A 72,089-nucleotide genomic window follows, 5' to 3' on the forward strand; every position below is an offset into this window, starting at 1 on the left:
TCAATAAGTTTGGCTCTACTTCAGGTAAAGTCCATTGTCTAACTCTATTAAGTACATGTTGATTCTGATCGCGAAGATCGATTTCAATCGCATGGTTCGGTGATCAGAATTTTGGGCTATTACTTAAGAGTTATGATATTTATATTGCTTAGGAATAGATAACAACAAGGTTTTCATATGGATTGTAAGGATAAGTTTTTCCGCAAAGTTTTAAAATAAAAGAAAAAGGTTTTGATTTTATTTATTTTAAGTATCCTTACAATGGCATTTGTGAAAAGTTGTTGCTTATAAGATTCCATTGATAGCAATATTGGAAAAATGGATTTGATTCTTTCGGTTGTGGTAGTGTCTAATATTACCAAATAAGGAAAGATTATCATCACCCAAGGTTCAATTGGACCGAAACTTGGAATCATGCAAGTTGTATAGTATGATGAATGAGAACTTTCAGCTTGGAAAATTAAGACTAATTCCTTATGTGAATAAGGAAAGGACTAAGGGATCGAGTACACATTCTTGTGCACTGGTCAAGTCCACCACAAAATATCAAGAAGACTATTCGTCATGATTTACTTAAGTTCAGTAAATATGGTTATACTTATAAGTTTAAGTATAAGTCTGTAGCATTGGAGAAGTTTCAATGTGAGACAGAACGAATAAGAAGAATCAAAGTATGGCAGAAAGATAAAAGTTTCTCAAATCTGAAAAGATGGGAGAGTACTTTAGTATCATGTTTATGATCATCTTAATGATTAAGATACCATATCACAATTGGTCCTCTAAAGTCATCTTAGTGCATTCTTATGACTAAGAAGAGGAGTCATGAATTGTTGAAATGGTTAAATCAAAAAGATGAGTCATACTTCGTTCCAAAACAATTCTGAGAGTCATACTCCAATATTGTAACTTGAGTGACATATCTTAAAGAGGGTTTGTTAACACTAGTCAAATGTAAGAGTAAAAGGTTATCTACTCTTGTACATTTGAAATTGGTAAGTTGTGATGTTTTGGATAAAACAGAGACCAACTTAGGCCAATTGTGTAAAGTGTTAGTCTTGATAAAGAATCTGCACTATCTCTTGAATATTTGACAAGGGAGTCTTATATGTCAAGAGGATAGTGGGAGTCTTAAAGCTCTTGAAAGTTTCAAGACTTAATCAAGAATAAAACCTAAAAGTCCTTCACTAGCACACGACTTGAGGTTTATAACCTATCGTGTTGAAATTTTTGTGCCTATTCGAGTTGGCTTTGCATAGGAGTTCTGAGAGTTCTCAATTGGTTGCACAACTACTTGGAAGCAATGGCAGGCACCTGAGCTGCCAAATGGCAAGAATTTAAGATTGCACAAGTTTAATCAATATGAGTTTGGATTTGTCACTAACCTTGTCTTGTGATTATGGTTTTGACAAATTCACATGGATAAGAACACATACACTATTAAATCTAAGTGTCATAAGGTTTCTCTCCGATTCATGAAAATGATGGTGAGGAAACACTTTCACTAAGTAGATTTTAGCTAGATAGCAATTGTGATATTTGCATTCTCAAAGTCGTTAGTGGAGCGTGTGTGGTTTACCGACACACTAACATGGACTTGTGAGAAGTGGCAAAGGTCTAAACAATTGAGACTATGATTACGACATCCCTTTTCATAGTTCTATAATTGTTTAGACACACATGTGAGCTATCTAAGAGAGGTGTATGATTTTGATAAAGTTTTATCAAAACAATCTAGTATCAGAAATCTGAACTTTGGTAAGAAAGTCAGCTGATTTCTGAGTACATGTCAAAGCTAGTGGGAGCATAAGTGTTATGCTAATAATCATCATGTTAGTGGGAGCATGATAATTATGACAAAGGTTGCAAGTTAGCAATGTTAATTATAGAAAACAAAAGTTTCAATTCGTGAGGTTGCAGGGGTTGAAAAAGTTGTTTTGCTATAATTAAGGGAGAGGAAATTATACTTCATTTCAATTCTAAAAGCTTAGATTGAGATTTTAATCGTATTTAATCAAGGATATATATATGAATTTCATGTTGGAATGGCCCAACATAAGGAAATTCTATATATGGGTCCATTATTTGCGTTCTAAAATTCGATTATGATTACGGCATCCCTTTTCATAATCTGAATTTTGAGAACTTGGCAAATTGAAATGAAAATATTATAGCAAAAGACTGGTTTAGTCTTTATATGAGACATCATGAATCGTGTCCCATATGCTTCGGATATAGGATCGATTACATGTGCTATATTCATCCCTTCTAAAATTTTCCAAATGCCTGGGGCATTATGAAGGGAAAAGGTCTAGAATTGGATATGACTAAAATGATTAAGCAATTGTCGAGGACAATCTAAGGTTTACCAAAGATTGGTTGCTCAAGGACAGTTGGAAGTATAATGTTAATTCTGGAAGGACCATATTGACATAATCTGTAAGGAGGCAACTCTTGTTCAGAAGTGATAGTCAAAATGGAATATGGAAATGTTTCAAAGTTAGAAATTATTCAATCTGTGTAAGATTACGAAACTTAATGAAAGAAGGATGTTTCCAAGGAGCTGATCTCCTTTGGAATGCTCTGTAATGATTGTTGTCAAGTCTTTCTGACTTTGTGCATAATCATTAAGAGGATCAATGCATATAAGTTTAGAATCTAACAGATTTCAGTAAATGGCATGAATTTGGAATTCTTGCATTTGCAGTAAGGATTTGGGACTGTGAAAAGAGGATCATTGGAGTGATGTTCAATTGATCTATTTTACAAAGTAAATATCATAGACAAACATAGTATGCATACTTGGTGTATGGCATGACTAGTGTTTAGAAAACATAGTGTACATGCTTGGAGCATGGGACAACTATTGTTTTAAATTCAAGTATAAAGTTGATAAAACCGAAACAATGAATAATGAGTAATCTGTATGGTGATAAATAAAAGTGTTTATTTATATTCATAGGGTTTGATACCATATTTGATTCATTTATTATTGTGTTTCACTTTGCATGTTTTGACTTCCAGAATAACTAAGTCGCTCTTCCTGAATGATTAAGTTATTCAAACCATCCACAGTCGGTCATATGTTGGAAGTAGATATGAATCAAGACTGTCATGGGTTGGTTTGTAGAGGTCCAAGTTGGTGGACAAAGTGGTGCTACAACACTCATGAGTGCTCATAAGTTCTGAGTATTGGATTCAACTCGCGCTCATTTGAATCACTTCATGGATTTTATCACGAGTGATCATGAGACGATAATATCTTATATTCTTCAAACCTAGAGATATGAGTTGTTACTATGAGTTGGTTATACATTGATTGCACGAAAACGCATTGGTAACTCGATGTTATAAAACGTGCCTTTGTGTATGATTCAACAAGTAGTAGAACAAGCCATATGAGTCGAAGTTTATCCATTCCTTTTACCTTCGGGATAAAAGCGATATCTGTGGGCCCCTCGATGATTTAAAGATGATACATGTGAGTGCTTGGCCAGGCCAGGACTGATTTGATTTGTTCAATCAGTCAGTCATCATGAATCGGAAATCGGGAAACAACAAATGGACAGAGAGAATGATTGATAATCCATGTCTCAGTCCATATGATATCTAGAATGGAGGAATATATGATCCCTTATCTAATGGACAAGTCATTGACAAAGGTCAGAGTTCATCGACAAGGTCAGAGTTCGACAGAAGCTTTTGAGAGCTACGATTGCTGATCGGTTCCTGAAGTCATACGCAATAGTAGTTTTAGACTTATCCAAGTGGGAGACTGTTGGATTAATGTCTAAGTCCATAACTATAATTGGTAAGACTTGACCCGACCCGGCATGGTCCATTTGGGTTGCATGGCATCATGCATTTGGATAGACTACAATGAGAGAAATAACACTTAAGGTTGGTTAATATATTATAAGTTCTAATATATTAATAAGGTTATTTAATTAGTATTGATCAAGAATTAATTTGGAATTAATTAAGTGATCAAAAGGAGACTAATTAAATATATGGGTTGATTGTGTAAATCATTCATTCTTATATATGTGGGCTTGTGATCCAAGATTCCTTATGTTGTACTAAGTCCATGGGGTGACCCATGGATACTCCATGGAGGTTAAAATCCATGGAGCATAAGGAATGGGTAAAGTTATGAGTTACATGGTGTAACCCTAATAGCCACCATATAAAAGAATCCCATGGCTTAAGAAATTATGCACTAATGTGTGAGTGTGAGGGCTAGACGATTTCAAGGAGTGTTCAAGTTTCTCTCAAGTTATTCCAAGTGTATTTGGTGTTGTGTGAACCATTTGAGGTGTCACACTTGGGGCACTAGGCACTCAAGCTTCATGAAGACATTCTACATCAAAGAGGTATGTATTCTATCTTGTGATATTTATTATTTTGTATGCTAGATTAGGATAATACCTTGGATGTTCATAATTGTATGTATAATAGAGAAAACATAGATCCAAGGTATTTAGGGTTGCATGTACACTTAGGAGTGTTAGAATGCTCATAACCCAACAACTATAACAGGTATAGTTTAGGAAGTTACTAATACTATTACTAGAATAATGAAACATACAATGAGTCAGTTCATACATGAGTCAATAACATACAGATCGAGAATACTATGATGAGAAACAAACAATAACATACAGATAGAGAATACTATGATGAGAAACAAACAATAACATACAGATAGAGAATACTATGATGAGAATCAAACAATAACATACAGAGAGAACATACAGTACACTAGTACATACAATACATATACAAGAACCTTACAACAGAAATGTGAGCCACGTAACGGGGCATGGCATCACCTGTCATGGCTCGTTTTGTATCCAGAGTCTCCTAGAAGGAGAGCGTTGAATTTGTGTATAGATCTATACTGGATTGACTATCCTACACCTTGCTGGTCGCTACAGTGGGACATGCAAGTCTACAACTGCCAAATGTCATTTCTTCCAACGTCTTTCATCGTCGTGTTTTTAGTCGGTAGTATGGTACAGGCATATCACATGTTACTTTAAATAACAAATTGGTTTAAGGTAATTAGTACAGCAGTAGTTACTTAATACAACACTACAGTACTTTATTTATTTCCCCATTGCATTCACTTTGTGATCTTCACACAATGAACGGTAATGTAAAAACTATATTTTTGGTTAATGATAGTCATATTTGGGAAAATACACACTTTACAAGGAACAAACATACATTACATTTGATGCTTTGGTAGAAGGCTACGTTTAGTAGAAAATATAGGATTTTCTAGGAGATACAAACATTTACAAACATTTACATCAAATACACACAAACACTTTCATACAAGCAATGACACTAAAATACCTATGAACTCACCAACTTTAAAGCTGATCAACTCGTTCCAAATAACTTGTATTCTCAGGTCACAGTAGACAGGTACCGATGCCAGGATTTTGAGAAGATTGAGCTCGTTCAAGACTCATCTCATATTTTGATTTACATTTTTGGTGTCTTATAAACTTTACAGAACACACTTGTATGAAATTATATTATTAATGCAATGGATGATGTTGTTGCTTGTTTACTCCTATGCATTGTTGTGATACTGTACATGACGTCCTCCACCCCTGAACGTTTCCGCCGTTCCGGTTTTGGGGTGTGACAATAACTTTGAAGAGGGATGTCGTAATCCAAGCTATAGAATATTTGAAGGTAGGTGAATGACGATTCACCAATTTCCACCATGAAAACGAAATAATTTATTAGGTTTTAATGAAACTCCTAGATCTTTTGAGATTCATTAAACTTTTCAACGGCATGTTTCAATCTCGAGTGTGGCCTTCAGGTTTTGTGACTGTGATGTCGAGGATCACAAAACAAGGTGTGAAGTAACCATGCAAATTACTTGGTACTCTTAAATGTTTATCACCCAACCGATGTGCTGGTTAACCACACACGCTCCACCGGCCTATGATAAACTTTAAGAAACCCTTTGCCTACCTTGTTAATTCAAGCTAGTGTGTCGGTTAACCACACGCGCTCCACTAACCGACTTAAGCAAAGTGCAAAGTGTAATTTCATGGGTTAGCACCTTATTCACATTTTCCTAAGTAACTAAGATTGGGAATTAATAAGTGTTTAGTTACTTAGTATTTATCATTAATACTTTTAATGAAGGGAGAATTATAGTCCTTGCCCTACCCGTTCGGCTAACGACCCTCCACCAGTGAAGGAAGCGGTGGGTGAGAGTGGACACCCATTAAACTGTCATTTTATAGGCAGTAACCTTATACCCCCCTTATAGATCGGCTTCCTGAATGAGGCCTACTAACGGTAAGAATGACTTGCTCTTATACATATATATATATATATATATATATATGTATATTATTAACTTATAATACTATAAAGTATAAGGGTTGAATTTTAACTTTTAAAATTCTAAGGGCTTAACTTGGAATTAAAGTAGTCCTAAGGGAAAACTTTACAAATTCCAAAACTTGAGGGCAAGTTTTGAAACTATTCAAAACTATTTAATTCCATAACTTATGTGTTTAAAGTAATTTTAATTCAATAAACTCTTCAAGTTCCATAACTTGAGGACAAGTTATGGAAGACTTTAAACCATTAAAGAATGTGACTTTTCTTTATTCATAACCTATGGAAATATTTATGAGTCTTATGAATCTTAAATGTGACTTTTCTTATAACTGGAGGACAAGTTACAAAAACACATTTTAGATTCAACTCTTAGATTAATTTGGATTGAAAACACATTTTTCACATAACTTTTTCTAGTAATCTAAGCAACTCATAAGAACAAGATAATACAAATCAAACTTTTCATGTAATTAGCCTAATCCTTAAACTAATACAAAACATGAATCTATTGACAATTATCTTTGAAAATTGGATTAGCATGAACATTACCACATCAAAAACAGGTTTATAGGTTCAAAAACAGCTTATGGTAATGTTCCTAGTCCATTCCTAGCCAAAAAACTCGAGGATATGCTGTCAGGGGGTCCAACTCGTCGAGTGCATGAACCAACTCGACGAGTTGGATCGTTTTGAACACTTTTATGGCATGGACTCGTCGAGTCTCCTGATGGACTCGCCGAGTCAGCTGCACAGACAGCAAAAAACTTCGATTTTTAAGCAGATTTTGCAAGTATAAAAAGAAAACAAGCCTAGGCTCTGATACCACTGTTGGGTTTTGAGCATTCTAACACTCCTAAGTGTACATGCAACGCTAAATACCTTGGATCTATGTTTTCTCTATTATACATGCAAATATGAATATTCCAAGGTATTACCCTAACTAGCATACAATCTTTGATACTTGGGTAATAAACTAGAGAGAAATACATACCTTGTTGATGTAGCTTGACTCCATGAAGCTCGAGAGCCTAGTGCCCCAAGTGTGACACCTCAAATGGTTCACACAACGTCATCAACACATGGAATAACCATGAGAAGAAGACACTCATGCTCAAATCGTCTAGCCCTCATATATGTAGCACTAGTCCCATTTCTTGAGCTAAAGGGGTCCTTATATAGTGTGCACATTTGGGTTACACCATGTAACCCATGACTTTACCCATTCCTTATGCTCCATGGGTTTGAACCTCCATGGTGTATCCATGGATCACCACATGGGTTAAACCCAACATAAGGAATCATGGATCATAATCCCACATATATAAGAATGAATGATTTACACAATCAATCCCCATATATTCAATTAGTCTCTTTTGATCACTAAATTAATTCCAAATTAATTCTTGATCAATACTAATTAAATAACATGATTTCATATTAATATATTAGAACTTATAATATATTAATATGTCACAAATGTCCTCTTCTCACAAACGGTCTATCCAAATGTTCCGATGCCATGCAACCCAAATGGACCATGCCAAGTCGGGTCAAGTACATACCACTTATAGTTATGGACTTAGACACCAATCCAACAAAAAGTTAGGCTATTCCCTTAAGTAATTAACCCAAAATAATCAAAGAGCTCTTCAGGTCAGCACCTCTCCAATATACATTTGTATTCGACTAAGTTCTAATAGAATACGTCACGAATTGAATTTCGGGACGAAATTCTTTCAACCGGGGGAGAATGTGTCAACCGTCAAAATTTCAGACAGTTCTAGATTTTAATAAACTTAGTTCCACATATAGGCACGAAAAATACTAGACTTTATAACTAGAAGCTAAGTTAGAACCTACTAAAAACTTGGAAACAAGTAGAATCGAAGGATAGTGTACTTAGATTTCACATTGATATGTGAATTCTTTAACAACTTAACTCAAGTGACTATCCATATTCGGGTCATTCTTTGACTCGAACATCTTTGCATGAATCATATAGACACTTCATGCACTTGACCTAGCAGTAAAAATAAAGTCCAAGTCTCATAGGAACTAAATTCAAAGTTGAAACTATGACTAGCATACTTAACTCTTGAATTTCACTTGAATCTCGAAATCACTACATAGAAATGCTAATAAACCGATAAAAATAAATTACAAACATTATTTTTAAATTGAATAAGAGTTAGGAAATCCAAAAATAATTTGAAGTCTTAAAGATTCAATTTATTTTGATATTTAAAGATTTATAAAATCAAAAAACCTTAAAATGCCCTAAACACCAAAAATTTATAAACTTTATTGTCCACACTCCATAAGAGTTATTATGAACTTTATAATAGTATCTAAGAATAATAAAAATTTGGAAATATAATCAAGGAAAATATAATTTAAAGTATCAACATATATCCTTAATTATTAGTTTAAAAATCAAGAGTTTTATGAACTAAAAACTAGGCAAAAATACATTTTATAAAAATTTTAATCATTTTTATAAAAATAGAGGGAAATAATTTAGAAGAAACAAGAGGGAGGGAGCCTTTCTCACTCAAAATGTTGGCCTCCCATCTCCCAAGACACTCCTCCTCTTCCCAAAACAAGTAATCATTTCTCTATTCTCCACACTCTTCACCTCTTCATTCTCTCTCTCACACTCTACCATCATTCATTGAATTCTCTCTTCTTTCTTCCTCTAAACTCACGAAAATATTCAGCCAAGAACTCCTCTCAATTTCAAAATCTTCATCCTCAAGTGTTGTTTTTAGAGGTAATCACGAAAATCCTTCATTCTCCTTCACTTTTCTTTCAAGTTTTACAAGTTTTCTTACACTTTCTTCTTCTCCTACACAATTCTTTATGATCATTCATGTGCATAATCATGAATGGTGAGTTTGATGATGATGGTGTTAGGATTTCACCCAAGAACAACATGGATGTTGTCTGATGGTGAATCCAAGGACCAAAACCTATGTGAAACCCTAGACTATGGATTTTTACTAGTTTTAAACGTTCATCCACCACATGCGTCCAAGTTTTCCTTTGAACACATCACTATGAACAAAATATGTATATGCATGGTCTTCAAACCATGATGCATGTGATGAACATCAAGCTTAAAGGCTTGATGATCAAAATACATTGTTAATAGTGCATGTAAAGGATTTTATTCATAAAAAATCTAAATCTCCTTATCTGTTCAAAAAATATTTTCCCAAAATCCCAATATAAAAATAAGTAGATCTGAAAGATCCCAAAAGTTGTTTTTATTTCTTTGATTTATTGTAATGTTTACAAGCAAACAAGTCCATAAATCATATAAAATAATTTCTGAGGTCCATAAATCCTAGGTATATTCGTGGAACACCCTTAAAAGTAATTAAAGGTCTCTCATTAAGTTTCATCGATTTTGGTTACTGTTTGATAGGATTTTTGAATTTTCTTTTGTTTAGCTCCAATAAATAAAACAACCACCATAGAGAATGTGAAAAGTTGGATAACATATTTACAGCTCCTATACCATGTGGAACACTCATAAATATATTTTAGGGATTTTTGCATAACATATTTATATTTTTCCATGATTTTTGAGTATATAATGGACTAAAATTGGGAAAAATATTTTAACTCATCCACAATTCATGAAAATTTACCATAACATCTTATATTACATTAGGACGCTATATAAAAAGTTGGATTATTTTTCTCTTCTGTATGCTTTTTTTGTTCTATTTTCATAAGATTAAATACACATAAATCCAAAACTCGGACTCCAATATATGAAAATCACATTTTGTAGTTTTCCCAGCTTATTTACACTTTGTATGAATTTTACAAAAAGTTTTCTACTTTCCTTAACTGTTTTATAATTATTCACGAATTAATGCTTATTTAAGTGAATAAAACTATGAAAAATAGCTACACCATTTGAAAACCAACTTTTATATTTTTTCCAGCTTGTATATGTCTAATAACACTAATACAAAAAGGTTAGGGAATTTTGTTAACTACTGTCTATTTATCTCCATTTTGATTAAATAAATATACAAAAATCAGAAAAGTCATGTTAAACTATTTGAAAATCCGTTTTTATATTTTTCCCAGATTGTACATGTTGCATAACAGTGGTGCACAAAGTTTGGGGAATTTTCTTAACATATAGCTATTTGTCATGAATTTGTATCTATTTAGAGAATTAAATATAGGAAAAATGGCTATACATATCTAAAATGCATGAAACATTTTCTAGAAATCTTTGACTGTAATTGGAACACAGATAAAAAGTTGTGTGACTTTTAGTTACTATTTTCAATTTAATTAGAATTCCTTGATGTTAAACACAATTAAATTACAAAAGCCAGGTTTTATTATTCAAAAGTGGCATTATTAATTTTCCCAATTTAGGGATGCTGTGAAACAGTTACAAAAAAAGTGTAAGATGTTTTCATGATCATTTACTATTTTTCCATGATTTTGTGTAAAATGGTGAAAAATAGTTACACAAATAAAAAATTTAAGAAACTTTATCTTAAGGTCTTTGACTTTAGTTAAAACTGAAATGCAATGTTTGGAAAATTTTGGAACTAAATTGATTTAGTTTTTGAATATTTAATCATTGGAACACCTCCTAAAATGTTAAATTTTAACATTTCATTAATGGGAATTTCCACTTGAATTTTTTATACAACAAATTGATTCATAGAAATCTAAATTTCATAGAAAAATGTTTGTAACTGAACAATATTAAATTTTGACACAATATTGGCATAATTCTATTGTACTAGTAAATATACGAGTATTCGATTTTGATTAGATTTTCATTAGTATGTAACATCGTTGTAGGAATCAATAGTGGTATGAGTGGAGCGGATTTCAAGGAACCGTTTGCATTATCTCAAGGCATTGTGAGTATTTACATCCCCCTATTTTCGGTTTTTATGTTTTGGGGTGGAGAAGCATGTCCGAAATACTATTTATTGTTCGTTGTATTTAAATTGATTTGTATAAAACTTGATTGCTATATTTTTCTATGTATGTCTACGCAACTTGAAACATGAGCCCTTATCATCTTAAGCCCCTTAAACTTTACTCCAACTATTAACTATTTGAGCCAATGGTCATTATTGATAGCGCTATTAGGAATTGACAACTCCTCACTCGCCCGATTGCTTGAGTGCATGATACCATATTCATCTATGGAACGATAAGCATAGATTTTTCTAGGGGATCAGTCATAGGCTTGGTTGTGAACTCATTGTTTGCTCATATACATACAAACTAGCTTACTTATTATAGCAACGAGCTTTGTCTCTCATTATATCAATGAACTTTTATTACTGGAAACTTATTTACTTGTCTTAGCAATAAACTTGTTCGCTCCTTGTAGCAACGAACTTGTTTGCCTATTATAGCAATGAAACTTGTTTACTCGTTTTAGCAACGAACTTTATTTACGATGAGAATATTTACGTTGCATCTTATTTGGGCAACATACTTTATTTCTCATGACGACAACGAACATTTTTTATGCAAATTTATTTACTTATTTTAGTAGTGTACTTTTACTTATTAAAACTTCTATCAAAACTTTGATTACGATTCATGAAACCAATATCATTTTTAACCTGTGAACTCACCAACTATTTTTATAATTGACGCTCGTTTTACATGCTTTTTCAGGAATCACCTTGTTAGAGGCACAACACTTGTATGAGCATTTGCATGTGTTGTCTTTCAAATACATTGTAATTTCTTTTAAAAAGTTGTTCAAACTCATTGTAAATTGTAATGCTTTTTAATACTATAGTTGATGTTGTCCTTTAACTTTTGCTATGAGACCCTTTGTACTGCCACACCCCGTGTTTCCGCTTTAACGGGGTGTGACAATGTTGAACATGAGATTTGGATCGCAATCAATCTCATTTGGAGTTCAACTTGGGACACGTACGTTAGATGTCAAGCTCTCAACACATAAAAGGAAGAAAACCCATCTTGACTTCATAAGCCTCTTTCATATTTCATACCATACTTGAAAACGGTTTTTATAATTGTCCGTTTGAGGAACAACCTTTGACCATACCAAAGCACAACACTCCATACACTTAATTCACACTATGTATCTCATGTGTTAAGGATACAAAGATAGCTCCTTTTAATGAAGTATCACTCATAACAGTGAAATATGAGATGACATTGGCATGGGTCTACTCAGTACTAGTTCTTTGACAAGTGCCTATGAATCTGGTTACAACCACTTGCCAACTTTCATCTGGTGATAGCCAACCAATCCAATTCATATTAGTCTTACTTAATAATGGCTCCCACAATTATAATCAACTATGAACATTTAGAATAATAATATTATTCATACATTAAACATCTTAATACAAAACACAACAAGTATTAATGTGATGATCATATCCCATAATTATAAAACAATATAATAGTTGTTTTCTTAATGTTCCAATATCTAAATACTAAATTCAAATCAAAATATCAATTAGAATAATGAAGTCCTATCACTGAAGTGTGACCATTCATACTTAGCGTAAAAGACGTCATATCGTTGAAGTGTGCCCATTCATACTTTCCTTAAAAGAAGGAGTTTATAAGGTTATGACTAAAATTAATATGTGTGAATTATGCGAATACTATCAACTCTATATTTGACTCATTTCTCAGTATAGTTAAATATCTTGAAGAATATGATTGGTGTTATGATGTGACATATAATGTTTCTTATCTTAATTAATTACACTCTGTTAGTCACAACATATTTCTAGGTTATCCCTGAATGGAAGGACTCAACCTAGTTTTTCAATGATCTTGTTCATCTAATGCTATTTGATTTCAGCTTCTGAAGTAGCAGTGTACTTTTATTTAGTAGATTGTGCAATATTGTTTTTCTCGCACCTCATTCCAACAAAACTTACACTTTATTATATAATGAAGTCACAATCTAATTATAATATATATATATATATATATATATATATATATATATATATATATTGAATGATCGATTTTCTCAAGAGTCAGTGTATAATGATATTTCTAGATAATATATGATCTTAAAGAGTCATATAACAACAACTTGACACAAATATATTATTTATATCAATTTGATTATTGATAAATATTTATAACTCTAATAATTAATAGAAAATTATTTTTTATTAAAATAATAAATCAATAACAAGTATAAAATAAAGTCATAAGGAATGATTTATATAAGTTATACATATTAATTTATTTATAAAAGAGGTTTACTAAATAAATTATGTGGATAACTTATAAATAAGAGAATAAATAAAAAGCTTTACTTTCCTACCTTTTAAAGAATGTAGAAAACGTAACTAGCAAATACTAGTTTCTATTTGTGCTTAATTTTTATTATAATGAGAATGCCATACCTTGGAAGCATCAAGCATGTGCTTTTTCTTTTTGTCATGATGAGGCATGGACATGAGAAGAACTTGCATGGAATTCATAAGCCTTTTAAAGGGTTTTTAAAAGTCTTCTTTTTCTACTTTTTTGGCTGCCATTTTTCTTTTATTTATCTTCTTAAAAAGGTGGATTGTATGAATGGGGAGATATACAAGTTAGACTAGTTTATTCATGAACCCATGCTCCTTTATCCCATAGCCTTTTGTCTCTACGGATAGAAGATCTTAAAGTAAGATAACCCAAATGATAAAGACTCTTCTAAAAGTCGTAAGAAGCTTGAAATTCTTGAATTTTTATTTCATAGTGAATTCATGATTTGCACTCTTCCTCTTAATATTTTCTTTGGCTCTTAAATATATAAGTCATACGAAGATAGTTTTGATTCTTTACATGAAATCTCCTTTAGAATAAAAGTTTTGTTTTTCTTCTTAAAGGCTTAAGAGTTTTGTTACTACAAGAAAAAGACTAACATTTTTTTAAGTTGAAGAATTGTTGGTGTTTCCAACTAAGGTGGAGTTATATTCCACATTCTTCATCAACTTCCAATCTCTTATTAAAATCAAAGTCTTCAAAGGTTGTATTCTTATGTTCATATTTTTGAGTTTTAATATTTCTAAGCTTTTCAAAATGATTCATGGTGGGTTATAATTGTTTTACATTATTCTAATCTAAAGATTGATTCCATTGTTAATTACGTTAATTTTGTCAGTAAAATTAGATTATTTTTAAATAAAATCCGATAAATGGTATCAGATCTATTTTTGCAAGATTAGTTAGTTTATTTGATAATTTGATAATATGTTTGTATTTGATAAACATATATGTTTTCTTTTTGCAAGAAAATCCATACATGTTTTCGATGACAACTTTAAAATGTTTATAATTGTTATTTTGATGGCTACAAGTTAACATGCATCATTTTAGTCATAAAAGTTGTCTTAAAAAAGAAAGAGTTGTTTTATATCATTTTGTGTGTGTGTGTGTCTATATATATATATATATATATATATATATATATATATATATATATATATATATATATATATATATATATATATATATATCAAGGTTGTAAAAACCACTCGGTGGGACCTCGACGGTCGACAATGGTTAATGGATTAATCGGTCAAGGCAGACAGAGATTAATCAAGGACCCTTAATTATTAATAAAACACTTTAAAAACTTAATATACCCTAAGAAACTAAGTATTTGAACATTTAAAATTTTTAAAATTGGAAAATACAAAATATATTGTATAATATTTGAAAATTGAAATATTTGAAAATTTAGAATTTTGAAATTTTGTAAATTTTGGTGTAATGTTTAAAAACTTCAAAATTTGAATTTTCTTAATATTTACCAACTAGGAGTGCCAAGGACCGCTAAAGAGCAAGCCATTTATGTATGTATATATATATATATATATATATATATATATTTACCAACTAGGAGTGCCAAGGACCGCTAAAGAGCAAGCCATTTATGTATATATATATATATATATATATATATATATATATATATATATATATATATATATATATATATATATATATATATATATATATATGATGTGCATAAACAAGTCATGAACCCTTGTGTTGTTGTATGTGTTGATTTAGTTAAAATAGTTGTAAGAATTTATTCATTCATATGGTATATAATAATTAAGTAAATAGTTTTCATTTTTTTTTTTTGTAATTAATAGATTCGTTTTAAAAGTAGTTTATTTTTTCAAAAAAAAATGTAACAAGATGCAAATGAAGACCATTTTAGAAGATCAAATGTCAACCCATGATTTTATAAAAGTTTTCTTGATTTTTATAAAATTGTGTTGTTTTGGAGCTTGGAGCTGTTAAAGCAAGTAGGAAGATATATTGCAACAAGTTGAAGACTTAAAGATCCCTTAATGTACCTTTACGAAGGACTTGATATATTTGTGATGGCTCACAAAAATGTCACTAGACATGGTTGGTTTATACACATACGTTTTTGCATGTTTGTATTGTTTAATTTATGTTGTTATTATTATGTTGTGGCTGATGAATTAGTTTTCAAATAATAAATAATATTTGAACATAAATAGCATCAAAGAAGTTTGTTTTTAATGAAATTTACCGTTTAACATAAGATAGTATAAATAGTTTTAAGATAAAACAAACTTTATCGTTAAAATTATCTAACGGTAGCAAACAGTAAATTTTGTCGATTAAAATATTATAAGTTTAAAATTAAGAATTTATAAACTTATAAAACTCCAAACCTTATTTTTTTAAACGGAATTTTTATTAAAATGTTTATAAATGTCTAAAGCACTCAACGGTAAAACTTAATACTAGTTATTATTTTTAAAATTTGATCGCATCAATTATATAAAACCGGGTTGTATAAAAGAGCATTGTTAAAACATGAATTTACATAAAATAAGATTTTTAAAGGTATACAATGGCTAATCGGATTCATTAAATAACCATGTTATATGTAACACCCGTTTTCCAAGATGAATCGGATTAGGGTTTCGAGGAGTCAAAAGGATGGATTTTGGAAGAAAAGAAACCTCGCGATGTGAGATTGGAGGCTCACGACGTGAGATGGCTTGCATGAAAACTTTTGCTTGGGACTTGTCTCACGACGTGAGACATGGAGCTCACAACGTGAGAGATTATGCAACCCAAGCTCATGATCATTCTAGGGTTTCCTTCGTATTTAAGCATCTCTAAACTCATTTTAGCGTTTCTTATCATCCCCAAACCCTCTTTCACCTCATAAAAACACTAGTCTTCATCTTTGCTTAATCTTTGGTCATTTTGGAGCCTTTCTTGGTTTGGAAGAAGAAGAAAAGAAGAAGAAGAAGGTGATCTTTGTGGAGGATTTCAAGGAATCATCATCATCATCACCTTACATATTTTTCTCGACCATTGTAAGTGTTAAAGTTCCTATCTTTATTGTTATATGAGGCTAGAGCTAAGTTTTGTCCCACTTTTCTTCTTGTTCGTGCAAATTTGAATGAGTGGAAACCATACAGTTGGCAAATTTTGGGGTTATGAGGGCTTTAGGAATGTCTTGGAGTTCAGATCTAGAGAATGGCTGAGTTTTGGAACCTTACATGAAAATTGGATGTCTTTTCTTCAACTTTTGACCTTAAGGAGATCTAGCCATGTATTGGACATATATGTCTTAAAAGCATCGAATTTCTAGTGTATTAAGAAGTTATATGACCTTCTGGAATGTTAGAGTGCAAGGCTTAATGGATTAAGTACTTAAAAGTTGGACTTCTTTTCAGACTGTTCTCACGACGTGAGACATGGAGGTCTCACGACGTGAGGTCAGCTCCGTTGATCTTTTTTAAATGAGTTGGCCAAGATCAGTCAGGATGAGTTGGAATCGGACCGAGTGAGATCTCACTACGTGACCAAGGGTTGGTCATGACGTGAGGATAGATAGTTGACATTTTGGGTTTTTGGTTCGACCATTATGGAATTAGGCCTGTATTGGGCCTTGGGTGTCTTTTGGATTTGGGCCGGTTATTGGGCTTTTAGTACCATTGACTTTGGGCCTTGGTGTTTAGTCCAGTTGAAGGGAAGGGTAAAATAGTCTTTTACCCTAAGATTCGGGATTAGTGAATTAAGTCCTGATTATGGTTATGAGCTGATTACTGATCATGATTGTGTTTGATTGGTTAGCGCGGGGATTCTCTGGTCCATTAGCTCGAGCACTTGTTGGATTGTCATCAGACTGAGGTGAGTTTCATTCACTATACTCATGAGTCGAAGGCACCAATGCCGACCCACCGAACTATGTTTAGAGCTTAATAGTTGTCTTTGTGACAACTTCCTATTATGCTTGTATGTGCTTGTTTTCTTTGTGACTCTTGTTTTTATGATTATTTGCTAGCTGTAGGGGTGAAATAAACCCGATACCGAAGGGGGTGAAATAGACCCAATATTGGTTGAAAAATACCGAAGGTGGTGAAATAGACTCAGTACCGATTGAAAGATACCGAACGGGGTGTAATAGAACCAGTACCAGTTGAAAGATACCGAAGGGGGTGAAAATAGACCCAGTACCAGTTGGAAGAGAACGAAGGGGGTGAAATAGACCAAGTTATGTTTTGACCGTTATGTATGTATGGTATGGGGTATTTTTGGGGAGCTAACTAACCTTTGTGCTTACAGTTTTTAGTTTATGTTGCAGGTACTTCCAGCTTGAAAGTGAAGGGCCCGACTTGATCGCACCGTATCTGCCCATGTTTTCCGCATTATGTGATTTTTGGGATTTTGTACTTTGATAACTATTTTCCCTTAATATACTTTTGAATGGTTGAAATGACTAAATGGTGTTTATGGTTGAACTAAATTGAATTTTTTACCTTATAATTTTTGGGACTTTACAAGTTGGTATCACAACCTTGGTTTAAGGAATTTAGACATACTCTTGGGTATGTCTGAACTCAAACTAAGGATATCTAAAATCTTTTAAAATAAAATGATTTCCTAAAGAGGTTTTATAAGAAAAAGGGGTATGTTTGATGTTTTAAAAGAAAGCGATACGTGCAATTAGCCGAGCACAAGTAAGTATTTCCCAAAATACCCATATATGTTTTATGTTTGATGTTTGTTATGTTATATGATATGAGAACTACATGCTAGATTTTGGCTAAGGATCTGCTCATGATTTTATGCTAGGAGAGATGCCTTTATATGTCTAATTGTTTGAGCTTTTATAATTTCATGCTACTAAGGTTTTCAGATGATTGGATACAATGGCTTGATTAGTTGGTACGTTGGTTAGGCTTTCTAATGCCCGAATGCTGCTTGCTTCATTCTTTATGGGACTCACACTGATGTGAGCTAACTATTTCATGAATATGTTAAGTTGTACGCTACGTAGGTTAAATAATCTCAGACTGATTGGTTTGGCCTTATGGCACAACTCTCGTATGAGTCTAACCGTTGTAGGGTTGAGTCTTTTAGTCGAAGGATTATCTAAGATTTGTTGCATTCAATTATATTCATGAAGTAATTAACTGACATTATTATGGTATCTTCAGCAGTTGATGGTAGGTTTGGATGAGGAATTCTAGGAGAACCTCAGAAATATGTTAGTACAACGAAGACGTTGGTAGCTAGTGAGGAAGAGAAGTCCTTTGAATAGTCTATGGCTTGGAGTGTTACTGCATGAATGTTGCTTTCTTTGTGCCATGTGAGACTCTTGATGGTGTGCGCTAACTATTGAGTGACTATGTTAAGTCACATGTTGCATCGGTTAAATAATTTAAAAGTCATTGAATTGGCCCTATTGCACATCTCTCATTTGAGTCTAACCGTTGTAGGGCTGAGACTTTTACTCGAAGGATTATCTAAGCTTTGTTGCATGTGATTGTATTCATGAAGTAGTTAGCTGACATTAATGGGAGTTCTTCAGCAGCTAATGATAGGGTGAGGTCGGGAAACTAGGAGCCTAAGAAGTGCTTAGTGGGCTAATTACGTTGTTTAGCATGTATTTGGAGTATCAGTTTGAGAAGGTGACTTAGAGGATTAGGAATGATTCTTGAGGAAAATATGGATAGGTGTGGAAGGTAGTATTGGGCCCGTACTACTGAAAGCACAAGATCCATAGTCAAATCAGGGAGCGCCACGAAGAATCTAAGTGAAGAAATAAGTAAAATCAATAAACCTTAGACTTGAAGAGTCCAAGTGTTGAAAATACTAAAACATAGTTTCAGAATCATCAAGTGGAAAGTAATGCAGAAAGTAAAGAGTTGTGAATCAACCAAGTTAATGATAAAAACGTTTTTTAATGCTTAAGATCAATGATTCAAATGTGTCTCATATTCATAAAGATTTAGTTCCAAGTGTTTGAATGGTAAACACACTAAAACACTCAAATGGCTCTCTGAAACTATTCTAAACAACAAATGAGTAGAATGAGCTGGAAGAGAATGGAATGAGCAGAATTAAGCAACTTTATAATGGATCCCAAGGGGCCTATTTATAGGCTTTGGAAAAGCCCATGACATGGATTAACCAATCAGGTGTTGACACGTCATCATGACTTAGTCACCAATTGACACCTTTGCCCTACTTAACGGAGAATGGATTGAATATTCCAATTCTGTTAGTATTCCGTTAGGGTTCCATCCAAGTTTCGAGACTTCATATTTCTTTAGCCTTCTTGATCAACATTGAAAGTGTGATGAGCAACATGAGCATCATGTTGCTCCATTGTCTTCTAAGATGTCTTCAACTTCCAGAAGTGTCATTGGTCAAGTTGAGTTGTTTCTTGAATGTTGGAATGTTTCTTGAACTTGAAGATGTACAACCATGTGTTCATGATGGACCATGGACGAATTGCATGTACCATTGAGTATTTTGATGTGTTGTCATTGTACATGATGTGTCATGTGCAATCTTGTTGAGCCATCAACGTAATCATGTTGATCCATTGAATTGAGTTGAGCCACCAAGTATACATATTGATCCATCAATGTCTTGATGATCCATATATGATCTAGATGTACAATCTGAGATCATGATGGTCCAAATTGCTTTCTTCAAGTGCTCCATGTTCAGCAAGTGCTCTATGTAAAGTTCAGGTGCTCCAACATCTGATTCTTCAAAAACTTGTTGAATCTTCAGGATCTTTCCAACCTGAAACATTCTGATAATGTTTGTTAGAAAATGTAAATCAATACTCAACTTATTTCAATTGACAATCACATAAAAATATTTCCAACAGTTTCCCCCTATGTGATGGTTACTGAACTAAGGATTTGTAAAAAGTGTACAAAAGGAAAAATATTGATTTCACATTTTTCCTCTCTGCTTGAATGGAATTTTCTGTTGCAGCAGAAACACAAAAAAAAACATTAAAAATTATTCGAGAGAATGTTTTCCTCGAACTTGAAAGATTTTGTTAAAGAAAATTTTAACTGTCAACACGACAAACGAAAAAAAATTGGAATTGATTAAAAAAATGTTCGAATTTGCACGATCTAGACAAAAGTTTGTTTAGTTAGGATAGGAAAGTAAAGTGAAAGAAAGGAATAACGTGCAAACTCGTTTAGTGTTTTATTTAGGACAAAAGTTTGAAGAAAAGTCAACTGTTGAATAAAAGTGAAAGACTTGAGTTTTTTCTACAAACTGAAAAATAAATAAAAACTTTGATATTTTGCTAAATCATATCAACGAGTGTTAGGATAAAACAAAGTAGCTAAGTCTTGGCCTTAAATGATATTTTGTTTAATCCAAAAACACTTATTTAAAAATAGAATTAAAAGAAATTGAAAAGAAGAAAAAAATTGATGGCGCAAGAAAGATAAGAAGTGGCTTAAGAAGGGTGTGCGAAGTTGCGCGAAACGAGTAGCTAGGCAGATGGCACAAGAAGGTAAGTGTGTGGCGCAAGAGGGAGTTGGCGCAAGAGAGTAAGTGTGTGGCGCAAGAGGGAGAGCCTGATCATGCGAGGCCGAGATGCTTGTTACGCCAAGTAGGTGTTGTGCCAAGCATTTATGCGAAGAAAAGGAGATGTGCCAAGTGACTCAGCGAGGTCATATGCGAAGGGAATTCGGTTACCGAAGTTGCGCAACAAAGGAGGTGCGCCAAGCAGATATTATGTTGCGCCAAGGGCTTTGCGAAGGAGCTTTGTTGCGCCAAAGCTCACGAGGATGCGTAAGTGGAGAAGTTGTGCCAAGAAGCAAGAAGATGCGCTACGAAGTTGCTCAAGAAGAAAATTGCTCCATAACCGAAGGTGCTCCAAGACCGAAGTTGTGCAAATGATGTTGGTTCAAAAAGGTTGCTTCCAAAAACGAGTTAAGGATGGTATAAGGTACGATGGCACAAGATGAAGAGATTGGCACAAGATGGAGAGATTGGCACAAGATGATGATGAGCCAAGGAGATGCTCCAAATCAAGGGTTGGACCAAGATGCTTGCGAAGGGATTGGAGTTGCGCCAATGTCTTGGTCGAAGGTCTTGTTCACGAAATGGATAAGATGCGCCAAAGTAGGGTTTGTCTAGTAGTTTCTCCAAGCAAGGACGAGATGCTCCAATAATGTTGATCACGTGAGTGAAGTTTAACCAACAAGATTTTAAGCCTAGACGATGTTGAGCCACGGGGTTGAGATGTTGGACCAAGAGGTGATAAAAACGAGATGTTGATCCAAGGCATGAAATGATCACAAGTATAAGAGGAAAAAAAATAAGGTATTTATAGGTTGAGGTTTCTAGGGTTTCTCAACGGTCCAAAGTAGGGCTTGCATGGGCCAATCTTGTGGGCCCAGAAGACTTGGATGATACTCAGCTATAAATAGGAGAATATCAACTTGAGTTGTGAGCGAGAGAATGATAACTTGAGAACCAAGAGAGAAAATGTGTCACATGCGTGGATGTTATCTTAGAGACGTGCATGGAACCTAAGGAATGTTTATGATCTACTCGAGACATGCATGGCCTACTTAAAACATGCATGGCCTACTTGAAATGTGCATGGTGCATTTGTGGTGTTCTATGTAGACATGATGATCCATATGGACGTGATGTACCAAGTGGCTGAAGATGCTCCAAGTTCTTGAAAATGCTCCAATGTTCTTGAACATGCTTCATGTTAGTAAAGATGCTCCAAGACAGTCCAAGTGACGTTCAGTTTATCCAAGGTAGTAGAGATGGTCCACGATGGTCCAAGTGATCAAGTTGGTGAAGATGGTCCAAGATCCTTCAAGATGATTAACATGAATGAAGATGATTCATTCATTCGTCCAGTTAGCCCAAGGAAGTGGAGATGGTCCATGACGGTCCAAGAGCATACAGTTTCTCCAAGTTGGATGAAGATGGTCCAAGTGATCAAGTTGGTGAAGTTGATCCAAAGTACTTCTAGTTGGTCCAAGTTGATGAAGTTGCTCCAAGAAAATCTAAGATGTTCCAAGTTTAATGCAGTTGCTCCAAATTTGTTCCATGTACCTGAAGTTGCTCCATGTTGGTCGAAGTGCATGAAGTTGCTCCAAGACGCTTCCAGTTGGTCAAAGATGGTTCAAAAATGTCCTTTAAAGCTTTCAATATTTTCCTTCTTCACTATATACAAGAATGCTCCATGAACCAAGACAAACACATATGGTTTTCTTGAAGAGGATGGTCCACTTTTCATAAGCTGCTCCACTTGGCTAAGGATGTTCCATGATCAAGTAAGTGATATTCTATTATCTAACTTAGCTGTTTTACCTTGATTCTAAGACATGAGTTGAACAGAAAGTATGAAAGTGCAAACACTAAATAATCTAAAATTGAAAGTGATGTGTGTGTATGTGGATTGAGAATCTGAGAAAGAAATAGTAAAATGCAGTAAAGTGTGTTCATGTGGAAGAAATAATCATAAGGAAACATTAAAACTTAGAAGGATGACTGATTTAGAAGCATTGTGGATTATCTTGTTGTCACTTACAGATTTATCAAGCAACTAAATTTTGTGTATGATCCTTCACTTCGCATTGTAAAGAATTTCATTTGTTGATTATTAATTTTGAACTCATTAACATCACACAAAATAAACCGATTTGTATTCACCAATTATATCTCACCGCAATGCATATATTTGTGTCTAAGGCCTAGTTACTTCCCAAACCCTAAATATTGACAATCCTCATAAATCTTCCCCATTTATTTTGAACAACATTCATTTTTGGCATTCCTACCACCTATACCCTTTTATTTACCCATTTCGTTTAAAAAGGTATCGCCAAATTCTAAGTTATGTGACATTAAAAGGAAAATATTATATATAATAATTGACCTAAGAATATAACTACACCTTTTTTTATGTTTTTGATTTTTTTATTAATTTTTTTAATCTGTTCTTATAACTCTAACTTTGACAAAGTACACAAGCAAATAATTTCTAGCTTTATTTCTATTTGTACTTTACTTTGTGACTTTCTAAGAAATTCATTGGAGTGCTCGGAATCGTTTAGGTCACTAATGGAGTCCATGAGTTTCTATGAAACCCTTTTAAACGATATTTCTTCCCATCCATCCAAGCTTTTATAATTAGGTGGATAGATATAAATATCCTTGGGGGGGGGGGGGATTCATCGAGTCCCAAAGGTCACAAATTGACTTTGCTCCTAAACTATAACTTATTGAATATATAACTAGACTCAAAGTGCAGAAATTAAACAGATAAACTTGGAACTTGACATGCTTTGTTTTAACAAAGAAGCTTTTTATTAAATATAAATATTCAAAAATCAAAACTTTTATGTCCCTCAAACGACACAAGTTCACGTTTTTGTCTCATGAGTTCACTATGACAGGGAAGCCACAAATATACTATAACACATTGGCTTAACTAAACCTTAGAGTTCACCTCAAATTATCCCACATAATATTAGTACTTGATGTATGTTATAACTCTAAGTAGAGTATAACAATGAGGCATGTTAATGGTCACTAAATTACCAATATTAGTTGTGTACTGAAGCAAACTGAAGAACCACAGATTTAGCATTTTGAAAATTCATTAAAGTGTGGAGCAACTAACATTCTTCATTTGCATAGTTGTGATAACAACTTGCATTAACAAAAGTTAAAATAAAATCTTTTTGGTATTTTCTTTTGTTTAAAGTAAGGACAAAAACATAAAAATAAAATCTTTTTGTAGTATTCTCTTATGTAAAGTAAGAACGAAAGTAAAATCTTTTTATAGTTTTCTTTGTGAAAAAAATAATAATAAAGCAACATAAAATCTTTTTGGAGTTTCTTTAATAAAAAAAATTTGAAAAAAAAACTTCAAATGCCAAGTCGTCCTAGAAAGTTTATGAACTTGGATTCGTCTAGAGCTTTTGTGAACTCATTTGCAATCTCTTCATCTATAGGAACAAAATGAATCTCAATATGACCTTTTTGAATATTATCTTTTAGGAAGTGATACCTAATATCAATGTGCTTGGTCATTGAGTGGTTGACTGGATTGTGAGAGATTGCAATTGCACTCTTAGAGTCACAATAGATGGAGATCTGTTGCATTTTGAATCCATAATCTCTCATTTGTGTTTGCATCCAGAGCACTTAAGAACAACAACTGGAGACATCAACGTATTCAGCTTCAGCAGTAGAGGTTGAAACACATGTTTACTTCTTTGAAGTCCAACTTACCAATCTGCCTCTTAAGAATTGACAGCTACCAGAAGAGCTCTTTCTGTCAAGCTTGCATCCTCCATAATCTGAGTCAGTAAAGGCTTAGAGATAGAAGTTGCCATTAGCAGGATAGAATAGACTCAGAGAAGCAGTTCCTTTCAGATATTTGAAAATTCTTTTGACTGCCATGAGGTGCGATTCCTTTGGATTGGCTTGAAAGCATACACACAGACATGTTGAAAACAAGATGTCTGGTCGACTAGCTGTAAGGTACAGTAATGAGCCAATCATTCCTCTGTAGTGCTTCTAATATACAGATTTCCCATCAAGGTTAGAATCAAGTTTGTAGGATGTACACATTGGTGTTTTTGCAGTTCATGCATTCTCCATGGAGTATCTCTTCAACAGGTTTTTGATATACTTCACTTGACCAATGAAGATTCCTTTAGGAGATTGACAAACTTGTATACCTAGGAAGTAGTTGAGCTCACCCACCATATTCATTCTAAATTTACTTTTCATCAAATCATTAAACTTATCACTAAGGTCCATGCTGGTTGAACCGAATACGATGTCATCGATGTAGATTTGCACAATAATCATATGGTTGTTTTTATTTTTCTAAAGAGAGTGGGATCCATAGAACCTCTTTGAAATTTGGAATCTTCCAAGATATTAGACAATGTTCCATACCATGCTCTTGGAGCTTTCTTCAATCCATATACAACCTTTTGATGCTTATAACAATGGCTGGGGAACTTTGGATCTTCGAATCCAGGAGGTTGTTGAACATAGACATCCCTATCGATTTCTCCGTTCAAGAATTCACAATGCATATCCATTTGGTAAACCTTAAAGTTCTTATGTGCAGCAAATGCCAACAAAATCCTAATGGCTTCGATTCTTGCAACAAGTGCAAATGTTTCATCATAGTCTATGCCTTCTTGTTGCGAGTACCTTTGACAACCAGTTTGGATTTGTTCCTGATGATGACTCCATCTTCATCACTCTTGTTTCTATAGACCCATCTTGAACCAACAACTGATAAACCTGTTGGTGTTGGCACTAAGTCCCACACATTCTTGCGTTTAAATTCAACTAACTCTTCTTGCATTGCTTTTACCCAATTCTGGCATCTTTTAGAGCCTCTTTGATTCCTTTGGGATCTATCATGGATAGAAAGCTTGCGTATAAGGATTCATTCTTGGTTGCTGAATGAGTCACTAACCTTGAATCTAGATCACCTATGATTTGTTCGGCTAAATGATCCTTTGTCTATTTTTTTAGACGAGTTTCCTTAAGAGTTTGAGGTGTGCAAACTATCTCATACTGTTCTTTCAGACGAGGTGGGTAGTCAGAAGAGAATGTTCCTTCAAAAATATTGTCTTGAAAGAGTCCGGAACTACCTGAAACAGGTGGTTCCCCCTTAACTGTTGCATGCTTGAATTCAATAGATGGAGTGGATGTGAAGGAACTTGAAGGACTGAAACTAGTCGAGTGGGGTTCCCCCTGAAACCATGGACTAGATGGTTGGGAGGATTGTAAAGTACCTTTAAGAGTGGAACAATACAAAGGTGGTTCCCCCTCAAAAGATGCAGTACCTGGTGTTATGACTGGTCCATATTGATGCTGGGAGCTTGGGGTAGATGGTTCGGAAGATTCTAAAGGAATTTTAGGAATATAATCATTCAAATATGGTTCCCCCTCAACCTGAGATTTGGTGGAGCTGGGGTATTTTGATGCTTGATGAGGCTGAGAGACATCAGGAGAAGCTATTCTTATGAGCTTTTCTGATTCTAGGACAGAAGATTGAGTTGGAAAGAGGAATTCGAATTCTACTTCAATAACATGGACTGGAGTAGAAGCATTAGCAGGTGATGGATGGTTCATTTTATCAAAAGGTACTACCATTTGAGGACCAAAGTAGTTTGGATCCAGAACCCTCACATAAATTTCATCAAATGTGATATCACTGCTTTCCTCAATCACCCTAGTTTGTTTGTTCAGAACTCTATAGGCTATAGCATGAAGTCAATATCCAAGAAAGACATCTTCATCATCCTCCGGTGCGAATTTTCCTAGTTGATCCATGTTGTTCTTGATGTAGCAACTACAGCCAAATATGTGAAAGAATTTGACGTTGGGCTTCCTCTCGTTCATTTCTTCATAAGGACTCACTTCAAGCCTGTTGTAGATCAGGCATCTGTTTGAGTGAAACAAGCGGCTACATTGACTTCAGCCTAGAAGTATTGCGGTAGGTTTCCGAAGATCAACATGGAACGGGCTGATTCACATAGTATCCTGTTTTTCCTTTCAACTACACCATTTTTTTGTGGAGTGTAGGGTGTATAAAAGTTGTGATCGATGCCTTTGGATACAAGAAAGCTATCTAAGGCGTTGTTCTTCAATTCGCCACCATTGTCACTTCTCAGCATTCTAGGTGGCTTACCTACCCTAACTTCTATGTAGCGAATGAAGTTAATTAGCTCATTGGTGGTTTCAGATTTGTTTCGCAAAAAGTACACCCAAGTAAATTTGGTATGGTCATCAACAATCACAATAATGTATTTCTTACCACTTAATCTAGGAACTATAGTGGGACCACACAGATCGATATGTATAAGTTGAAGAGATTCAGATACATTGTGTTTAGTTATACTTGTGAAATGATTTGTAAAGTTTTCCTTGTTTATAGGCATCACAAAGTATATCATTGTCAAGTTTGAACAATAGTAGTCCTCTCACAAGACCCTTTCCAATGAGTTTGTTGATATAACCATAGTTAAGGTGAGAGAATCTTCTATGCCACAACCAACTGATATCAGAAGTAGCTTTTGAAAGAAGACAAATATCTAGGGTTCCCTTAATTAGTTCAATATAAACATGATACATGTTCCCATTTCGGGGGGAATCAACAAGGATGCGCTTGTTGGTATCCATAATCAAGCTCTTGATTTTAGTGAACAAAACCTCATGATCATTGTCATACAGTTGTGAAACACTGATAAGGTTATGCTTAATACCATCTAGATATGCTATTAACAGTAAATTTCCCGTTAGATATGTTTCCATGTCCTATAACTTCTCCCTTCATGTTGTTTCCAAAAGTAACGTACTAACCTGGCGTTGTGATCTTGAAATCTATGAGGTAACCTTTGTTCCAAGTCATGCGCGTGGAGCATCCACTGTCAATGTACCTTGTATCATCATGTGGTACCCCGACACAAAAAGACTGCATTTAGAGAGAAGGTGTAACAACCAGTTATTTTCGGGTCAATAAAAGTCAAACCAAAAGTCAATTATGCCAACCAAAGTCAAATAGTTAAAATTAAATCATAAAAATTCATATTGCTTTTGAGGTTTTCGGTTTTAGAAATCAAATATCACCAAGACCGAAATCTTGCCTTGATCCGAGAACCCTTGATCCAAGAACTCCCTAGACCGAGATCCTCATTTGGACCGAGAAGCATACGAGGCCGAGATCACTTGGACCGAAATCAAGGTGATCTCGGTTGGACTTTTAGACCAAAATGAAGGGATTTCGGTGGTGGATTGGCCGAAATCTCAAGTTTTAAACAGTGACACACCTTCCAAAGAGATAACTTACACATTTTAATGCAAACATCCCATAACCTTTTATCCCATATATATACATAAACCGAAATCACCATTCATAATCTCATTTCACCTTCAAAGTTCCGTTACCTTTCTCTCCAAACTCATATGTACATCTCCCATTCTTCAAACTTTATTCAAGAACACCCTCACATCTTCATGAGTATTTCCCAATAACATCATAAGAACAATTCCCAGGAAACCAATCTTCAAGTTCATTCTTAAGGATTATTGTAAGTTTCCTTTTATAACTTAGTGTTTTTATAACACTTCACATATTAATTAAACTAATTTACACACAATATTGTGTGTTAAATACCTGTAGGATATGAAGACGTTCATGTACTATAACTTGAAGAACATTCCTACTATTTCGTTATCCAGCCAAGAACACACCCGAGGTGAGTCCATACCCCTACAATTTTCAAGATTTTTGTATGTTTTAAGGGGGGGGGGGATACAAGTAAAACACAAGAAAACTTGTGTTAATATACAAAATGGAAGGATAATACTTCCACATTACTATGGAAGGATAATACTTCCACATTACAAAATGGCTTTTCATTATACTACACATAAACCGTTAATGCGGCTTTGTGAGACATTCCTTCACCGTACTTACCACAATACATACTATCATCCCTGTATTATAACTAGAGTCTCCTGGAGGGAAAGCGTGACACTTGTGTATAGATTTATACGGGATTGACAACCCCGCACCCTAAGCTACTTGCAACAGCTAGACCGGCAGGTCTGGGGTGACAAATGTCGTACCATTCCGACGTCTGAAGAACGTCGTAGCAGGTCATCAGTTCATTAGCATGGTTATAATAACTCACAAGGGGTATTAACAAAACATTTGGTTTATGGGGCTAGTATAGATTCAAATGATTTTATTTAGATAAGATTACATTATACTATTTTCCAGGACAACTATTATGATATTGCACATGACGTCATCCACCCTCAGACGTTTCCGCCGTTTTAATTGGTTCGAGGGTATGACAGAAGGTTTAGGTACCCATGTTTGTTTAAGTCCTTGAGTGTTAGCTTTCTTCGGACTTGTTGGAGCTGAGACAGTCTTTTCTTGTTTTGCATTAACCCCTTTGAGTTTTGCTTGTTTTTCAGAGACCTTGCTTTTGGCTTTCTTTGTGGTCTTCTTTTGAGGTTTAGTCTCTGGGAAAGATTGAGAGTTGATAAACTGAGTAAGAATTCCTAGAGAAGGAAATCCATAGTTCACGGGCATTCCAAATTGATCAAACATGGGAAACTGGGTATTTTCCCTAACTGTTTGATCATTGGAAACCAAGAGTTTCCCCCAAACATGTGGTTCCCTCCCATGGATGGATTAAAACCACAATATAAACCAAGAATAGAATTCATAGGGTAATTACTATTCTGATACATGAATGGGTTGGTTGGAACAGATCTTGGTCTCATCATTTCAAACAAATCAGGAAGATTGTTAGGTTTGAAACTATTCTGATAGTTGATTCCAGTTAGGTTTGGAAATCCAGAATTTGAGAAACCATGATTTGAAGGAGAGGTTCTTTGGGTCTTTGAATCTTTGGGAGGACTGGTATGTCTGGTCTTCCTTTGGATTGGCTTAGCCTTTGGTACTCTATTGGTCTTTCTATCCTTCTCATTGTTTGTAGTCTTAACCACCTTGGGTTTTGAAGGATGGACTACAGTTGGACCTTGTTCTTTAGAGATATCAATTTTTTCTTTTCCATTATCTTTAGAGAAAATATTTGGATTTACAATTATCTCTTGTTGTTTGGGACTGGGTGAAGTGATTTTTATTGGAACGAAAGGTCTCTTCAGTATTTGAACAATAGTTTTGTCATCACTCATAGTCTTCAAGGTTTCATCCTTGTTGGAGAATTCCCAGTCTGTTGTTTCTTAGAATATTTACATTAAGAGATGGAAATGTTTCTTGACCGCAGAATTCAATGGGTTCAGTCTTGGAATATCCTACCGGCTCATATGATTCTGGCTGTTTATCATTAGATTCTGAGCCAGAGATATTTGGTTTTTCAGAAGTGGTATCTTCTGAATTGAAACTTTCAATTGTGGGACATTCAATAAAATATTCAAGTGGAGAGTTAGACTTAGTGTCCAAGTCTGGAAGATCGTGAGATATATGACTTCCAATAGGATGCTTTAGAATGAAGCGGTAGTTACATCAGGACTGCAAGTTCCCACCTCTTCTTGATCCTAATTGTCTCCAGTGAAGAGACTTGGATCACATTGCAACAACTCTGGTTGAGTATTGGGACCCATGATTTTCTTGTTCATTTCTTCATAACGAAGACCATATTTGATCCATCATGGTTTTGTTCCATTGAGAATGGCATGTGAGTTCTCTTCACGAAAAGGTTTAGATGCCTTATAACTATTGATTTTTGTGTTGATTTGGGCGTACATATCACAATTGTCTTTTGCAATAATGTCACGTTGATTCAGTACAATTTCATATTGTTCAACTGACGTAAGATGCACCTTAGTTTTGATTTCAAGGTCATTTTCTAACTTAGCCATTTTACATTTCTATTCTTCAAATCTAAACTGAGTGGTGGTCAGTTCATCTTTGTAGTAACTGACATGATATTCGGCATTGGCGACATATTTTTTGATTATTTCATAAATGTGGTCAATTTCATCAAGAAAAGGATCAATAGTTAAATGATTATCATGAAGCATGAAGTGTACCTTCTCAACAACTTGGTGATGAAGAGAAGAAGGCTCTTTCTCATCATCGGCCATGAAGCAGAAGTAGTTCTTGTAAGCTTTTGTTTCTTCTGGTTGATCCACTTCATCACCTATTTCCCATACATCCACTTTTGGAGTCTCCACGACCATGAAGGCTTTGTCCTTTGATTTCTTCTTGAGATCTTCAACTTTCTGAAGGTAGTATGCTTCATCTTTGAACTTCTTGTTCTTAATTTTGCAATCCTTGGCTAAAGGATTTTCACCTTGACAATTGTGGCCCCTGATTACTTCATTATCATCATAGGACTTCGACTTCTTATCATGAACCCTTGTGTTCGTCCTCTGAGAGTTGTAACTTTCAGAATTTGAATTTTGAGAGTTGAAGCTTTGTTGATTGTTGTTTCTTCCTTGGAAGTTTCCAGAGTTCTGATGATAGTGTTGGGGTTGCTGATAACTTTGAGCTCTAAAGTTCCCAGTTGGCTTGTTCACAAACTTCTTGCAATTTGGATTGAACTTGGTTAGGAGTGCCAAGCATTCTTCATACTCATTTTCCTCATTGATTTGAGGTGATTCCATTGTGGTTCCAATGAAAGATTGATGATTTGTCATGTACCCATTTTCTATTTGAAGAGGTTGTTGAGTTGGCATGTAAGGATTCTGATTGTACTGTTGAGACATACTCGAACTTTGATAAGGATACACTCCATATCCTTGGTTGGTAAACTGATCATCAAAGTGGTTTGAGATTGGACTAAGATGTACAATCAAGTTTTCAGAATGATTTTCCATAGGTATTGAATTTCCAAAGGCAAATCTTTATTATCAAAGGGAGCTACTTGAGCTAGCTTGTTGACTTTTTCCTCAAGTTTTTGCAGTTCAACATATAGATCAAACAAATACATGGTTTCTAAATTTGTTGTAGTTAGCAGTATGATCATGTGCACTGTATCCCATCTAAGAGATAGACTGTTCAAGAATTTCAGATTGAAATCCTCTTGAGATCTTTCACCTTTGAGCTTCTTCACCCTATTGAACACAATGTTGTACCTGTAATATAAATCAAAGAGAGTTTCATAATGTAACATTTTGAAGTTGTCCATATCTATCAATGCGGATTTCTTCCTGTTTGCAAGAATGTTGTCAGTTCCCTCGAATTGTTTCTTGAGCGCATTCGAGATGTTGAAGGGTGAACTCTTATCTTTATCACGAAGTTGCTCATAGATGTCATGAGGAATTCTAGATAAGAGCTCTTGCATTTTCTTAGCCTCAAACTTCTTTATTTTCCTCTCACGAAGTTGAGCACCAGTAGAAACAAATCCATAAATAAATTTGGCGGTTTCAGGAGAGACATCAGATTCAGGAACTCTGATATCCTTAAAAAATTCTGCAGTGTTTTTCTTAATGGAAATGAAGGTCCACATGTCAGAGTCATGAACTTCCAAGTAGTACTTGATGAGATCTGCCCATGAAGTGTATTCACTTGGTACAAGGATAGGTGTACGATTTCCTGCTCCAAGACTGTTTGCAACTGAAACTGAATAGAGAACATTTAGGTTTTGATTCACACTTGCCATTGAGAACAAGTGATACTAGTTTGAAACTTGAAAAAAAATATTTTTCTGAAATGTTTTCTATGTCTCAAATTCGATCACACGAGCTCTGATACCAACTGAAGAAATGTATAAAATCAGTGAACCTTAGACTTAAAGAGTCCAAGTGTTGAAAATACTGAAACAGAGTTTCAGAATCATCAAGTGGCAAGTAATGCGGAAAGTAAAGAGTTGTGAATGAACCAAGTTAATGATAAAAACGTTTTTTAATCCTTAAGATCAATGATTCAAATGTTACTCATATTCATAAAGATTCAGTTACAAGTGTTTGAATGGTAAACACACTAAAACACTCAAATGGATCTCTAAAAACTGGTCTAAACAACAAATGAGCAGAATGAGCTAGAAGAGCAGGGAATGAGAAGAATTGCGCAAATTTATAATGGATCCCAAGGGGCATACTTATAGTCTTTGGAAAAAGCCCATGACATGGCTTGACCAATCAGTTGTTGACACGTCATCATGACTTAGTCATCAGTTGACACCTTTGCCCTACTTAACGGAGAAGGGATGGTATATTCCAATTCCGTTAGTATTACATTAGAGTTCCATCCAACTTTTGAGACTTTATATTTCTTGAGCCTTGTTGATCAACATTTAAAGTGTGATGAACAACATGAGCATTATGTTTGTCCATTGTCTTCTAAGATTTCTTCAACTTCCAGATGTGTCATTGATCAAGTTGAGTTGTTTCTTGAATGTTGGAATGTGTCTTGAACTGAAAGATATACAACCATGTGTTCATTATGGACCATGGAATAATTGCATGTGCCATTGAGTATTGAAATGTGTTATCATTATACATGATGTGCCATGTGCAATCTTGTTGAGCCATTAACGTGATCATGTTGATTCATTGACTTGAGTTGAGCCACCATGTACACATGTTGAGCCATCAATGTCTTGATGCTCCACACATGATCTAGATGTAACATTTGAGATCATGATGGTCCAAATTGCTTTCTTTAAGTGCTCCATGTTTAGCAAGTGCTCCATGTCAACTGCAAGTGCTCCATGTCAACTTCAAGTGCTCCAACATTTGATTCTTCAAACACTTGTTGAATCTTCAGGATCTTTCCAACCTGAAACATTCTGATAGTGTTTTTTAGAAAATGTAAATTAATACATAACTTACTTAAAGTGACAATCACATAAAAATATTTCCAAAAGTTTCCCCTATGTGAAGGTTACTGAAATAAGGAGATGTAAAAAGTGCAAATGGAAAAATATTGATTAAACCTCAGTGGAGGGTTGATGTGCAATTTTTTTGATTAATAGTTAAAGTATGATGGATTAATGATAACATTTTGGTTATGACATGAAAATTTGGTCTTAATGTATAGGATGTCGATGTTTGGATGGGAAGCAGAGTCCTCTTAGATGGGTACAGACAACACATGATTTCGTGACTAGATTGCCACTGAGGTTTCACAGATCTTACTGGAAGAGTTGTTAGGTATCATTGGTCGGATCACTGACATAATGATTGTTAAGTTCGAGGAGAGGAATGCAATCTTGCGTGCTACAAGAGAAGTTGGTGAAGCTACTAGTGAACTAAATATGGATGTGGAGGCATGGCAAGGAAAGAGAAGGCGGACACACGACTCAGAACGTCTGCAGGAAGCTGGAGAGTTGAATACAGCTGACACGGATACTGGAAGTCAAGAGAAGTATGAGATATGTGGCAAGTGTGGAGGAACTCACGGGTTCGCTTGTCACAAGTTTAGGTGTTTCAAGTGTGGGGAAAGAGGACATGTGCACCGGGACTGTAAGAAGGATTAGATATGTTTTCATTGTCACCGGTCAGGTCATTTCAAGTCCAGCTGTCTTGCATGGGTGGCGGAGGGGGTGCAGGCCCCAACACTCATCGTCCCACAGGAGGTCAAGGTCGAGCCGCAAGAAATCACTCGTATGTATTTTGAGCCCCAACTCTGTAATCATATTTATATCTAGAATAAGTATGTTCTAGTCTAGTGTTGTATCGATGGATCAAAAATCTTTTTTAAGGTAGGATTGTTTGAACCATATTGGAATTTCTACAATTTCAACGGGCTAGGGTTCAGTCCTCAGGACGCTTCATATTTCAGAGGTGTGTAAATTGCTCTTGCTAGGTTTGAAGTTGTGACATTGGAAATCTTCCAACAACCCCATATAAAGTTCAGGGTTCCTCTATTATTGACTAAGTCATCGTTCAAAGAATTTTCATATGCCATTTTTTTCATACCGAAAATTATGTTGTAAGGTAGCTGGATGAGCCAGTTGTAGGCATCGACTCAAGAAGAGACAATTGTTGTTAGCATGACCCATATGTGAGAATGAGATGAGTGCTTTGCTTAGAGGATCAACATCTGGATTGATTGAGTGTCAAAAGGAGTTGCAGAGTAAGTTCATGAGATTACTAGGGTTTGAGTTGGTGAATATTTGCCACCATTGATAGGTGTAAAGGATTGTACAGAATGGAGGTGTCAGATAAGTAACTACCAAATTCATGTATTGAGGAATGCAAGTGTGGTTCTCGCATCAGGAGCTTTTAGGAAACGGTCTCGTGGAAGCTGGTTGTCCCCATCTTGGACAACAAAGTCAGATTTCGGGAATGCTTATATCGATCAAGAGGGAGATCAGCTGATTGTTGACATGCCTTGAATCTATTACTACTGTTGGTAGAGAAAGAGCATAAGAGAACCATCACTCCATAGTATGAGTGGTGAATTAATCGCACGAGTTTGTTGTGGTGATTGGATTGTCGAGAGGATTTAAATGGATTTTGTAGAGATGTATACAATGCATCGATTTTTTTCGATAAGTGGATAGTGGGATTGGTGATCCGTCCATTCCGGTCAAAGGTTATAGTTCCGTGACACGATCTAAAGTGGATTAAGGATTTGGATTTGTATTATGAGAAGTACTTTGGATTATTGAGCTCGTTGAGATTTCGGAAATTATTCACCTAGTTTTGGGGTGTGTGTGATTGCTAAGGTTGGCTAGCAATGGAGTGCTGGTTCTTACAAGCTCAGGTTGTTGACAAGTTTGAATTGTAAGGTTGAGAGATGGATTGAGAAGCCATCAATTTTTGGTGATAGGTAGAATGCAGTAGAATCTAAGTGGGGAGAATCGTTTGGTCTAAACGTTGCACAAAAATGGATACTCAAGTTTCGTTGCGCATCAGTAGTGATGCATGGTGAATATGTGGATGGATCCAGGTTGAGGGTTGTGTTAGAGCTTCTTTGCCTGTTCTTTTCTGATGAAGGCTTTGGGGTTCGAAGTGTAACCCAAACACCTGATTGGGTTTTCGTTAGATGTGGGTTCGAATCATGATGATTATGGTTGGTATAGCAGTTGGACAGGAAGACCATGAGTGGGTCCACAGAAGTTTGGAAGTGTTGTAGGACTACAGGGTAGCCGTAGCATTCACCAGATTGATAGGAAGTTATGGAAGTCTTGTAAGTATGCGACGGGATCGTAGCATTCACCAGTATGAGGCGGGCCATGGTTCGAGTGGTTAGTTGGAGTGAGGAAAGATCAGCGTATTCCTGGGTCGAGGTGGATAGACTGATGGAGGACCATTCATTGAGTAGTATGAGGATTGATGGGTCTAAGGCAATGAGGGGCCCATCCGATTATATAGTGTGTGTGAGATCCGGTAGGATCGGCTTGAGCAAGGTATCAGGTTGAGTTTAGAGTGACATGACTCAGAGGCCATTGGTTGGCATCCATGTGGTGGTTAGGCTGGGGTAGCCCTTATTAGTTGGACTCTTAGTCGGAGTCTTGTGGAGGGACTAAGTGTGAGTTAGTTAGCCTCTGCGGTGGATGGAGGATTTTATGTTTCAGTTTGGTGAAAGGTCGCCCTAGAATCGGAGGATTGCGGAATAGAATGAAAGTGTAAATCTTTAGATTTTAGGATGGCATTTATGTCCCCGGTTGACGCAAGGGGGTTGAGACTTGCATTGGAAGTCACGCTTGATCTTAGTTGAAGGATCCAACAATGATGAATGGTTGGTTGTGTTAACTTTGGTTGGATTAGGAGGGTTGCTGGAGCTATTATGGAATGCAAGCTAGGACAACTCTTTCCATATACACACTCGTCCAGAAGTCGCGTGGTGCGACTGTGTGAGGATATTAGCCTGACCAACCAATTGGAATTTCGTTATATCAGGTAATTTGGTAGGTAAGTACGAGACCAGTGAGGTCTCGCTTGCATCAGAATTAAAAATATTAGACAATAAGATGAGCCCGAGATGGTACTAACGTTGAGGACTCATGCAGGGAATCGCCTTGAGCGAAGGGCTTTGGCGGCAATGAAATTATGGGTCAACAATAGAATCCATGGTTGGAAGGTTTTATACTCAGTTTGTATTGTGAAGTGGAGTAGAATTGGTAGTGATTCAGAATGGTGTGTCTGCAAGGAAGTCCGACAAGGTCTTAGGATTTCAGATTTCGGGCAGAGTAGTGATGGTTATTCTTCAGTGCTGAACGCTTGTGGGGAAAGGATCTATTCGTCTTCAAGATTTGAGAACCCTGCTAAGGTTGGGTTCGGTGATACTCTTAGAAGACCGTTGTATGTATGAGTCCACTCCTCAGTTCGTATCGGGGTTGTGGGAGTATTGAATGGGATGTATCGCATTTCTGGAAGGTAATAAAGAGTGATTTCGAGGACGAAATCTAATTTAAGTGGATGAGAGTTATAAAACCCGTTTTCCATGATGAATAGAATTAGTGTTTCGATGAGTGAAAAGGTAGGATTTGGGAAGAAAAGAAGTGTCACGACGTGAGATGGGTTGCATGGAAACTTTTGATCGGGACTGGTCTCACGACGTGAGAGCAGATGCAGAAAAACCCTGTTCTCATTTTAGGGTTTCTTATCAGCCCCAAACCCTCTTTTTAAGCATCTCTAAACTCATTTTAGGGTTTCTTATCAGCCCCAAACCCTCGTTCACCTCAGAAAAACCCTATTCTTCATCCTTGCTTGATCTTTGGTCATTTTGGAGCCCTTCTTGGTTTAGAAGAAGAAGAAAAGAAGAAGAAGGTGATCTTTGTGGAGGCTTGCAAGGAACCATCATCGTCATCACCTTAAATTGTTTCTGGACCATTGTATGTGTTAAAGTTCCCATCTTTATTGTTATATGAGGCTAGATCTAAGTTTTGTCCCACTTTTCTTCTTGGTTGTGTAAGTTTGAATGAATGGAAACCATAAAGTTGGCAACTTTATTGGTTATGAGGGCCTTAGGAATGTCTTGGAGTTCAGATCTATATAATGGATGAGTTTTGGAACCTTGCATGAAAGTTGGACTTTGGTTTCAGATAGTTCTCATGACGTGAGACATGGAGGTCTCATGATGTGAGGTCATCTCCATTGACTGTTCTTGACTGAGTTGGCTAGGGTGAGTCGCGATGAGTTAGAATCTGAACGAGTGAGATCTCACGACGTGACTAAGGGTTGGTCACTACTTGAGGATGGATAGCTGATAGTTTGGGCTTTTGCTTGGGCCTTTATGGAATTTGGCCTATATTGGGCCTTGGGTGTCTTTTAGATTTGGTCCGGTTATTAGGCCTTTAGTGCCATTGAGTTTGGGCCTTGGTATTTAGGCCAATTGATGGGAAGGGTACAATATTATTTTACCCTAGGAGCCGAGATTAGTGAATTAAGTCCCGATTATGGTTATGAGCTGATTTTTGATCATGATTGAGTTTGATTGGTTAGCACGGGTATTCTCTGGTCCAGTAGCTCGAGCATCTGTTGGATTGTCAGCAGGTTGAGGTGAGTTTCCTTAACTATACTCGTAGGCCGAAGGCACCAATGCCGACCCACCGAATTATGTCTAGAGTTTAACAGTTGTCTTTTTGACAATTTCCTGTTATGCTTGTATGTGCTTTTTGTCTCTATGACTCTAGTTGTTATGATTATATGATAGTTGTAGAGTTGAAATAGACCCGATACTGAAGGGGGTGAAATAGACCCAGTATCGGTTGAAAGATACCGAAGGGGGTGAAATATGTTTGATACTAGTTGAAAGATACCGAAGGTGGTGAAATAGACCCAGTACCGGTTGAAAATATGTCTGATACTAGTTGAAAGATACCGAAGGTGGTGAAATAGACCCAGTACTGGTTGGAAGAGACTGAAGGGGGTGAAATAGACCCAATTATGTTTTGACTGTTATGTATGTATGGTATGGGGTATTTTGGGGGAGCTCACTAAGCTTTGTGCTACCGGTTTTTAGTTTATGTTGCAGGTACTTCCAGCTCAAAAGGGAACGACCCAACTTGATCGCCCCGTATCTGCCCATGTTTTCGGCATTAGGTGATTTTGGGATTTTGTACTATGATAACTATTTTACATTGATATACTTTTGAATTATTGAAATGATTATATGTCGTTACAATATAATATGTTTTTTAAACTAGAATTATTAAAAATAACATCAAAGACCCCTTATAAACCACAAATGTTTGCAATCCGTTTTAAAGAACACTAGCACATCTCTTATATGCACCAGTGGGATAAAGGTCACCTAACCGCTTAGTGTTATCTTTGATCAGAAATCTTTTTTGATATAGGTCACTAAAGCAAGAGAGTTACGAGGAATACATGTGATCAAACATGTCTATTGAATTTTGTTATTAGCGATCCCATAAAACTAAGTATTATATAATATAATATAATTGATACCTGATATCTACCATGTTGGATTCAAATTAATGGGATAAAGGTCACCTAATCATTTATTTGTTTTGCAACTTGGATCCTTGACATTGATAATTAATGTTCTTAGAACTTAAAGGGTATTAATTATTGAAGATTAAATATTGAAAATACTAAATGAATTTTGTTAAAACTTGTAGCAGTATAACCCAATCTCATTTTCATGCATCATATTTCACTTGTTGAACTAAATAAAATAATGATATTTGATAGATACAATTTTAATGAATGGATTCATGTCTTGAGAGACCAGGAATTGTACACTCTTAAAGGACGGATTCCTAAACCATCTGCTTTAAGCAATAGAACTGAACATGATTCCTGGTAAAGGCATCACTATGATGTTGAAGATACTTCTAACATCATGCTAGGAACAGTTATTCCTAACTTCCAGGAAGTCTTGGATAATTTAGATGTATATTTGATGAAATAAAAGGTTAAACAAATATTCTAACACTACAATGATATTTAGTTTGAGCCAATTTAACCAATGGAATAATGCAAGGTTGAATAAAGTCACACTGTTTGATCTAAGAAGCCCATAGTTTATGGAATTGATACATTTAATCCCAAGAAATCTAAAAATGCCCACATGGATGGATCAAGTTTCTTTTATGGAGAAACAAGATATTGGAAAAGTAATTGCTCCTTTATCTGAAAAGAAGGCATGGAAGATATTAGTACTTCAGGTATCCACTAGATAGAAATTATGCTTTTCATTTAACACTTAAGTACTTGGTACTTAATGTTAATCTGATATTTGTAAATGGCTTACAAGTATTTATAGAAGAGTAAACAGCGAGCGCAAGAAAGTTGGAACTGCACTCTCGGAATTTAGATTATTATTTATGCTTAGAACATAAATTACTTGTAATATAAAACAAATTTTTTTCTGGAATAACGTATGTTTTAAATTTAGCATTTCTAAATATATGTCCCAGTTAATTTATTAAAATTTTATTATTTACTTAATGTTCTGTATGCAAACACGTTTTACTAAACCTGATTTAAAATCAATCTTATCTAAGACATTCTTATCTTTATTATATAAATGAAGTACACATATTCCAACCTCAAGAAAAGGATATTTGAAGGCAAATAATGTAGTTTATTTGATATATATGAATCTTATTTATATATAAAATATTCCTAATGATATTTTCACTAAAATGTGGAAAAAATAACTAGTAAAGAACTATACACTATAATGTATAACTTCCATTCTAATGGATGTCTAAAATTTAGCATAAGATACCAAATATACTTTATTAACAACTATAGTCGTTGTAAGTATATTTTACGTGTTAAAAGATAATTGTGAAACCTTTGTTGATTTTTCAAATATAAAGTTGAGATACAATCCAGTAACACCATCTAAAGCCTTAGAGATAATATATGATGAACTAAACCTTACTGGATAAAGTTTTCTTCGTAATCGATGGAAACTATCTTTCTTTATTCATTTGGGATTATATATTAAATCACTACTACATGTACTTTGAATACAAACTTATACATAGATAAAACACTTTATAAGATTTAGTATGGAAAAGCTCCATACTTATATTACTTAATGTTTTGTGGATTTAAATCCTATGTTGGACTAAAGCTTCTAAACTCAAAATCTACTAAATACATATTTGTAGAATATTCTAACAGGGCATTTAGATTATCATATACAAACCCAACAATAAAAAGTTCATTTATTCCTATGAAAGTTGAGTTATCAAAAAGCAAGATTCTAATGAGAAAGCAAGTGGGAGGCACATAGATCTTGAAGCACTTCAAGAACCATAACCTGATGTAGCAACAGTTGTAACTAGTTTCAACGAGAAATTGTTGAACTTGAAAAACATCTATTCATGAACACAAACTGTGATCATTAAGGGTAGAAATCATCTATGACTTGAGAAATGTGGAATCTCTCATTGATGAGTTCTTCTTGATGGTTTCTGGCAAGTCCATCAACCACCAAAATGTTATGAATGAGTTAAAGTCATGAACACTGAGATGTAATCAGTGTATAGTAATCAAGTATGGGCTTGAATAATCTTCGTCTCTATAGAAAGGCTAAAATGATTAAATGATTATTCTAGAAATAATACATACATGGAGATCTATACACATTTAGCAAGACTATTTATAAAAGGACTTTATCATACTCATGTCATTGACTATGATCAAACTATTTCAAATTTAGTGATGATTGGATCAACAAGGGATATTATTTACCATAACTACATATTCTTAATATGATATTTGGAAAATAGAATTTAAGACAAAAAACCGCTTTTTTTAATACACATCTACTTGAAGATATATATAGCTTAGCCTCAAGGTTTTCTTAATCCATGTTATCCTAAAAAAGTGTGCAAGGCTTAAGATTCACTTATGGCTATAAAGTAAACATATAAAAGTTGGAATTCAGGTTTAATATATAAATACAAGGTGTGCTTTTATATCAAAATGAAGATAATGTCTATGTTTACTAAGAACTATTGGGAGCATAGTGATATTCTTAATCTTGTATAAACAAGACATACTTAATCAATTGAAATTACATTCCGATTATGAAAGGTTGTTTCACCTTGACTTAGAAAGTGTTTATAAAATGAAAGAATTAGGAATTAGAAGATACATTTTTGGAATTTAAAATCTACGGAGATAGATAAAGATGAATGTTAACAGTTTCAAAATTTTTTGCATAAGTTGACAATATCTTGAAAGAGATCACGATACAAGATTCCTTTGTAGGATTCTTTGTATTGTCACATGGCACCAATTTGAGCTAGTCTCAAAAGGAGCTAGAAAATAGGTTTGAGCTAGATAAATTGATTTACATTCTATTTTCTTAGCAAATGAATCCATCATTGAAGCCATATTATGCCCAAGACTAGGTATATGATTATGCCATAAACATATCATAAGATATTGATTAGATACATAGGTGAGTCATTAGATGACTATGATAATATTCTAAGAGTACTTTAGAAGATCTAAGAGAATATACATGAGATAACTAGTTTAGAAGAAGATCTTCGTGTAAAAAGATACAGAAGATGTTGACTTCAAAACAAGTATAAATAATTATGAATTATAATCGGTTTATGAATTCATGATGGAATGAAGAGTAAGTTTTGTTGGAATGAGGTACAAGAAAAACATAATTGAACAATATGTTAAATAAGAATATACTACTACTTTAGAAGTTGAAATAAAATGTGATTGGATACACTAGATCATTGAAAAAACTAGGTTGAGTCCTTCTATTCACGGATAACCTAGAAATCTTTTGTGACTTATAAAATGAATTATAGAATGTACTTCATAGAACCAATCATATTCTCCAAGATATTTAACTATAACTAGAGTAAAGTCAAATATGAAGATGATAGTATTCACAGAATTCTCAAAAAATAAATTTAGTCAGGCCTATTAGACCTATTATTAAAGAATGCCACCCTCTGCTAACTTCTTCTCCAAGTCCATTTTTTCTTTTCTTTATTATTGTTTTTATACTTATTCCATTCTTTGAGAGCATTCTTCAAAGTCTTAAACTCATGTTTGAGTAAAATATACTTGTTGCAAAGTGAAATGTGTAGTTTGAGAGACCCACACTTGCTTTATGGTTTTGTTAAAGCTTTCCATATCCATCATAGGGTTGAACAACTTAAACAGGACAACACCATAATCTCCACCTAACTATCTAAAAATAATAGGGTGATGGTAAAAAAAATTACTTAGAGATTTTGAATTGATATTAGATATCATATCTATTAATTTTTCTGAAACCAAGAATCTGACAAGTTTTCTTAAATTTTCATCAATAACATTGATTCCTATAAATACATATCCACCTATCTTCACTTCACATAAACATGCTTGATCAATAAATTCATTAAACCTATCTATAGATCATTAACAAAATATCTCCCTAAAGGAGTTCTAACAATGTCGAAATCTCCAAAAAAAACCATATAATAACTCATATTACACATCATAAACAACAATATACATAGTAAAATTTTATCGAGATCCTCTTGCGGGGTATACATATGCACCATGAAACACCAAAGTTTGGGAAAAATCTATTCACCGTCAACAATAATAAATGTCTCCTTACACGTAGTTCATTTTTTCAAAAAAAACTAATGGGTCCCTCATAGACGCCAAACCACCATAACAGCCTCGAGCACCACTAAAGGAAAACTTGTAGTGAAAGATCCCTAAATATATTTTAATTTAAACAACTTCAACGTCACAAGATTAGTCTCTTACAACACTACATAACTTTTTGAATATTCGGAACATAAATTCATTGTCAGACTCATTTTTTTTAAATCACCAATTCCATAAGAATTTAGTGAAAGGGAATTCATTTATCACCAAACATCTCCCCAATACTATTAATAAGTTTTATAAAGTATGGTGTCAACTCTTCCATGCCATAAACCAATTTTCCTCCCAATTTTATATGTCAAATTAATTCATTTGTCAAATATTTTCCATATATTTGTATAACAATTTTGGAGTTTGCCTTTGCTTCCACAAACCGACGATGGTGAAAGGGAAGTAATTTCCGCATGCTTTCCATTCTGATCAGCTTGTGTTGTATTATCGACAACCAAGATAGAACCTTCTATTTGAGACACACACAAACTATCAAACCGAAAACCTTCAAAATGAGGAGGTTTTGAAGGTGAGGACTCCTGCTAGGATGGTATATGTCAGTTGTGAATAGTGTTGTCCATGTTTGTTGAATTCGGAAAACAATTGCTGCCATGGTTAATTCTAGTGTCAATATTTCCTAGGATTTTTAGCATCTCATCCTTATCACAAATTTCAGCCATTCCCAAATTTCCTCATTCTCAACCCCATCAATACCATTATTTTGAAGCTCAACTAGAGCCTTAATATTTCACATGATATCATCTTTCATAGTTTCTATATTCTGTCCCACTTCAATGTCTTCTATCTCCTCATCCATGTCTTCACTCTAATTGTTAAATTCTTCATTATCCTAATCATTTTCATCCTCTTCCTCAAAATTCAAACAAACATAATCATGATCTTGTTTAGAATTATCAATTTGGCACTTCATAGTAGGAATCAAACTGGAGAATCATGACTACGGACACCATACACCTTTCCATTTATTGTTGTTAGAAATAATGCCCATGGTGATTAACTGTTTTATTATTATTTCTATTAATATCATGGTCCTTTTGGATTGGCCTCATGATCAAAATAGCAATAAGGAAATGGAGATAAATAAGTTATTAATATATTAAATAATTAATAATTAATTGGAAATTATTGTGGAATTAATTAAATTTTTTTACTTCATTAAAGAGCCTGGATATTAATTAGTCCAAGACATTAATTATATAAATCTAGAAGCTCCTAGAGATCTTATGGTGGACGATTTTTATAGGAGCTGATAGGGATAATCCAGGTTTGAATTTGATAACAATTAACCTTAAGAGATTGAATCCATTAACAACTTTATCTATAGCCTGCCTATAAATAGATTGTTATGGGCCAAGCCCTTGAAGTTGATTTTCCCTCTATATTTTGTCAATTCTCTCTCTCCCTCTCTCTCCATATATGAAATTCATAATCCCTCTCTGACGGTTAGTTAATTTCATATAAACCCTATTCTAGGATTTGTCCTTTTGCTTTTCGTGTTTGTAAGTCTAACTACATTAGAGGGTTTGTACTTTGGATTATTCATCCATTACTAGCACTAGCACATACGAGATCACAATCGAGATATCAAGAGGTTAGTATGTTTCTATTTGTTTGATTTTTAAATTTCATTTCTATAAATAGTAAAACCTAGATCTTAGGGTGCATGTACACTTAGGTAAATCTTTATTTGTTTCAGCTACCTTTAGATAGTATATTGATGCTTATCAAACCCAATAGTGGTATCAGAGACTGGTTGGTTTTAGTTATTTGCACAAACTTGGTAAAAATAAAAAAAACAAAAAACCCATTTAATCGACGGATGCGACGGTTCCCTAGTCGATGCAGCACCTGTTAGGGCCAGGATCCTCAAAGCATTCAGGTTCCTCAGACCTCTTCAAATATTCAGGATTCTCAACTATATCAGGATTCCAACTATTATTGTTATTATTATTAACTAATATTTATAACGATTTTATTTTGTACATAACTGACACGTGTGTAGAAATAGTCAAAAGGAGACTTGTTCTCAACAGAGTTTCGTTTCAAGTATGCTAAAGACCCGGAATACCAAGTCAAAAAAACTTTCACAAATCTGGTCATATAGGATCCCAGGAATATCAGACATTTTGTTAGCTAGTTTAGACTATAAATTGACACTTGTATCTCACACACGACACACTCTGCTTACTCTTAGCTTACTCTACAAACTTTTTCACTTGTTCTTACTGGAATACTCTCTGTAATCATCATTTTACATTAATAAAATCATCAAGGCAGGTGATCATTATCACCTCCCAAGGTTTTGTGTCGGAGATCCTAGCAAGGATCAAGGGCTTTCCTTGTAAAGCATTGTGTCATTCTCTTTATCTTTTTCTACTGCACAACTCGAACATCACAGCCTCTCATTCAATTTGGTTGACTAATACTTGTGTAACTTATTACCAAAACAATTTCGCGCCCACCGTGGGGTCGTGGTGTGCAAAATCCTCAAAAGATCAAGTCTACACAACCGATCCTTTCTTCAACCTCCGCTCCTTCCATTCCAAACAAAAACCTACTACCTCCTCCAAGTAGACCCCCTGGTCAGAGGAAAACTCCTGGCACTTCCAAGAAAAACACCCCTCCGGTCACTAACCAAGGAAGTTTGGGATCTTCAGGACTCCAGGATTCGACTGCCTCGGTCATTACTGCAGAACTCTTCGCTATGATGGGGAAAATGACGCAACAGGTGACCCAACAGCAAAAGCAAAATAGAACACTGCTTAGAGAACCGGAGAGGATGAAGGCGGGATTTCAGAAATCCAAGGAAACAATTCCCATAGTTGTATAACCAAGGATCCTTAACTTCGATAATGCAGGATCCTTAGAAAATCACCAGAAGCACACAGTTCCTGCCACTGTGGCATCGCCCTGGTCGACAACTATGGACAATCGAGCATCTATGATCAATGATCTCAATGAGCCTTCTAATACTCCTAGAAACCTTGATTCTAGTAACATCTTAAACAACAATACTATAAATACTAACTCTACTAATGTTGACGCAGGAATAAATCCAAACATCGCTAAATAACTTCAGCAGTTGAGACATATGATCTCAAGCGTACCCGGGGTGGTCCAACCCATACAAGAACCATCTCCAACAAGTCACAACATCTCGACATTTACTCCCGCGATAGCCGATACCAAAGTTCCTAAGCGCGAGAAAGGATGGAGATCATTCCCATCCCAGTACACTTGAAGGATCCTAAAAAGCACGTAGCCCAATACCGAGAAATGATGGAGATCATTCCCATCCCAGTGCAAAGGATTTGGTTCAACCCTTACAGGATCAGCTCTTAAATGGCTGCTAAAATTTTCTCCGTATTCTATTACTTCATTTGCACACTTAGTCAATATTTTCAATAACCAATTTTCTTGTAGCAGAACCTTCGAGAAGATCACTAGTGATCTCTATCGAGTGGTTTAGGATCCTAAGGAATGAGTTAGATATTTTGTTAACAGGTTTGGCAGGGAAGCTCTAAGCATCCCCAACATCGACATGGCGACTGCTGTGGAGGCCTTCAAAATGGGTCTAAGGAAGGATTCACCCTTCTATGAAGTTCTTGTGATGACCCCATGCAAAAGATTGGACGAAGTAAGGTGCCGAGAATTGAGATTCATAAGGCTTGAAGAGGATAAAGAAATCCAGAAGAAGAGCAACCCTTCAAGTCAATACGAGAATCCTAACATGAAAGCCGAATCCCTGGCCCCAAGATCCTACAAATCGAAGCCCTATTCCAAACTGGATCATCACAGGGTTAATGCCCTTGAAGATGAAGGAGAAGAAGAGGAACTTCCTAAGATCACTGACTATTATTTTTCTATGGATGTTTTAGTTATAATCCATGCTATGCAGGATCTCGGAGATAAAGCAAGATGGCCGAAGAAGGATAACAAGTCCACTACTTGGGAAGACAAGTCCAAATGGTGTGCTTACCTCGAAGACTTCGGTAACATGACGGAGGATTGTATAGCCCTAAGAAAGGAGATCAGCTACCTCCTTAGCAAGGCGCACCTCAAAGAGATCCTTGGGAGAAAGGGAGAAATTTCCAAGGAGAACAACCAGGATGGTCACAAGATCCCGGAGAAACCAAGATCTCCACCCCCAAACGCGAAGATAATTAACGTTATCTCAGGCGGATCTAACATTTTTGGTACTGCTTACTCTTAGGCTAAAAGACACGCCAATGTCTCTAAAACAGAAAAGGAGGATAGACCGTAGAAGAATATCATAGTTAACGATGACAAGGAAATCACATTTGACGAGAAGGACAGGGAAGGGATCCAGGATCCTCACTATGACGGACTCGTGATAACACTGCACTTGGCCAACCACTTCGTCAGAAGGATCCTTGTTCACGGAGGATCCTCGGTCAACATCGTGTTCCTAGACGCACTAAAAAGGATGAACATCCCTGAATCGGAGATAATCAAAAGATCCTCGGTCCTCATAGGATTTAGCGGGGAAACGAAACACACTATTGGGGAGATAAAGCTACCAATATACGTAGAGGGGGTAAACTCTGTACAAAATTTCTGTTTTATTGACACTTTATCTTCTTATAATTTGATATTAGGTAGACCATGGATCCACGAGATGAAAGTGGTTCCATCAACATATCATCAGTGTGTAAAGATGCCTACTCCGTGGGGAACAGTGAAGATCATGGGAGATCAACAAGAATCGATGGAATGTTATAAAACCTCTATGAAGCCCACGACCAAACGCCAACAAGCATAGCAATTAAGAAAGGGGGCAAGACATGTTCTAGAAACGAAGGAGCAAGATGTGGACGAAGTGACCATGAGCAGCGAGGATCATGAAGCCAAACTCCTCATAGGATCCTCAATACCTGAGCAAATCGAGCAAGATCTGTTAAACTTCCTTCGAACCAGAATCAAGACATTCTCATGAAAACACGAAGATATGACAGGTATAAACAAGAGTATTATCACTCACAAACTTAATATTGATCCTTCTTTCTGGCCAATACACCAAAAGATAAGGAAGTTTGCACTTGAAAGGAATCAGATCATCCAAGAAGAAGTAGAAAAGCTCCTCAATACAAGCATGATCAAGAAAGTGAAGTTCCCAAGATGGCTAGCTAACGTGGTTGTCGTACATAAGAAAAACGGCAAATGGCAAGTATGTGCAAACTACACGGATCTTACCAAGGCTTGTCCTAAGGATCCTTTCCCTCTACCACACATTGACTCTATGATAGATGCAATGTCTGGCCATGAACTCTAAACCTTCATGGATGCTTCAGCAAGATTCCAACAAATCCAAATGAAACAAGCTGGGGGACACCATGGAAGTCTATATTGACGACATGGTGGTGAAGTCAATGAGAGCTGAAGATCATCTCAGGGGTCTCAAAGAAGCTTTCGACATTCTAGATGAATACATGAAGTTGAAACCACTTTAATGCCACTTTGGGATGAAGTCGAGCAAGTTCCTTGGGTATATGGTAACCAAGAGAGGAATAGAAGCAAGCCCGGAGCAGAGCAAAGGAATAATCGATCTGAAATCTCCATCTTCAACAAAAGACATCCAAAGGCTAACCAGAAGAGTAGCGGCACTCAACTGGTTCATTCCAAGGTCCTCAGAAATGTGTAAACCCTTCTATGATATCTTGAAGAAGAACAAGAGATTTGAATGGACTGAAGAACACGAAAAATATTTCTAGGAACTCAAAAAATATTTAAGTTCCACGCCATTACTAGTAAAGCCTATAGATGGAGAACCATTACTCCTCTACCTCTCGGTATCCTCAAACGCGGTAAGTGTCGTCCTAGACAATGATCTTAATGGAGACCAACATCCTATCTACTATGTAAGTAAAAGTCTTCTGGATCCTGAGACCAAGTATTCTCATCTCGAAAAATTAATTATTGCGTTAGTAACCGCTTCTACTAAATTAAGACATTATTTCGAGACACATACTATACATGTGAAAACTAATTATCCTATTAAGAATGTCATGAGAAAACCATAGATGTCAGGAAGGATGGCAAGATGGTCAGTGAAGTTAAGCAGGTTTGACATCAAATATGAGCCAAGATCCGTCATAAAGTCACAGGCATTAGCAGACTTTGTGGCTGACTTTAGTGATGATCTACAAAACGAAGTAGACATGGAAGCCAGACAACTCCTAGAATTGTTTTGTAAGGGTCGAATTGTTGTAATTAGTCGAAGTATGTTTTGGACTCTTCGAATATTTTATAACGTATTTTACTAGGGCGCTTTTATTTGAAGCTTTAGAGTCAATGCCTTAGTATATTTTTTGTATGCTTTCAGTTCCCTATAAATAGGGTTATTTACTAGAGTTAGATAAGAACTTTTACAGACTTGTCTACTATTCTCTGTAAAGAATTCGAAAGCATAATAGAGCATAACAAGATCATATTTACATCGTGTGTTCAAATCTCATATTCGTACTTGAATTCATACTCTGATTAATTCATTACTCGATTCATTGTTTCATCAATTGGTATCAGAGCAGGAATCATATCTCTGATCTGATTTTCACGCTGTTCAAAAAGTTTTTGAATCAATTTTTTTGATTCAAAAGTTTCCGCACTTTTTAAAAGTGAAAAATTGTCTAGATCTTAGTCTGTGATTCGATTCTGCATTTGAATTGTTGAATCGAGTGTTATTCTCATCAATTCGATTTGATTCATCTAGTTTGTTTTCAAATTCTCAAATCTTTTCAAACTTCTTAAAATCTTCTTCCGTACAACAATGGCGAGTTTCAATCTCAATTCGATGACCTCGTTTTCTCATCTGCTAGGTTCATCAACCAAAATTCCAGTGCTAATCCCTGAATACTATGATCAGTGGGCTGATCGTATGCAGGATTATCTGAATGGTCTGGATGAAGAATTATGGTCATGTATCACTGGAAATGTCAATGTTCCAGTGAATGTTCAACCAATTGGATCATCTTCTACAAATTCTGGAGTTGATAATCAAACTGATCGTCTGAAGAAACTGGAGAAGAGGTGTATGAGGGAACTGCGAGGTGCATTACCTCCAGTTGTGTACAATTACGTTAGGAGTTGTACAACTGCAAATGAACTATGGAACAATCTGAAAGATAAATTTCAAGGAAGTGAGAAGACAAAAATCAATTCAGTTAAACAGTGTTTGGTTGAGTTGAAAGATTTCAAACAAAAAGAAGGAGAAACAATTGAAGTTTACTATGATCGTCTGAACGAGTTAATCTATCGGTGCAATCGCTATGGAATTACCAGAACTTCATTGGAATTCAATCTCATCTTTGTAATGGGGCTTCGAAAAGAATGGAGAAGTGTGAGTATGATGGTAAAGAATCAACAAAGTTTTGATACATCAACTCTCAATGATTTGTATAATCAATTGAAAACACACGAAATTGAGGTAAATGAAATTGCTGAGGAATCGAAGTTGAATTTGGGAGGTCCATTAGCTCTTGTATCAAAGATTTCTGAGAAAGAAGATGAAAATGGTGATTCTGAGGAAGAAGAAGGATTCATCATGAATTCGGATGATGAAGCAATAGCATTTTACTCGAATAATCGTGTCAAGAAATTTTTCAAAAAGCCGTTCAATTCGAAGACTAAGCTTGCTGAGGTGAAAGGAAATTTTGTGAGTAAAAATGTTGTTGAGGAGAAAAAGAAAGTTGAGAAGCAAGATTCGAAGATAGCTGATGGAAAGGGTGAGAAAAAGCTGAAAGGTGATGCAGGAATAGATTGTCATTATTGCAACGGTGCGAATCATCTTGCAAATGACTGTATGCTTCGAAAGAAGGATGAGAGGAAGAATAAAGTCAAATATGAGGCATATTATGCAGAAAAGCTTGAGGTGGTTCGTGCTAAAGCAAAGAATTTGTCATTGGTTGCAAAGGGTGAGCATGAGGATGAAGATGGAACTTATCAAATCTGGTCATCTGGGTCAGACGATGAGGAAATGAGGAATCCAACGCATGGGGCGTTGTATGCAAAAATGGAGAAGGACTCAGATGATAAGGAATTCGAAGTGAGGGGACGATGCTTCGTATCCAAAGCAGCTGACAAATCTCCAATGACAACAAAGGTACGTAAAATTCTCGAATCTTTTAATATCCCTACACATGCTTATGATTCTGAACTAATTTCTTTTGATGAGACGGTTACTTATTTTGATTCAATTGTTGTGTCTGCTAGCAATGAGGCCAACAAGTTGTCAATGGAGTTGTTAGAGGTCAAAAAGAGATTAGACATGAAAATAAGCAAAATTGAATGTTTGGAATTACAAATGGCAAATATAATGTGTGATAGGGATAGGTTATCGAGTGATGTTAAACTTTTGCTAGCACAAAGAAACATCTATTGTAATTCTACTAAACGACTTTATAGCAAATTAACTTATTTACATCATTCATGGGATATAAGTAAAGAGCAACATCGAAAATTACTACCTTTCCTAGCATTCGAAAGAGCGAAGGTCGATACTATTTCGTATGATTGTGAGTAAATAATAGCTGATTTTGACAGAGTCCCTGATGATAGATATAAATATGGAATTGTCAAAATTGATGAATGTCTTGATGCGAATGAATTATTTAACATAGTGAATGATACTTTGACTAAATCTGAACAAATTCAAATTTTGAAAAAGTCTGAGAATTCAACATCTGATTCTCAATCTAAGTTTGCTGATATTGAAGATAATTATGACACTATTAGTGAAATTAGTGAACTTGAAGATGTTGATTGTTCTCAGTTGTCTGTTGTTAATGTTGCTTCAACATCTAAAGGAAAAGAAAAAGTTAAGGATTTGATGGTTGAAAATGAAACTGATATACCCTCAACTTCGAAAGTTTATGATATGAACTTCGTGGATCTCAAAGACAGCCAAACTGATGATAGTGATGATGAAGATGAAGTGAACATTTCGAAGGAAAAGAAATCTTCAAAGGAAGAAGAAAGTCCTCGAATTGTGGTTGATCAGGTGTATGGTGATACACAAAAGTTCAAAAAAGTGATGAATGAAAAAGGTGAACACTATCTTGAAACGAATTCAGTGGTTTATCCAAATTTCAAACGTACAGATAATGTCATTTTTCCAAATCAAGTTTTGTAACTACTGGAAATGTTGAGAAAATCAAACCAGAATTAAAGAAGTTAGTTGAAGAGGATAATTCAAAAACAACTGATGAAGGTTTTTTCGCAAATCAAAGCACAGTTGAAAACAACTTAACAAAGAATTTGTATGTTTTCCAACGTCAAAAACCACAAAGAAAATGGGTTGAAAAATCAAAAATTGAAAAAGAGAATTCAAAACAAGTTGAAAAGGAATGTGAAAAAGTTGTCAAATTAAACTCCAAGGAATTCAAAGATCAAATTGACAAATTTTCGAAGGAAAACAACATTTCAAAAAGACAAGCAAGAAAGAAAATATTTTGGCAAAATGTTGAGTCTCAAAAGATGTTTGAATCACAATCACCCAAAAATGTTTTCAAAGCTAAAAATTCATCTTTTTCAACAAAACCTCAACATTCATCTCAATCAAATCATTCAAAAACTAATATTCCAAGAAAATTATCAAATAACTCAAAACCAAATCAAAAATTATTTCAATGTCAACATTTTAAATCAACAGTTCATACATCATATGCTAAATCTTTTATAACAAAAGAAAAAGTTGATTTTGTTCCTATAAAACCAAATTTTCCAAAACAAACGAAGAAAGAAACTATGAAAACTTCACGAGAAAAAGGAATAACTTCAAGGAAGAACATTGATCATTGGCTTGAAGGAAAAGGAAAGATGTATCAGTCAAATACATTTTCAAAGGAGCAAATTCACGAAGCATATGAAAAGTATGTGAATAATTCATCAAATAGCAGTTCATCGTCTAAGGATTCGAACATATCAGTCAAAGCATGGAAACCAGTTATAAAAGCAAAGAATGTTCATTCACAAACTCAGAATTCGAAGGGTAATGTCGGTGAACATTCGAAACAATCAAAAACTTATGTTTCGGTTCCTTTAAATGAAGAAGTGAACTTAATTGATAGTCTCAAAACAAAAGTTTGTGATTGGGTTAAAAGTTCTTCATTACATTCGAAATTGAAATCTAATTTCCAAGGACCCAAAAAGCCTTGGGTACCTAAATTTTTCCATTGAATGTAGGTACTATGTGATGAGCAATATGATAACAAGTGGTACATCGATAGTGGTTGTTCTCGTCACATGACATGCTGGAGTAGTGAAGTTTGGGAACAATCAAAAATGTCAAGTCAAAGGATATGGTGTTGGGTTTTGAGTATTCTAACACTCCTATGGTATACATGCAACCCTATAAACCTTGGATCTATGTTTTCTCTATTATACATGCAAATATTAACTATTCCAAGGTTTCATCCTAACTAGCATATTATGAAGCACCTATACTACAAAGTTCTAGTTAGATGACATACCTTTTGATGTAGCTTGATGTCTTCAAGCTTTAAGAGCTTAGCCCCAATAGTGTGGAAGCCTCAAATGGAATCACAAATCACCAAAACACCTTGGAAGAACTTGAGAGAATATGTATGCACACTAAAATCGGCCCACTCTTATTTTCACACACTTGTCCCAATTTTGTGAGCCAAGGACCCCTTTATATATTATGGAGGATTAGGGTTACATCCATGTAAACCCTAATACCCATGACCTTTCATTTACATAGGATCCATGGGTTAAAAGCTCCATGGACCATCCATGAAAGCTTAGCCCAACCTAAATGAACTTGGTCTATTCCATATATATAAGAGTCCATATTTAATTAGTTCTTTTTGATCACTTAATTAATTCTAAATTAATTCTTGATCAATACTAATTAAATAATATGATTCCATATTAATATATTAGAACTTATAATATATTAATATAAATCATAAATATACTATTCTCAAAAGACTATCCATATAAATTGTGCCGGTGAAGTGCAACCCAAATGGACCATGTCGGGTCGGGTCAAGTACATACCAAATATAGTTATGGACTTAGACATTAATCCAACAGTCTCCCACTTGGATAAGTCTAAAACTATTATTGAGTATGACTTCAAAACCTAACTGGCAATCGTAGCTCTTAAAGCCACTGTCGAACTCTGACATTGTCAATGACTTGTCCATTAGATAAGGGATCATATATTCCTCCATTCTAGATATCATATGGACTGAGACATGGATAATAATCATTCTCTCTGTCCATTTGTTGTTTCCCGATTTTCGATTTATGATGACTGACTGATTGAACAAATCAAATTAGTCCTGGCTTGGCCAAGCACTCACATGTGTCATCGCTAAATCATCGAGGGGCCCACAGATATCGCTTTTATCTCGAAGGTAAAAGGAATGGATAAACTTCGACTCATATGGCTTGTTCTACTACTTGTTGAATCATACACAAAGGCACGTTTTATAACATCGAGTTACCAAATGCGTTTTCGTGCAATCAATGTATAACCAACTCATAGTAACAACTCATATCTCTAGGTTTGAAGAATATAAGATATTATCGTCTCATGATCACTCGTGATAAAATCCATGAAGTGATTCAAATGAGCGCGGGTTGAATCCAATACTCAGAACTTATGAGCACTCATGAGTGTTGTAGCACCACTTTGTCCACCAACTTGGACCTCTACAAACCAACCCATGACAGTCTTGATTCATATCTACTTCCAACATATGACCGACTGTGGATGGTTTGAATAACTTAATCATTCAGGAAGAGCGACTTAGTTATTCTGGAGGTCAAAACATGCAAAGTGAAACACAAGAATAAATGAATCAAATATGGTATCAAACCCTATGAATATAAATAAACACTTTTATTTATCACCATACTGATTACTCATTATTCATTGTTTCGGTTTTATCAACTTTATACTTGAATTAAAAACACTAGTTGTCCCATGCTCCAAGCATGTACACTATGTTTTTCTTAAACAATAGCTTTGCCATACACCAAGTATGCACTCTATGTTTGTCTATGATCCTTACTTTGTGAAATAAACCAATTGAACATAATTTCAATGATTCTAATTTCACACTCCCAAATCCTTATCGAAAAATATGAGAATTTCAAATTCCTATCATTTATCGAAATCTGTTTAGGTTTTAAACTTATATGCACTGACCCTCCTGTAATGAATATGTACAAAGTCACAAAGACTTGTCAACAGTCATTATAAGGTATTCCAATGGAGATCAACTCCATGGAAACTAAGTCTCATATTCAAAGTACATTGCTTTGGACATGCTTCTTGCATTAAGTTTTCTAATCTTACACAGATAACTTCCACCTATGGAGACAACTCCATATTCTCATTTTGACTATCACTTCTGAATAATAGATGCCTCTTTTCAGAATATGTCAATATGGTACTTCCAAAATTAGCACTATACTTCCAACTATCCCTGAGCAACCAATCTTTGGTAAACCTCAGATTGTCCTCGACAATTGCTTAATCATTTTAGTCATATCCAATTCTAGACCTTTTCCCTTCTTAATGCCTCTGGGCATTTGGAAAAATTTAGAAATGACAAATATTATAGCACATGCAATCGATCCTGTACCCAAAGCAAATGGTACACGATTCATGATGTCTCACATAAAGACATGATTCTAGACCAGTCTTTTGCTACAATATTTTTATTTGCCATGTTTTCAAAATTTGACTATGAAGAGGGATGCCGTAATCATAATCGAATTTTGAGAACGCAATATATAGAATTTCCTTAAGTTGAACCAATCCAACATGAAATTCATATGTAATCATAATCGAATTTTGAGAACGCAATATATAGAATTTCCTTAAGTTGAACCAATCCAACATGAAATTCATATATATATTCTTGACTAAAGATGATTAAGGTCTCAATCTAAGCCTTTAGAACTGAAATGAAGTATATCCTCTCCCTTAATTATAGCAAAACAACTTTTTCAATCCCTGCAGCCTCACGAATTGAAACTTTTGTTTTCTATAATTAACATTGCTAACTTGCAACACTAATAATAATTATCATGCTCCCACTAACATGATGATTATTAGCATAACACTTATGCTCCCACTAGCTTTGACATGTACTAAGAAATCAGCTAGACTTCTACAAATCAATACTTTATTGACTTTCTTACCAAAGTTCATATTTCTGATACGAGATGCTTTGATAAAACTTTATCAAAATCATACACCTTTCCTTAGATAGCATGCATGTGTGTCTAAACAATTTCAGGACTATGAAAAGGGATGCCGTAATCATAGTCTCAATTGTTTAGACCTTTTGCCATCTGCTTCAAATCTACTTGGTGGAAGTGTTTCCTCACCATCATTTTCATGAATCGGAGAGAAACCTTATGACCCTTAGATTTTATGGTGTATGTGTTCTTATCCATGTGAATCGTCAAAACCATAGTCACAAGACAAGGATAATGACAAATCCAAACTCATATGGACTGAACTTATGCAATCTTAACTTCTTGCCACCTAGCAGTACAGGGCCTGCCATTGCTTCCAAGTTGTTATGCAACCAATTGAGAACTTTCAGAACTCCTATGCAAAGCCAACTTTAACTGGAATGGGCACAGAATATGTCAACACGATAGGTTATAAACCTCAAGTCGTGTGCTAGTGAAGAACCTCAGGTTTTATTCTTGATTAGTTCTTGAAATTCTTTTTAGGATCTTTAAGACTCCCACTATCCTCTTGACATATAAGACTATCTTGCCAAATATTCAAGAGATAGTGCGGATTCTTTATCAAGACAAACACTTCACACAATTGGCCTTAGTTGGTCTTTGTTTTATCCAAAACATCACAACTTACCAATTTCAAATCTACAAGAGTATGACACTTTTACTCTTACATTTGACAAGTGTTTTAAACCTTTCTTTAAGATATGTCACTCAAGTTACAATCTTGGAGTATGACTCTAAGAATTGTTTTGGAACGAAGTATGACTCATCTTCCTGATCTAACCATTTCAACAATTCATGACTCCTCTTCTTAGTCATAAGAATGCAATAAGATGACCTTTAGAGGACTAATTGTGATATGATTTCTAAATCATTAAGATGATCACAAACATGATACTAAAGTACTCTCCCATCTTTTCAGATTTGAGAAACTTTTATCTTTCTGCCTAATTTGATTCTTCCCATTCGTTCTGCCATACATTGAGACTTTTCCAATGTTTCAGAATTATACTTAAACTTGTAAGTATAACCATATTTACTAAACTTTAGTAAATCAAATAGTCTTAACGAGCTTTGTGGTGGACATGACCAGTGCACAAGAATGTGTACTCGATCCCTTTAGTCCTTCACTTGACTCACACATCCATGTGAACAAGTAATTAGTCTTGATTTTCCAATGCTTGAAAGTTCTCATTCATCATACTATTCAACTTGCATGATTCCAAGTTTCGGTCCAATTGAAACTTGGGTGATGAGGAACTTTCCTGATTTGGTAAATTTAGACACTACCACAAATGAAAGAATCAAATCCATTTTCCAATATTGCTGTCAGTGGAATCATATAAGCAACAATTTTCCACAAATGCCATTGTAAGGATACTTCAAATAAATAAAATTAAACAATTTTCTTTTATTTTAAAACTTTGCGGAAAAACTTATCCTTACAATCCACATGGAAAATTGTTGTTATCTATTCCTTAGCAATATATCATAACTTCTTAAGCAACTGCTCAAAATTCTGATGCGATCGAAATCCACCTTTGCGATCAGAATCATCATATACTTCCTTTAAGATTTCTCTCTATTCTTTGATTCTTAAAACATCAACATGTGACCCAATCACATCATGTAATGAGGATATCAGAATAGAACTTAACAGAGTTAGATAATGGGCTCTACCTGATGTAGAGTCAAACTTATTGACTTTAACATCCTTAGGTAAATTTGGCAGCTTTGCAATCAGCGCCCCTTCCTTTGGCAAAATAAACATATGGACCCTTTGGTAATGGGACTATCTCAGACTTAGCCTTTCTCTTTACCATTTGGTCAACCGGGTTGACTATGGCCAATCCCTTTCCATTGGGAAGAGAATGCTTTTTCTGGATTTCCAGTGTCACCATTGTCACTGTCCATAAAGTTTTTGGGAAGTTGATCTTCTAATCAAATTTGCTTTACTATCGTTCCAAATCATTGCTGATTCAGCAGCACCAAGCAAATAGATATGATCATTAAGGTTCATGTCATATTCTGTTTCATAGTAGTCACAAAGGAACTCACTATATGACTTAGAAAGTGATTGAACATCCAACTTTCTCAAGACTTTGACACCCAACTCTCCCGGCTTGTCAATATGTGACTTCATCTCTAAGATGTGATCACACATAAACCTTGCTTGCCATTAGGGCTTGAGTGACCTTGAACTTGTGGGTTAGGGAGAATAATTGGAGGAGGTGGAGGAAGAGAAGTATGACTTCCATGAGCCAAACTCGGGAAGTCATATTCATTAGGAAAGCTTGGTTTGGGAAGATCATTGTTGTCTAAACCAGACATCAACAATGGGAGAAATTCACGTAAAGTTGATTTAAGTCCTTAATATAACACCCAATATGATATATTAAGGCTAGGACCCAACAAACTATTTTATAACTTGGAAGAGGGATGCCGTAATCCAAGCTATAAAATATTTGAAGGTAGGTGAATGACGATTCACCAATTTCCACCAAGATAAACGAAATATATTATTAGGTTTTAATTGGTTTTGAAACTCCTAGATTCTTTTGAGATTCATTGAACTTTTCAATGGCATGTTTCAATCTCGAGTGTGCCCTTCAGGTTTTGTGACTGGGATGCCGAGGATCACAAAACAAGGTGTGAAGTAACCATGCAAATATACTTGGTACCCTTAATATTTACCCCTCAATCGATGTGTCGGTTAACCACACACGCTCCAACGATACTATGATAAACATTAAGTTACCCTTTGCCTACCTTGTTAAGTCCAGGTTAGTGTGCCGGTTAACCACACACGCTCCACTAACAGCTTAAACAAAGTGCAAAGTGTAATTTCATGGATTAACACCTTATTCACATTTTCCTAAGTAACTAAGATTGGGAATTTATAAGTGTTTAGTTACTTAGTATTTATCATTATACTTATAATGAAGGGAGAATTATAGTCCTTGTCCTACCTGTTCGGCTAACGACCCTCCACCGGTCAAGGAAGCGGTGACTGAGAGTGGACACCCATTAAACAGCCATTTTATAGGCAGTAACCTTATACCCCCCTTATAGACCGGCTTCGTGAATGAGGCCTACTAATGGTAAGACGACTTGCTCTTATACATATAATATATTAAACTTTTAATATTATAATAGTATAAGGGTGTATTTTAGACATTTAAAATACTTGGTGGTTTAATCTATTAATTAAACTAGACTTTTAATTTAATTAAACTCAAACCATATATTTATGGATTAATAATACTCTTTTAATTAAACGTTTTAGTTAACTATTAATAAAGTCCATAAGAGTTATTTGAACTATTCAACAAAACATCATAATTCCAATTATTAAACTCAAAATTAAAACCATTTAATTAATTGTTTAAGTTATGAACCCAAGAGTTTTAGAATTCAATTCTTTTTTTTCATAAAAAACTTTTCTCAAATTTCAATACTTGAGGGCAAGTTTTGTAATTCTTGAAAACCTTTGGATTCCATAACTTATGGAATTAATGGTGTTTTATGATGAAACTTTCCATGTTCCATAACTTAAGAACAAGTTATGGAATTCTTCAAAACATTAACACCAAATTTTGTAACTCCATAAAAACTTTGAATCAATTTTTTTTTTCTTTTAAAACTTTCATATCCATAACTTATGGAAGTTTCAAAAACCCTTAAGATCACAACTTTAAAAAAAACTTTTGAGCTCCAAAATTTTATGACAGAATATGTAACTCCTTAAAACATTTAGATCAAACTTTTAAAACTAATAAAATAATCATATCATTTTATCTTTTACTAAATTTGACCTAATTCAACTCATATAGCAAATGATTCAAATTTTACAAATAATTAGTTTTTCACAAAACAAGTAATTATCTTAAAATTTGACAAACTTCATGTTTTTTTTTTCCTTTTTTTTTCAACTTTGAAAATCAAACATTTGCATGAATATAAAAGAAAACAACCCATGGCTCTGATACCACTGTTGGGTTTTGAGCATTCTAACACTCCTATGGTGTACATGCAACCCTATAAACCTTGGATCTATGTTTTCTCTATTATATATGCAAATATTAACTATTCCAAGGTTTCATCCTAACTAGCATATTATGAAGCACCTATACTACAAAGTTCTAGTTAGATGACATACCTTTTGATGTAGCTTGATGTCTTCAAGCTTTAAGAGCTTAGCCCCAATAGTGTGGAAGCCTCAAATGGAATCACAAATCACCAAAACACCTTGGAAGAACTTGAGAGAATATGTATGCACACTAAAATCGGCCCACTCTTATTTTCACACACTTGTCCCAATTTTGTGAGCCAAGGACCCCTTTATATATTATGGAGGATTAGGGTTACATCCATGTAAACCCTAATACCCATGACCTTTCATTTACATAGGATCCATGGGTTAAAAGCTCCATGGACCATCCATGAAAGCTTAGCCCAACCTAAATGAACTTGGTCCATTCCATATATATAAGAGTCCATATTTAATTAGTTCTTTTTGATCACTTAATTAATTCTAAATTAATTCTTGATCAATACTAATTAAATAATATGATTCCATATTAATATATTAGAACTTATAATATATTAATATAAATCATAAATATACTATTCTCAAAAGACTATCCATATAAATTGTGTCGGTGAAGTGCAACCCAAATGGACCATGCCGAGTCGGGTCAAGTACATACCAAATATAGTTATGGACTTAGACATTAATCCAACATATGGGAAGATCACGAATGGTCAATTCACAGTGAATCGGGTGGCATATGTTGAAGGTCTTCAACATAACTTGATAAGTGTTTCTCAACTTGTTCTGGGCACTGGCAATCAAGTTCTTTTTAACGAAGAAGGAAGTATTATTTCGAATGTCACAACAAAAGAGGTGTTACTGAAATCCAAAAGGAAAGGTGACATGTTCACTTTGGACATCAATCCGATAGTAGGGAAACCTGCTATATGTCTTCTTTCGAAGGCAACATCAGACTTAAGTTGGCTTTGGCATCGAAGACTTTCTCATCTCAATTTTCGAAACATCAATAAACCTATGGTACAAGATCTGGTAAGAGGTTTACCCGTACTAAAATTTGACAATGATTCTTTATGTGCAGCTTGTGAAGTTGGCAAGCAACATAAACAAGGTCATCCAATTACGATTGATTCGAAAATAGTTGCACCTCTGGAGCTCTTACATATTGATTTGTGTGGTCCTTCGACTGTTTCAACTCTCAACAAGAAAAGGTACATTTTAGTGATTGTTGATGATTTTTCCAGATTTACATGGGTTTATTTTCTCAGGCTTAAATCTGAAGTTGCACAAATCATGATTGACTTTATCAAAAAGATGGAAACAACATTGAAAAAGATTGTTCGAAAAATTAAGAGTGATCATGGAACTGAATTTAAGAACAATGTTCTTGATTCATTTTTGGTGGACAAAGGGATTTCGCATAATTTTTCGTCTCCATACACACCACAACAAAACGGTGTTTTTGAACGAAGAAATAGGTCTCTATGCGAAGCGGCAAGGACTATGTTGGCATATGCGAATCTTCCACAATATCTTTGGGCTGAAGCAGTATCAACCGCATGTTTCACTCAAAACAAATCGTTTATTCATCGTCGTTTCAACATTACTCCATATGAAATTCTCAACAATCGAAAACCTAATGTAAATTTTTTTCATGTTTTCGGATGCAGGTGCTTCATTATGAATCTCAAGGATAATCTTACGAAATTTCAAGCAAAAGCAGATGAAGGGATTTTCTTGGGATATTCGCATAATTCAGTTGCATATCGTGTGTTGAATAAAAGAACACGAAAAGTTGAAGAAACTTTTAATCTTACATTTGATGATTACTATATTAAACAAACAACAACTCAGTTTGAAAATCATCCAATTCTGAAAAACATACAAGATGAATCTGAATCCTCACAAACATTAGATATTGATTATGATTTAATTTTTGGAATTTCAGATCATGCTATTGATGCTGAAATCAATGCAAGTGATAATCATATCTCTGAACTAACAAAGCATAATGATACTTCAAGATCAAATTCTCCAGAAAATGGCGAAAGTATGCAAAACAATCCAGTGGAGGGGGAGCACTGGGATTCAAATACATTAGATAACGAACAACATTCTTTCGAGGGGGAAAAAGAAAGGATGAATGATGATGTTGAGGGGGAGCATAATGTTGAGGGGGAGCATTCAGAAAATATTGAAGATAATAATGATTTTGATGATGCTTGTTCGATTGTAGGCTCAGAAAACGATGATATATACGAAGATGCACCTTTGGAATTTGATCCAGCATATCCGCCAATGGAAAAGTGGACAAAAGATCATCTGAAGGATCAAGTAATTGGGAATCCACAAGAGGGAGTTTTAACAAGAGCTCAAATTCGTGCAAAGAATGAGGTATTGAATACTCATCAAGAATTTTGCATGTTCAACGTTTTTATTTCTAAGATTGAACCAAAAACAGTTAAGATTGCAATGGAATACTCAGACTGGGTTGTTGCAATGCAATCTGAATTGTCTGAATTTGAACGAAACAAGGTTTGGAGGTTAATTCCTAAACCTGAAAATGTTTCGATTCTCGGGTTAAAATGGATTTTCAAAAATAAAACCGACAAAGATGGAAATATTGTTCGAAACAAAGCCAGACTTGTTGTTAAAGGATATTTACAACAAGAAGGAATAGACTATGAAGAAACTTTTGCCCCTGTCGCAAGACTCGAGGCGGTTCGTATATTTCTGGCTTATGCAGCTCACAAAGATTTTGATGTTTATCAAATGGACGTGAAATCTGCATTTCTAAATGGAGAGCTTGAAGAAACTGTTTACGTGGAACAACCCCCAGCTTTTATTAACGAAGAATTTCCAAATCATGTTTATATTTTAGATAAGGCAGTTTATGGTTTGAAACAAGCACCACGAGCATGGTATGCAACTCTTACCTCGTTTTTGAAACAATCTAAATTTAAACAAGGATCAGTTGATCCCACATTATTTCGAAAGAAAGTGGGGAATCATCTAATGCTTGTTCAAATTTATGTTGATGATATTATTTTTGGCTCGACTGACCCTGCTTTGTCTAGAGAATTCGAAGATTTGATGAAAAGTAAGTTCGAAATGAGCATGATGGGAAAAATCAATAATTTTCTTGGTTTGAATATTCGTGAAAACAGAAAAGGAATTTTTATTAATCAAGAAAAATATACGAAGAATCTGTTGGAAAAGTTTGGATTGACGAATAGTACGATGTTACGAGTTCCAATGGCAACGGGCATAAAACTTACATATTCGTTAGATAAACCTGCCGTTGACATAACTTTATATAGGAGCATGATTGGTTCATTACTTTATCTTACAGCTAGTAGACCTGATATCATGTTTTCTGTGTGTAATTGTGCTAGGTATCAGTCTAATCCACGAGAACCACATCTCACTGCTGTGAAGAATATCTTTCGTTATCTTAAAGGAACAATTTCGTTAGGATTGTGGTATCCTTCGAACACTGGGTTCTTTGTACAAGCGTATTCGGATGCAGACCTGGGTGGTTGTAATCTTGATCGAAAAAGCACAAGTAGTGGATGTCAATTTCTTGATGGCAAATTGGTGAGCTGGCAGTTGAAAAAGCAAACATGCGTATCAATTTCAACAGCTGAAGCAGAATATGTGGTTGCTGCTGCTTACACTTCACAAATAATATGGATCCAAAGTCAATTGCGTGATTATGCAATCAATATGAAAAAGATTCCATTATATTGTGATTCTCAAAGTGCGATAAGAATTTGTCATAACCCTGTGCAACATTCGAAGACTAAACATATAGCTCTTCGTTATCATTTCATCAAAGATCACGTGGAAGATGGAAATATTGAATTACATTTTGTGAAAACAACTGATCAGTTAGCTGACATTTTCACGAAAGCTTTGGATGAAAAATCCCTTGTGAAGATTATAGAAGGACTTGGAATGATCGATGGAAATTCTGTTCCATGCGAAAAAGAAGAATGATGCATGATAAGGAATGATTTAGAGGCGCTGACTAAAAGATAATGCAAAATCATTCAGTATTCAGAGGTTACTGTTCATAGTCAACGCTTCGACCCCTTCGAATTCGCACATTTGTTACTTATTCTAAGGGTTGATTCAGAGGTTACTGTTCATAGTCAACGCTTCGACCCCTTCGAATTCGCACATTTGTTACTTATTTTAAGGGTTGATTTAGCTGTTACTGTTCATAGTCAACGCTTCGACCTCTTCGCATTCGTACATTTGTTACTTATAAAGGGATGATAAAATTTTGCATATTTGCATCAAGTACTATTTCAATTTTCGAAAATTCAAAAATCCAAAAAGAATTTTGTTTTTTTGTCATTTAATTTTCGAAAACTTTAAAAATTCAAAAAGATTTTTGTTTGTTTTGTCATTTAATTTTCAGAAAATTCCAAAATCCAAAAAGATTTTCGTTTATTTTGTCATTTAATTTTAGACAAATTTAAAAATTCAAAAAGATTTTCATTTGTTCTGTTTTTATTTTCGAAAAATCAAAACATCAAAAATATTTTGATTCCTATTTCTTTATAGTATTTTGTTGCAGATTCTCATGAAGATACATCGGATATTATGCTTGCCGTACTCGGGTACGGTACATTTTTCGTATGAATCGATAAATTTTTCATCATTCGAACTAGTTAGGATGTCCCTAGAAGCATGCTGATGTTTGTTGACCAAAGCCTCCATGACTCAATGTGTGTGTAAGAAAGCCTTAATGAAATTATTCATACGAAGATTTCTTCCCAATCAGGCTTATATTCACATTAGTCTTTGAGCTACCTTACTCTTCTCAAAATGAGTTAAGAGTTTACTGTTTGGTCCAAACACAACAGAGGTACTTTTCGTGTCTTACATCAATCTTTTTCATCCATAAAATTCTCTCACGATCACACACGAAGACATATATCCGAGAGGTCTCTGATCAAACCCATCGAGACTTAGATATATCAAAACTCTATGTTTATGATCTGACATCATGAGACCGTGATGAAAGTGAAACCCAATTTTCATTAACTTTTAAGGAATTGACGGGGAACTAAGTTCCAGATTATCACGAAACTTTTGTTTCTGTTCCAAGATTCGAAACTCCAAATCATATTCATTTCGAATGAGTGGTCTTGATCAAATATTCGAAACCCACGATGTTTGTTACCCAACAAGATCAAACATATAAATTTTTTTCTTGAATATGATTTCCGTGTGAGTTTCATTCGAATGTCCTAGTCATTTCAAAAAATTTCAAAGCCAACTTGTCACTGACTACACTAGTCAAACAAGTAATTTCTGTTACAATTTCTCACCTTATGTTTAGGATGACATGTAACGAAATTTTAAACCATCCTCAAAGCATTATAAAAGAAGCCCTTTTATACTTATCAACAAGTATTCGACTGTAATTCACGGGAACCCATACAAGCTATTGATCATTTCTCTTAATGATTAATGAAGTAATCTTTGCCCGGGATTTCATCTGCTTTTGTGTCAATGGTTTGACATCATAATATCCCATATTTTTATTATATTTGTTTCTCGTCTCTATTCTTTGGAACACAGCACTCACGAAATCCTTGAGGTTCTGAGTTATACCAACTCAGGCTGATGATTTCGAACTTATGGCGTATGACTTCGCTTTTAATCCCAAAAGTGAAAGAGCATTGCTTCCATTCGAAGGGTTCTGACGGTTACAATTTTCTTGGGGATTACAAGACAGGCTGTTTATAAATGATGTATGGTATTCAGTCCGTTTCTCAAGGCGATGTGACAGCTACTTTTTGACGCATGGCTACTTTTACGCAGTAATGGTCTGGTTTTCAAGGTGCCACGTCGGATATCATTAAATACATATCCCGCTTCAAATTCAAATTTAAGGGTTACATATAAAAGGGAATTCCAGGGGTTCATTGTCAGTTTACGCGATCAAAAAGCAAATATCCCAAAATTCTATGTTCATCATCATCTTCAAACCCTAACAATGGTGACTTCTGCTCATGTTGATTCTCATACCACTGAAGATGCTTCTTCATTACCAATAATGAAGATTCAAGCAACAAACTACTACTTGGAGGGTGACATTTCTCAGTACCCGGAAGAATTAAAGATACTCATAGTTGCTTTGAAGAACTCGGTTTTGGCCAAAGCGATTTTCAATTCTTTCTCTGTTCCATTGTCCTGGCTTTCTCAAGCAGGATCAACTGCGACATATAACAAAGCAACTGATACGATTACTTTTCATCTGGTGAACGACAAAAATGTCAGGCTAACCAAGAAAGTATTTTGCCAAATTCTTGATATTCTGAATTTGCCTCCATATGTTTCATTTACTTTTCCACAAATCGTTCACATCTTTAATGAGATGGGATATCAGCCACCATTGTCCAAGATTAGTGATTTTAAGAAATCTGGTCTTCCACGAATCTGGAATTTCTTATATGGTATTTTTCTACGCTGTTTGACTGGGAGATCAGTTGGCCTTGATAAAGGAAGAATGGAGGTTTATGCCATGGTTGTTGGAATCTACTATGATCTTCAAGTAGATTATTCTACACAGTTGTGGAAGGAATTTCAAAAGGGTGTAGAACACACGAATGCTATTCATGGTATTTCGTGTGCAAGATACTGGAGTTTGATTCTGCAACACTTTTACAATAAGGAAGGGATTTTGGTACCCACTGATGAAGACAAAGCAGTTTTTCAATCTTACCACTATCCGAAGGAGATTACAAATAATGCTGATGTTTTTCCTACAGTTGCTCGTATTCCAGATGCGATGCTTAAAAGAGTTGATTCTTCGAACCCTGTATTGGTAGCCTATTTGACGACCATTGATTCTTCAATTAAAACTGGTGTTTTACTGGGAGGAGATGATAAGAAAACCAAGAAGTCGAGAAAGCATGAAACTGAGTCCAGATCTTCGAAATCTCCAAAGAAGAAGCCTGAAACAGTTGAAGTGACTGTTGCTGAGACTCTAGTAATTGAGCCCATTATTGGAGAAACACGAGAACATGTAGTCCTTCCTTCGAAGACTGGCATGTTTCGAAGAGTTAAAATGAAGTCCAGGTCTCCAACGCACAAAGTGGTTCGAAAACCTCAAATAACCCATCAAGGGATTCTAATTAGAGAAGTGCCTGCACCTGTTTCACCGGTGTCCAAGAAACGAAGGGCTGAAGACATGGCAAAGCATTTGTCAAAGAAAAAGAAGAAGAAGACTCGAAAACTTGTAACCTCTACTGAGTCAACAGATGATGATAGTGAAAGAGTTCCTGAAACTCCAGAGTTTACTCTTATCACCGAAAGTTTCACTCCTGAGAAGACGGTTGTCATACCACCTGAAGATTCGATTGCGAAATCAGTTCCTGAGGAGGTTCGAACTTCAGGCATCCCTTCACACGTATCTGATACGGATGCAAATGTCAATATGGGTGAAGGAGGTTCGAAGAATGAAGCTACAGGTCCATCTACTTCTGCTCCTTTTGCAAGTACTGTTTCTTTACCGTTATCTTCTACTCCTCTTACTTCAACAACAGATTCCCCAACATTCGAACACATTCTTGATCAACCCTTTACGTCTATTTTTTCTTCTCAATCTACTGAGCCACCCAAAACAACTTCACCTATTCAAGAAACTGTTTGTATGGAGACAGAGCCTGATAATGAGGGGTTTGGCGGTATGTTTGACGACTTGGAGTTTCATGAAGAAGAAGAGCAGTTTTCCAGATCACATGCTAATGACCATGAAGCAGTTTAAGATTTTAAATCAAAAGTTGAATTCAGTCATTCAATCTCAAGCAGATCTAGGGGTTGGTTCGTCTGTTTCAAGCGTTGAAGTTGATTCATTGCTGAAGGTGTTTGAATCCAGAATCATAAGTAACGTATCGGGGATGCTTAAAGATTCTGAATCTCGAGTCTTGGAGAAGATTGATCATAATGATCAAAACAATGAAATTCGGATCAATTCTCAGAGTTCGAAGTTTGCTGGTAATCTGAAAGAATTGAAGAATATTGCAAAGGAACGACATGTTCTTTTTATTCAAGATGTGAAGAAAGTTCGAGAGGATGTCAACTTGCAAATTCACGAACTTCGTGAAGATATGAAAAGAGAAATAGCAACTGTTCAACATGACTATGCATCATTGCATCAAAAGGTTGATATCATTTGTGACGCAGTCACTCGATTTGTTAAGTTGTATGAAAATTTGAGTCCTCAAATTACTCAACTTTCAACATCCGAAAGTGCAAGCTTTGACGAAGTGCTTAAGTTGCTTAAGGAGTTAAAAGAGGTCTCTGATAGGCCAATTTCTTCTCCATTGATTACTTCCGAATTTTTATCTCAGAAGTTTATCCAATTCGAAGCCATTCTCAAGAAGCAACTTGCTCCTCTCTTTCGCATATCAAGTCTTCTTCCAACCACAAATGCGCCACATGTTTTCACAGGAGTGCAAGGGGGAGAAAGGAAAACTAGTGAGTCGAAGACTAGTGGAGAAGATGCGAAAGTTGTGGGAAAAGTCTTTTCTTCGAAAATCCCTACAACAAAACCAATAATTGTTTCTGCTGAACAGGTGACTTCAACAGTCGTAACAATAATGCCAATTGCAAGACCAATTTCGAAAGGAATTGTGATTGGTAAATCTTCGGAGACTGGTGGGAGTGGTTCAAAACCAAAAGAGACAACTGACAATCAAGCATTGAAAGATAAAGGGAAATCGATTGTGGTGGAAAAATCAAAAGAAGAAAAGAAGGTTGAAGTTGATGCTGAAATTGAAAAGCTCATAATAGTTCAAAGCATTATGGCTCAGCGAGCAAATGATCCGAAGGGAATGGATAAAGGGGATCCAACTAAACACTATAACTACGAAACAATCGAGGCCAAGGTTGCATTCAATCACATGTATTCATTTGAGAAGAAACCAAAGCAGAGTTATTTGGTCACAAATACTGATGCAGGCCAGTTGGATTTTCCCATAAACGAAATGATGTTTATCATGCCTCAGTTCAAAGCAGAATGGAATTTTAAAAATAAAGATGAAGGTACACACATGAAAATTCGTTTTCATGCTGTTCTTGAAAAAGCCCCTGAGGAAGTTTAGTCTTCAATAAAAATCAAGAAGGTCATAAGTATGAAAAAGGATGTGGTTTTCGAAAACACAGTCCAAAATGTTAAGTATGTGGTTGCCAGGGCAAATGGAAATATTTGCGAATTCACTGTTGCAGATTTTCCATTAATGAACTTGTATGATCTTATACAAGTTGCATTACTTTTGAAAGACAAATCATTCTCATACCTTCAAAACACAGAACCATATGAATTCAAGCTTGGAGTAGCTCACATCAAGATTTTTATTGAAAACTATTATGAGTGTTTGGCACTAACAGATGTTGAATTAGCTACTGCCAAAGGAATGGAAATTAAAGCTCCGATGGCTCCTACGAAGACTCGGGTTGAATTGAAGAAGTATGCCGATGGTGAAATTTGCCTGAAGCCTTTTGGAATTGTCTTCGCAGGAAGAGACAAAGCTGGAAAGTCTAAACGGTTCTTATTCCAAGCAAGTGAAGTCGAGAGATATTCAACATCTCAATATACGAACCTGATTGTCCGTATGAATCATTGCAAGAAGAACAATGAAGGCGACAAGAAAGAGTTGAAGAAGATTATCTCCTAGTACACGGAGATTCGAAGAGTATTACTGTATTCCATCACACTTCTTACAAATTGAAGACTTCGACTATGATTACAAAGGGGGAGATTGTAAGGGTCGAATTGTTGTAATTAGTCGAAGTATGTTTTGGACTCTTCGAATATTTTGTAACGTATTTTACTAGGGCGCTTTTATTCGAAGCTTTAGAGTCAATGCCTTAGTATATTTTTTGTATGCTTTCAGTTCCCTATAAATAGGGTTATTTACTAGAGTTAGATAAGAACTTTTACAGACTTGTCTACTATTCTTTGTAAAGAATTCAAAAGCATAATAGAGCATAACAAGATGATATTTACATCGTGTGTTCAAATCTCATATTCTTACTTGAATTCATACTCTAATTAATTCATTACTCGATTCATTGTTTCATCAATGAACACGTGAGAAAATGGACACTGTTCACAGATGGAGCTTCAAACCAAAAAGGAATAGGGCTCGGGATCATACTAAAATCGCCACATGGGGACATCCTACCCCAGGCAGTAAGTTGTGAATTCAACACTAGTAACAACAAAGCAGAATATGAAGCACTAATCATGGGACTACAATTGGCTAAGGATCTTTAAATGAAGGATCTTAAGGAATTTGTTGATTCTTTAGTATTAATTAATCATTTCAATGGATCTTATGCAGTGAAAGGTGAAAGATTATCACTATTCTTGGAGATCCTCAAAAAATTAGTCTCTGATTTTGAAAACTTCAGCCTAACCCAAGTTCCCAGAGAAGAAAACACGGTAGCAGACGCATTAGCCAAATTAGGATCCTCCCTAAGGATCCCACCAGAAACAAAGATCCATATAACCCACATAATAACTCCGGTAATAAAATCCCTTTCCGAAAAATCCGATGATCCTGAACAACCAATAAGCGTAGCAGACATCGAAGATCCTGACCCTCAGATCCCTCCTCGAAGGGATCCCGACGAACATGATATTCAAAGAAATCCACGATCATGGACCCAACCCATTATGGAGTATCTCCAAAATGGCACGATTCCAACAGAAGAAAAAGGCGAAAGAGCATTCAGAAGAAGAGTCTCAAGATTCATAATAATCCAAGGTAAACTCTATAAAGAGTCTATGGAAGGTCCATATCTCATATGCTTGGAGGATCCTAAAGTTGCAGAAGTCTTAAAGGACATATAAGAAGGAGACTGTGGCAATCACACTGGGGGCAGATCCTTATGCTCCAAGATATTGAGTACAGGATACTACTGGCCGACCATGAAGAGAGATTATTTTCTACATGGTCAAAAGTGTGATTCTTGCCAAAGACAC

The sequence above is a fragment of the Lactuca virosa genome, chromosome 5 (genome assembly GCF_052849685.1).
Source record: "Lactuca virosa cultivar CGN04683 chromosome 5, Lactuca_virosa_CGN04683_v6, whole genome shotgun sequence".
NCBI lineage: Eukaryota > Viridiplantae > Streptophyta > Magnoliopsida > Asterales > Asteraceae > Lactuca > Lactuca virosa.